This window comes from Cannabis sativa, chromosome 4 (genome assembly GCF_029168945.1).
Source record: "Cannabis sativa cultivar Pink pepper isolate KNU-18-1 chromosome 4, ASM2916894v1, whole genome shotgun sequence".
NCBI lineage: Eukaryota > Viridiplantae > Streptophyta > Magnoliopsida > Rosales > Cannabaceae > Cannabis > Cannabis sativa.
The window spans coordinates 66,459,210-66,531,298 of record NC_083604.1 but is presented as its reverse complement, the minus strand read 5'-3'; the positions used below and the strand labels follow the sequence as shown (position 1 = coordinate 66,531,298).

Below are 72,089 nucleotides of genomic sequence, written 5' to 3'. Positions count from 1 at the left end.
TAATATATATATTAATATATATATTCATAATTTTTTATTATTTTTTATAAGACATTTGACCATATATAATATATTATTAAAAACTAAATGATATATATTTTCTTAAAAAAATCAAGTTTTGTTATAAAAAAATGTTTGGTAGTAGATTTTTTTTTAAAATTAATTAAAACTGAAAAAGAAATTTGAATGGAATATTTGGAAGAATAATTATATGTGTATAAAAAAATTAGTATATTGTTACGTACGATACACGTATGCTATGTTTTATATTAAGTATTATATTAAAAGTTCGGAAGGAAATAAATGAATCAAAAATAAATAATATTTAATTTAGAGAGATTTGAATAATAAATTTAAATTTAACTTTTATGTCCAGTATAATGGAGTTTAAATTAAACTACAAATGTTAGTAAAAACATATTGGAAACAATAATAATAAGGTTATAATATATGCTGCATTTGTTCCCGTTCAAATATTACAAAATTAAGAATAACTAACACTTGAAGGAACATTCTCACTACCAAGAAGAAATCTTAGATATGGAGTCAAAAACAGAGCAAAATCAAAATTAATGTGTACAAGTATTCCTAAGAAGCTACCACTGTCAGCCTACCAGAAGTCATGAATTTTAACAATGCTAACTGAAATCTCATCTGCTCATTATAAAGCCACCGTCACTCAAAATAGCACAACAAAAGTAACAAAGAAGTATTAAAGGTGTAATTTTTACCAAAAGCAATGAGAATTAACAACTGATGATTGCATTCTGACCTTTAGCTTGGACACTCTTGTAAAATAACAGAACTGCAATCGATGAGAAAGAAATATGAAATCTGAGAGAGACAGGCTTTTGTTGTGTTTGCCTGTATGGGTGATGAATGGGTTAATCGTAAAGATTGTTTAATTTTTTTTTTTATTTAATTATTGAGTTTATTTTTTGAAATTTGAATGAATAAAAAAATTTCAAAAATTGTAGTTTGTTAGAGAGATATGTAAGTTAATCGTAAATATTATTTAATTTTATGGGTTTAATTATTGGGTTTATTTTTTGAAATTGGAATGAAGCCGTGAGATGTGTGGGTAAGATATTTTTTTTTAATTTTGAAAAAGATTGTTTAATTTTTTGGGGTGATGAATCGGTTAATCGTAAAGATTGTTTAATTTTTTTTTGAGTTTAATTATTGGGTTTATTTTTTGAAATTTGAATGAATAAAAAAATTTCAAAAATTGTAGTTTGTTAGAGAGATATATATAAGTTAATCGTAAATATTATTTAATTTTATGGGTTTAATTATTGGGTTTATTTTTTGAAATTGGAATGAAGCCGTGTAATTTGTTAGAGAGATATGTGGCTAAGATATTTTTTTTAATTTTGAAAAAGATTGTTTAATTTTTTGGGTTTAATTATTGGGTTTATTTATTTGTTAACGTTTAAGGTTAACAGTCTGTTAAGTTAATCGTGTTAACCGTGTAAGGCTAAATAAAAAAAAGAATCGTTAAACCAAGAATTGCCGTTAGATAAACACTTTTAATATATAAAGATAATATAATCAACAAAATGTTAAGAAAAAACAGATAGATTTAAAAATAATAATTTAATAAATTATAGATTGTGATTTTTTTTCTAAAAAATATATTATTTAAAAATAAATAAATAAATAGTGTAGATAAATAGATATAAGTAAAGTTATATATAGATGTATATTACGATATTAATTGACCTAAAATTTATAATCACACATTAGAGTTTGTTTGGAAATCCCTATATAATTAGAATGCAGTAAAATTATTAGGATAATAATTGCCCAATATAATAATTACATATACATTCTAGAGGATTTTTCATTTTTACATTTTAAAATAGTTTTTTTTTTTTTTTGTATTTTTACAGAATTAGGCACAAAACCCCCTATTGTAACTAGCGCTGCAACCTAAATTGCAACAAAAAATCATACAGAAACTCCTACTGCAACTAGCGCTGCAACCATTTTAGAAACTCAAACCGTAAATTTGAAAAAAAAAAAGTTAAAACAATAGTATATGAGATAATTCCCCTACATTTTATTTCTGTTTAAAATAAAATAATAACATATACTTAACATTATATTAATTAATAATTATAGATTTAAAAATAGTAATATTTTATATTTGCTATGTTCATGGTTATAAGAATTAAAAAAATGAAATTAACACATCTCAATTATCTCTAATTACATAATTACTATATAACTACATAATTAAATAATATTTTAAGCCTTTTTACAAAAACAAAAAAATAAAATAAATAAATACTTTGAGCTTTATAATTACTATGAATTACACTTAGAGATGAAAATTGGGTGAGTAATAAGCGAATAAGGCACCTCCTAATCCTGTCCCAATTTTCTATTTATGCCCATCATTCTCGCCCTCACCCCGCTCAATTCCCAATGAATATAGGGTGGATAAATCTCCATTAGGTATGAGAATTCATTGGATACCCATTAAAATTAAAATTAAAACAATAATAATAAGAAGAAAATAATGTAATAAAATTCAAAATGAAAACAAAAAACAAGGTATTAACTATAAACTAAACAAATATTCTATCCATTAAAAAGCTTTTATTACACAGTGAATTAAGAAAGAATAATAATCAACTTTGTAAGTATAACTAATAAATTTAATACATAATAATTAGAAAATTGTATGAAAACTTTAAAAACTATATATTTTGGTCGAATATAGGATGAGTAGTATCACCCCTCCCTGACCTGCCCCAAATCCGTTTCAGGTATATAAACACCCCACACCCGTTCTATTATTCATTAAGGCAAGTAAGCTCTGCTCCATTCGACATGAGTACCCGTTCCCACGAGTCAAATTTCCATCACTAATTACACTCAATTTCAATTACATACTAATTTTTCAAACACACTCAATGTAATAGTTTGATTTGTGAGGAAAAATAAAGGGAAAGAACTAAATAAAAATACCAATTATGTTTAATAATTAAATATTTTAATAATTTGACTAAATAATATTATTTTATTTTACATAGAGGATAAAGATTCTAACTTGGACCTCTCCGACCAATAAATAGCTAAAATAGGTAAAAAAAAAAATTGAAAAACTATACATTAAAAATCCTAATATTTTATACCTAAACCAATACATTTCAAAATAAAAAATATATGACACTTTTATGAAAAACCCAAGAATAACCCTCACATAACTAACACCCCAACTCTCTCTCTTCCTCTATCTCTCTAGCTTTTCTCTCAACCTAACCGAACCCTCACCATTCAAACCCTAACACACCACCGCACCGTCACCCCCTCACCACCGCCTACGACCCGACGATCTCCACCGCGTACGACAGAATAAAAAAAAACCCCTCGGGTCCGATGGGTTCGATTGGCCCAATATGGTAGCCATCGGGCCCTATCGGTCCAATCGGACCTCCATGAATCGAACTATCGCACCCAACCCATCGGACCCAACCCGTCGGATCCATCGAACCCAACCCGTCGGACCCCCTTCTTCCCCAATGGTTTCTCAGATCCGAATCCACCAAAAATTCCACAAAAATTTTCTTAAATCTAATAGTAGGTTTCACAAACAATCCCAAACAAAATCACAAACATAATAAATCTTTAACACTATCTAAAAAAAAATACAAAAAAAATTTAAACATACCTTCGACATCTCGGTTAGGCGTCGGCGTGGATCCACTGTGGGTCGAAAAAATCTGCGTCGTCGACTGGGTCGGTCATCGTGCGTCCACTGCGTCCGTCACCGTGGGTCGATTGAGCCGCCGTCAACGTCACCGTGGGTCGACTGGGGTTGGGGTTGGGATCGGGTGGGTTGAGCCGAGAGTGTGTTGAGAGAGAGGAAGATGAGATTAGGGATTTCAAATGTCAGTGGTATTTTTAAGAAATTAGGAATGTGGTCATATATGACCAATTTTAATAACTATGCATTTAGGGATAAAATTTTAAGGTATTGTAAGTATAGAATTTCAAATTTCCCAAAAAAAATTGCAATGTGTGAAATGGATTTTATTGTTGTTACGAGTAATGTCAATTTTTTCTTTTTTCTGAAATGGAGTCATTTCAATTACTTACTCATTAAGTTAATCCGTTCTGGTGTATACTTTTGATAATCCTAACCATAATAGAATAATAAACAGAAAGGAAGCTAAGCAGATTCTCATACAGTCGAAATGGTCTAAATATACTTGGTAATTATCTGGATGAAGCTATTATACACCTTGTAACTTCACACAATCATGCACAACGGTTACATACATAATAAATAATAATAATAATAATAATAAACATTGAGGAAATTTCGAGTATTTTGTGATTTAATTACAACAATAAAATCATCAAGACTTTAAAGTAAAATAACCAATTTACATTATTGTTGTTAGGATAAAAGCTCATGGGCGAGGTTGTTGTGAAGAAAATGAAGTCTCCCGAGTCTTTCTTATCTTAGGTATGCACAAATGTCTTCTTTCTTGGGCAAAAGTCTATCGTCCTATCAAAATTGAGTCCCCCTTCCACTAATTATGTATTCAGCAGAGTATCAAAGGGCATAAGGAGCTTAAGAAATTGGTCAGCTCCGCTCTATTTTGGCTCCACCTTAGCGACACTAGCCTTTCGTAAGGCTCTCCTTTTGGATTGGATTTGAGATACGAATTCAGCGACTACGACATGGAGTTTCGGGGCAAGGTTATTTAATGAAGAGATATTTAGACCAGCCTTTCTTAGGTCCCGTATGAGACACTTTTCACCCTTCTGAAAATGAGTTGGACACAGAGAAGGTACTGTGGATCTCAGTATTGGTTTACAACACAGCAGAGGGCCTGACTGCATACTGGACAATACAAAATTTTTATTTACTAAATAATCAGCAAACCTTACCCAAAAGGTTAATGATCATGTTATTATTCCTATTCCTTCTCCTGCTCTCTCCAAATCTAATAATGATCGTGAATCTGACAGTATCCATTTCCAAAAACTCTCTTCTCTTTTAAGAGGAGGGCAAATGATCATGATCAGGATGATGATGATGTTGAGGCTGCGACGTCAGATGCTGCCATTAACAGTATTACTAATAATGCTGCTGCTGCTGCTGATGAGGAGGCTGCTGTTAATAATAATAATAAGAAGAAGAAGATACCTTTTGAAAGGATTTGGAGTAAGGATGACGAGGTTGAAGTTGAGATTTTGAAACGTCTTAAAAGGTATTGTGTAAAGAAGAATTTCCATGCCACTAAAGTAGACATGACAAAATTTTACGCATATGCTAGAAGAAAGATAGCAATCATGAGTTCAATAAGACCCAACTGGCAGATAAGGTGCGCAGGTTGAAAAATTCTTACACAACTGGCAGATAAAAAGTACTTGGTCAATAAGTTATTTTCAACCTGCATCTGCCAGTTGGGTCTAGTTGAACTCAAGATAACTCATCTTTCTTCTAGCACATGCGTAAAACTTTGTCATGTCCACTTTAGTGGCATGACAAATGTTCTTTGCACAAAACTTTTTAGGACGTTTTAAAACCTCGACCTCATCACTTTTCAAAAGGTTTCTTCTTCTTCTTCTTCTTCTTCTTCTTCTTCTTCTTATTATTGACAGCAACCTCCTCCTCCTCATCATCAGCATTATTAGTAATATTAGTAGGCAGCATCTGACAACTAAGCCTCAACATCATCATCATCCTAATGATAATCATTCGTCCTCTACTTAAGAGAACAATAGTTTTTGGAAATGGGATTACTGCCAGATTCATGATGATCATGATCATCACTATTAGATTTGGAGAGAACGTGAGAAGGAATAATAATGTGATTGAACTAGTAGAACTTGAGAGATAATCATTCAAACAAAGTAAACTATTAAATGCAGGGTAAATTCAGTCTAGTATCTCTAGATAGATAAAAAGTCAACACCTGAGTTTCATAACATACAAACTAACCGTAACTTAGTGCAACAAATAACACCATTTATCTCTCATGAAGTCCCCAAACATACTCCATTGGAATTTAAGTAACACTAACTGATATGATTTATTCAAAAAAGATCCCCTCTCACATTACATAAATATTCTGCTACCTCGCGAGGTGTTTGTACTTTTATATTCAACTTACTACTCTCCATCAGTGTGCTTTTCATGTATGATGTGACTCAAACCAAACATTTCCTTCATATAAAAGAATACCAACAAACACACCTATCCATCTCAATTCATTAATTCTAAGTCATAGCATACAGAACATCACTCCGAAAACTTCCTAACTCATAACAAAGCATTATCTCAACTAAGTTCTTGACATTTTGAATAGATTAAAGCTTCATTACTAGTCTCTAAGAAATTCATTTCAGTGGTAAAATCCTTTCATTTTTACCCCTCACATGGCAACGACGAAAGATAGTGAATCAAATCATAATATCAACTAAGTTCTTGACATCTTGAAAAAGGATTAAATCTTCATTGCTAATCTCTAACAAGAAATCTATTTCAGCTGTAAAATCCCTTAGAAGATTTCAAACTCTTACCAACAACCAAAACCAATAAATTTCATGGAAAGAAAACTAGTCTTTTTCTCCCTCCCCACACGGCAACTACCAAAAAATACTGTATCAATAAAAAATAAATCAAAAAACAAAAAACAATAGAAATTAGAAATACCTCTTGATGACATATGTGCAACCCTTGTATAGCTTCTGTTGGGGATCGGAGAGTATATGGGCATGGCAGAACTTTGTCAAGGCCATAGGCCTGTTTTTACAGCCAGCCACTTGGCACCTTTTAATGTCATCCCCAACTCCGGTGGCAGAAGCCAACCCTAGCTTCCCGTTCTCTCCGATTCCATCCGTACCATTAGGAGGGAGGGGCTCGTCTTCCTTGAAGGGACTCTTACCGTAGGTCCAATAGTATTCTCTGTGCTTGGACTTGAGATCCTCCATCAAAGCCCAGTAATGGTGCCTGTAAAGACGAGCAAGTTGCTTGACTCGTCGAGCACGACGTTCGATTACCTCTCGCTGAGTGAGCCATTCAGAGTTAGAGAGGGCGGAGTCACGGTCGGAGCCATCGATATTCATGGGAGAAGTGGGTGAAGGAGAAGGAGGAGAGTCAAAGCAATCCGCCATGGGTGATTGAGTGAGTGAGTGAGTAGAATACTGAGTTGAAAAGAACTACTTAATAAGCGCTAAACGAGTTGTTGTTTGTGTCTTCTAGTACAGTGTTACCGACATTTGCCTTTCTTTCTATATAAGAAAAAAGAACAAATAAAATAAATAAATATACCTTCTTGTTTCTTCTTCTATTATTGATGATGAATATGTAACATACTAATATTCGTGTTCAAAACAAACTCAAATCTAATTTGAACAAAGAAATCATAAAGACACAATTACAAAAACTACAATAATTACCTTATATTTTCAGTAGAACATTTTTACACACAGAGGCACAAACCAAAACTCTCATAGGATAAAACAACAAATATGCTAATATCACCATCAAAATCACTATGCATAAAATTAAAATCTGTTTGGCGTCAAGTTTCAAAATCAAGTTTTTTATTCAATGCTTTTGAGCGCATTGTTTGTTGTATAACCCCAAATCTTATCATCTGCAAAAATATTATTCATACATACGTATATACATAGCTGATAATACATTATACAACAATATCAAAACAAATAACCTGATATCATTGTACAACAAACAATGCTCAAAAAGCAAAGTACAAAAAATTTGATTTTGAGAGTTGACGCCAAACAGAGCCCTAATTTTACCAATAAATGGATCAATAAATCTTTTCATTCTGAAATGAGAACAAAAAAATAACGAAACATGACGAACAGCGGTCCAAGCGAGACAAGTTAACCCTAATTTACAATGTGAATACAAGAGAAACGGAAGAAGAAATTAAAAATAATAATGACCACAATCAATTCGTTTTTCCCAAACCACAGCACAATAGAACATATCTATTAATAAGAAACAAAAAAAGGCGACTAAAGAGGAAATCAAATCTTTAAATTACCTTCACCCGGCAGAACTCGGCGTCGGCGGCGACTTTTTGGCTGAGAGAAGAGAGAAGATAGAGAGAGAGAGATCATGAGAGAGTTGAAAGAAGGGGAAAGTAAAATGATAGGTTTAGGAATAGAATTGGGCTTGGTTGGGCCCAAAACAGATAGATGGTAAATAATTGAGGAAATTAGATGGTATACCCTTTTTAAGGGAGTCCATCTCATTTTTATCTCTTTCTTAAAACTCATTAATTTATGCCCTCTTTTCTAACTATTATTCCAATTATGCCCCTCTTATTTCATACAATTAAGGCCTCCCCAATCATATGAATACCCACCAGCTATTAATTAAGGTAACATGTATAAGGGTAAATTAGATAGTAACCTTATAAAAGTAGGTAAATTTGAATAGATTTTAATATGCAGGCATTTTTAGTTAACTGACAAAAAAAAGAGGCATTTCTCGTTTTATCCCCAAATTAATAGGATTTTTCATAAATATGGAATTTTTTTTTGTTGTCATTTACCTTTTCATGGCAGAAAAAAATAAATGAAAAATATATGAAAAAAAAAATAATTAACTGGAAAAATATAGGAATGCACAAAACATATAAATATGCTTAAAATGGAAAAACCCATACTTACCAAACTGAAAATATAACAGAATCCATTCACTTCGATTTCTCTCTCCCTAATCTCTGCGGTTTTCTCTCCGATCATCACGTTCGGAATCGCACAATCACCAGCTGCGATTGATCACTGCAATTCGATCTGCAAACCGAACTCAAACGCGAAGATCAGTCGACTTCGATCGTCTTCTCCAAAACCAGTAACGATTGCCGCCTCCGATCGTCTTTTCCAGCTCCGGAAAGTTCTTCAGGTTATACTAATCATCTCAAACGCAAGAAACATGCGCAGAAAGTCGATCTCAAAACCAAAAATTTTCATCGACTGAAGAGAGAGCTTCAGCAACGATCATCGACCTCCGATCGTCTTCTACAGCTCTGATCGTCTTCAGGTAAGCTCTTCAATTGCTTCTGATCCTCTTCCTTATCTTTATAACTTGAAAAATCAATGCTAATTAAAATTGAAAACAAAAAACTAAAATAACAAACCAAATTATACACAGAATCAAAATTGGAATAACAATTGTCAATAATACACATTACAGGTATATAAGCATTAATGGTATATAAACATTACGCGACATTTTAATGAACACATATATAAAAAAAAAAATAACCGGTTAAAACAATATACAAAATCAAAAACACACATGCAAAACAAATATATACCGGAACCAAAATAACCAGTTAAAAACAGAGAAAAAAATAATGAGAGTCACATATAACAAAACATAACAGGAAAAAAAACCGGTTAAAAAAACAATCAAAAACGTGAAAAATAGTTAAAAACATATAACAAAACATACAATCAAAAAATAAAAACCAATTAAAAAAAATAATTTTAAAAATAATTTTTACCAAAACAAACAAAACAATAACACTTAAAACTAGAAAATAAACAAAAAAAAAACAGTTAAAAACTTAAAACACCTATAATTTTTTAAAAAATAACCAGTTAAAAAACTAACTTACACAATAAAACATAAAAATTAAATGAAACCAGTTCCAAATACAAAAATAAAATTAGATTCCAACAAAACATTACATTTAACAAGGCTACAAGAAAACAAAATTAAAACAAATACAACAATATATATAACATAAAACAAATCAGTTAAAACTTAAAAACTAGTTAAAAAACTCACTTATAATATTGATTCTCTAAATACAATTTAAAAATAACCGGTTCTAAATACAAAAATATAATAATATAATATTACTTTTGCATAAAATAGTTAAAAAATAAAGAAAGTCACAAATAATAAAACATAACAGAAAAAAAAAAAACCGGTTAAAAAACTTGAAAAATATTAAAAAATATAGCAAAACATACAATTAAAAAATTAAAAGAAAAAAAAAACCAGTTAAAAAAAATTACACTTAAATTTTAAAAAGAATTTTTCTTTGAAAATGCAAAATAATTATCAAAAACATAAATGACAAATAAAAAACAAAAAACAAAAAAACCTAAAACCAAAACAATAACACCTATAATTTTTTAAAAATAACTGGTTCCAAACAAAACATTTCAATAATATTCTGATATTACTTTTTTCCTAAAATTGCAGGTATGGAATAAATCATGTGTGTCATCAAATATGGGGGTCAGTGGAGGGAAAATACAAATTATGATGACTACACAATGACATGAATTCTAATTCCAACCAATTCATCACTAGCAAACTTGATGGAGCTGATAAAAACAGAGATCAACTGCAACAGAAGCAACATAGACATATCCTACCAGATATCACCGGGGACAACATCGATGAAGCTACTGAGTGACAATTCTCTCAAGTTCTACATTGAGCTGAGAAAATCACAAGCTGGAGTAACTGATTCTCCACTATGCATCACAACTACAGAAGAAAGGGCTATACAAATAGTGGAAAATCAGTCTTCAGACCAACCAATACAAGAGCAAACCAAGACAGTGGAGGAACTGGTTCTACAAATACACGACGAACCATTCAACCAACAATCTGATATTGAAGGACAAGATTCAAATCATGATTATTGTCAGTATACAATTGCCCCCAACATGTTTGCCATGGTTGAACAAGTTGCAGACTTTATAATAGAGCAATCCAATGAAGCAACAAAAAAGAGAAGGGATGAGGAAATAGAGATAATCACAGATTACATGGTGCTTGAGATCGAAGAAGGACCAGTGACAAGAACATACTGAAAACGGCAATCGGATTCTATGCAATGATAAAGAACTTTCAAATCAGAACGAAGAGGTCCGAGCCGAGGGAATACATGGTTACATGTGTTGACGAAAATTGTAAATGATTTATGCGCACTTCAAAGTTGAAACAAACACAAACATTCAAGATTAGAAAATATGTCAACAACCACACCTTCTCATTGGATGTCATAGTGGAAGATCACAGGCAAGCAACATATAATACTATTGCTCAAATAGTAAAGAAGAAGTACGACTCAATAAACAGGAAGCATGCATCGAATGACATCATGAAGGACTTGCTACACGAGTTTGGGGTCTCGATGGGATATCAAAAGGCTTGGAGAACAAGAGAGAAGGCTCTAGAATTGTCAAGAGGAAAGCCAGAAGACTCATACCAATAACTCCCAATGTACCTTCATATGCTAAAAAAAGCAAATCCAGGCACCGTAACCGAATTGATAACAGACAATAAGAACCGGTTCAAGTACATGTTCCTAGCACTGTCAAACTCAATTAGAGGATGGATTCATTGCAGACCGGTGATTGTGGTAGATGGCACATTCTTGAAAACAACATACGGAGGGACGTTGTTTACAACATCAACAATGGATGCTAATAACCACATATTCATATTGGCATTCGGAATAAGAGACTCGGAGAATGATTCATCATGGGAGTGGTTCTTCCACAAGCTAAGAGAAACATTCGGAGAAAGAGAAGGTAAGAAACTGGTTCAAGCATAAATATAAAGAAAATACATCATTTTTATTGTAATAGTTTTCCTATTGTTTGTTAGACTTATTTAACATAAATAACCGGTTTCAAAAAAAAAAAGTAACAAAAAAATCGGTTAAAACAGACATACACTCGCAGGCATGACAATCATCTCAGACCAGCACAAAAGCATAGAGAAAGCAGTAACAATTGTCTACCCAAACATATTCCGTGGAGCATGCATATTCCACTTGCTAAACAATATTAAGGTCAATTTTAGAATACACGGGGAAGATCTTACATTAAACTTTGTCAAAGCCGCCAAGACATACAACACGAAATCATTTGAAGGATACATGTCAGAACTCGACAAAATAGACAGCAGAATCAGACCTTATCTTCAGAGAATAGGATACAAATATTGGAGTAGATGCCACTGCCCGACCAGAAGGTACACAATGATGACATCCAACATAGCTGAGTCGATAAATTTAGCAATACTTGCTACAAGAACACTGCCTATCACTACAATGATGGAGAGTCTTCGAAGTTTGGTACAAAAATGGGTTTGGACAAACGGCAACGAAGCACATGGAACATTCACCAAAGTTTCAACAGTGAAAGAAAAAATACTCAGAGACAACTTTATTCAAGCAAGAAAATATGAGGTAAACAACTAAACTTATAGATATATACAGACAGTACACATTAAAAAAATTGAATAGCTGTATAAAATAACCGGTTATAAAATAATTTTTTCTGTTTAAAATAACAGGTTACACCAGTCACAACTATACTCCACCAAGTGAATGTGCTAGAGAAAGGGAAATTCCTAGTCAATTTACTAGACAAAACATGTGAATGTAACCGGTTCCAGCAAGATGAAATCCCATGTGCTCATGCAATAGCTGTATTCTCGAAACGAGGATTGCGAGTTTACGACTATGTTGCGGACTACTACAAAACTGACGAAATGAAAGCAACATATGACACAACAGTGAACCCATTACCAAATGAAAGTGAGTGGACACTGCCTGAGAGCTTGGAAATGATAGTCCTACCCCCAAACACAAAAAAGAGAGCAGGGAGACCTAGGAGGAGAAGAATAAGTTCAAAAGGAGAGCCAAAGGTACAACTAAAGTGTGGACGTTGCAAGAAGACAGGGCACAACAGAAAAACATGCACTAATCCAGCTCTACCACCAAAGCAACAAGAACCAAAACAACCAAGGCGCAAGAAAGCAAAGACACAACAAGAATAACCAGTTTTATTGAATACAAAGAGACATTTACAATAAAAAAAATATATATTTGATTTTGTATGTTCCAATAATCGTTTCAATATTTGTTGATCATGAACTATATCTTCAAACATAATTGGTTTTGAATGAAAATGAAAATTTTCATAATATAGAATTGCCTTGTAAAAAAAAACAACAAAAAAACCGGGTATATTCAAAATGCACCAAAACAAAAGAAAACAACGAAAATGAAACTGATTATATTTAAACATGAACCAAAAATACATGTTCTATAAAAAAAAGGTTCTATATAATATATACAATACAAACAACTTAATAACAAAAAAAAATATATAAGATAACTAAACAAATAACCGGTTAAAAAAAATCAACATTAAACAACGACCTTTCAAACTGGAAAATAAACCGATAAAATATACAAATAACATTGGGCAATCTAAGTAAACATGAAAAAACCGGTTAAAATTAAACAAAAAACTATACAAACAAAACACAATGTAACAACAACACTTCACAAGGAAAATGTAAAAACCATTAAAATATGTATTACAAAAAGAAAAATCAGAAAAAACTAAAAGTATACATATGCTGGAAATTATTTTACCAAGATCTATTTACTATCATGTATGTTGGATTAACAACCTAATATGAATTCTAAAACAATGAAAATAAACACATATAAAGTTAGAAAACCTTAAAGTGGGTGCAGCGGAATATTATGACTCCTTCCGTTCAGATTAGCAATTACATGGCAATTAAAATTGAAAATAATAAATGGGAAAATCAAAGAGGTGGCCGGCCATGGAGTTTCATGGGCCTCACTTGGATTTTGCAGTTTCCTCAATTTTATTTCTATTTCTCCAAAAATGCCACTTTTCCAATTCTAATCATTTAAATGCCAAAACTAATTATTTAATAACTAAAATAGATTATTAAATAATATTGTCATTTAAAATAATTATTAATTAGACATGCAAAGTCTCTCAATTAATAATTAAACCTAGAAACCCTTTTATTTACGATTTCATCCTTACTTAGTGAGAATTCATAAAGTAGACATAGTCTAACTTTTAGAATTATAATTGATTGATTAAAATCAATTAACTGAGTCTTACAAGCAGTATGGTCTCAACTAGTATGGGGACCATGGGTCTATATAACCGAGCTTCCAATAAGTTGAACCGAATTTACCAAGTAAATTCCCTAACTTATTTATTCCTCATTGAATCCACACTTAGAACTTGGAATTGCACTCTCAGTCATATAGAACGCTCTATATGTTCCACGATATAGACACGTCATTAGTTATCCATTGTTATAACCCTAATGTGATCAATGATCCTCTATATAGATGATTTACACTGTAAAGGGATTAAATTACCGTAACACCCTACAATGTATTTTATCCTTAAAACACTTAACCCTGTATAAATGATATTTCAGCTAAGTGAAATGAGATCTCCACCATTTATCTTCGTTTGGTTAAGCTCGAAGGAAATCATCCTTTACTTTCTATTTGCCAAATAGAAGCTATAGATTCCATATTTATGTTAGCGCTCCCACTCAATTGCATTACCGTGTTCCCAAAATGTACGTATCACCCTGACCCAAAAGTAGGCTTAACTAACAAATCAAAGAACACGAGTAACACTCTTGAGATTGAACCTAACCATATTAGGATTAAGATCATTTGATCTAGGATCAACAGGTGATATTGAATTGAATAGATATTACGGTACGTTTTAATATATCTAATCAAAGTTCAATATCGGTCCCTTCCGATGTATACTCCATACATCCGATACTGGTAAACTTTGCCAATGTCCTGGAAAGGACATAACACTTTTCCAAGGTGTAAGAATACCTATCGCTGATTATACCATGTCAGTCTAAATCAAGTGTTCTGACAAATCAGGGAATAAACTTTTGAACATATAATTAAGATTATATTCCACTGTGTTGACAACACTATAATCTTAACAAATTCATATGTTCTGGACTTAAAAAGAATCCATACATTATATACATATAATCATGAAATAAATCATGTGAACCATGCAACATAAAATGTTATTTCTGATCTTTATTAATAAGTAAATCTGATTATATGAAATGAGTTTTATTTAGGGCATAAAACCCAACAACATAAACATATAAAAATTGATTCCATATATTGTCAACCTAACATAGAAAATATTAACATAACATAATGTATTGTTCCAAATTTTTTTTTTTTTAAAAAAACACTAAACAAAACTACAAACATTGTATCTGTCCAGAAAACAATACAAATATTTAACAAGAATCAAACTTCTTCTTCTTGGACTTCTTTCCCTTCGGCCTATCTTCAGTCGAATATCCTTCGTTAATCTTTTTCTGGGCACAGATATACACAGTCACAGCGAGGTCATCCCGATAGTGCGTAATCATCTCATCCATATTAGGAGGAATCTCATTAATCTTGCCCCGGATGAATAGATCAGCATACTTAATCACAAATACACCACAATCACTGAAAAACAAAACAAAAATAAATAACAATACATAACCAATTATTTAAGCAGAAAAAATAAACAAATAAAGAATCACAGAAGTCATAGGACTAAAAATAACCAGTTATTTACCTGTTGCTTTGTGTGGGGAGCTTGTCCACAAACTCATATGCAATAGGAGTATCCTTCGGCACAGCATAAGGGCCTGACTCCAAACTAATGTCGTTCCTACCATCATAAAAATTTAAGAAATTAAGGAAGTATGGTAGTAACTCACAGTACGCAAGGAGATCAGGCAAGATCTTCTTTTGATTCGTCTTTGTATTCTTCATGGAATTGAATACGAAGATCTTCCTCTTTAAAATGCTGAAGTGAAGAAATATCCAATGTCGTTGAACACCGACATGACACGGACCGACAACATCGTCAACACCGATCCAAGGCTGGAAGCAAAAGTTATATTGCCCCAGAATGTAATCGGTGACCATGTTGTCATACCTGATGACACTCGGATCACGTTTTGCCTTTATAAATTCAGCATACACTCCCTTAATAGTTGCATCAAAATACGAGCATGTCGTCACCACTCTCTTATTAACACTAGCATCGTATAAGATGCTCTTAAGATAATAGAGTACCACATTCAGATGCTGCACACAATAAATAAAAAATAATAACCAGTTAAAAATTGAAAAAAAGCAAAGAAATTAAGAAAAATAAAACAGACTGAAGAAAAAATAACCAGTTAAATACTAGATCAGTCAATTCTTCACCACGAGTCTGTAAAATCACAAACCAAGACTTGTCATCAATCTGAGCTATGCTAAAATCGAAGGGAGGATCAATGTCGCCAGCTATTTTTTCATTGTTCCTGAAATCACAAAGAAAAAAATCCAAAATGAAAAAATAAAACCAGTTAAAAAATAAAACTCAGCAACTATTAAAAACAAAAATAACAACATAACAATAAAAAACATACTTCTTCTTCAATAGCCTAGCACCTTTGATCCACTTAACGTATCCCTCGCAATCTTCGGTGCCAGTGTTCATCCCAATCTCTTTAACAAAAGGAAACAACACCTTAGGGTCAAAAGCTAATTCACTAGATGACTCCTTATCCTTCTTATTCTGAATTTTTGGTTCGGAAGAACCAAACTCATTGACAAAAGGAGATCTACAATGCAATCTAGGTTTTGCTTGTCTCTTGACAGCAACACTAGATTGCAAAGGCATTACATATAGAACCTCAACCTCATCTTCCACAGTAGGGGATGCAGACTCAGGAATTGACACCAAATCCCATTGCTCATTCTTTGCACTAAGTGGGGAAGAATATGCCCGAGTGAGTCTATCAACCAAATCCAAAATGGATTGGTCGACTGTAATCGTTTCATACGAAAACACACCGCCGTCATCCCTCCCCTCACCTAATCCAGAGTGAACTTGGAATAAAAACACGAATCAATTAAACTTACAATCTAAAAAAAACCAGTTGGTAATCAACACATCCATTATAACAAAGAAACAAACATACAACCTTATCTTCCCGAACGAGTGACAATTGCAGCTCACCTATATCATCATCATATTCAGAAAGATTGGATTTTGAAACAACCTACAAAGATAGATCAAAAAACATAGTCATAACCGGTTTCTAAACAGGAAAAGAATAAAATAAACAGAAATTGCAAAAAAAATAACCAGTTATAAAACACAAAAAAACAGGAAACATAAAAGACCATAGAAAATAAAAAATAATTGGTTATAAAAACAGAAAAACTACAAACTAAAAGAAAAAATACCTCGGGTGACGGCGGATCGGAAAACTCATTATCATTCCCACCAACATCAAGATTCCTAGAGCAAGAATCTTCAACCTTCTCCTCACAATCTTTGGGCACAGATGACCATTTCTTGCTCTTCAATAATTCAATGACTTCATCAAATTTAATATTAAACTCATCCTTTAAATTTTTAATACTCAATAAAATTTTCTTTTGGTCATCTTGAATACAGACCAAAGCCTTCTCCAAATTTGAAAACTGAAAACAAACAATAATACATAACAAACATCAAAAAAACATATAAGAAAAAAAATAAGAAACTAAATAAAAAAACAAACTGTAAAAACACAACCAAAAAGTAAAAGAATGCATAAAAAAGGCATACCTTCCCATCGAAACCTCGAGGTTTCTTTAGAAGATAAACCAGTTCAAATTTGAGGTTTTGCAAGGCAGCTTAGCTCACGGCCAACAGGATAAAAATTCTTCACAGTGGCCTAAAAAATTGGAAAGAAATCAAACATATTAAAAACTAGTTATGAATACACTATTTTTTTTTTTTTAAAAAAAAAAACCAGTTATAATAATTGAAAGGTACCTCAGAATTATTAAAAACCTCATAAACAAGTTTTGAATATCCACCGATTTTTTTCTTATATGAACTCTCCCAATTCAACATTCGAGGATACGTATTGGCAATCCTCTTGCAGTAATTAGGAGACAGGCTTGGTAGTATCTCGACCAACCAAATTAGGAAAGTAAATGGAAACCCTTGGAATTTAAAAGAATAAAACTTATCCTTTTCTTCCTTGGCCTTCTCAATCTTGTAATATATATTATCACCGTCCTTGAAGGCAAAATTCATGTAGTGGAAAGTCCTATCCCACAGCAGTTTACCAAATGCGATATTCCTTAGCTCAGACAAATCGCCATCCACAAAACCAAATAACTCATTGTCGACTCTCTTACTGTTCTCATACCCATATAAATAGTGACTCAACAAATAAACAATCGCCATCTTCACAGCGTCAACATCATCATCATCAAATTCTCCCGCCAAAAACCTTGCTCTAACTTGTTCTTAAATGACTTTAATAGTCAAATCAGGAAACATCTTCTTCTTGAACGACATCTTCTGTTTAAAATCGTTCAAGTCAAATGACCCTTCCGGACTTAACCCCGCTATCAAGACAAACTCCTCCAAACCGAAACGGACAACTCTGTCCCGGATTAAGAACCACTTTTCTACATCCTCCCTCTCTTGATGAACCTCCCTCACTAAAGCAAGGTGAGGCAGGGCAATGTGCCACTTAACAATGCCCATCTTCAAAAATTGCTAAAAAGGCGTCGTAAAAAATAACGCCTTTTGAGAAGGAGTAAGATTTGCATTGATCTCCTCAATAACCCACGGGTTATTCCAAATCTAGAGCTTACTTGTGAACCGGTGCTCCGTTTTCATCTTCAAGTAAACATCCTGTTAAAAAACCAGTTATAAAATAAGATTTAGCCAGTGACAACAACAACAAGCACATGATAAATAAAATAACTGGTTCCATAAATAAAAATTACATTAAAAATAAAAACAAAACATATATGTAAAATGAAAAACTTAAAGCACTTACCACATTCGAAAAACTAGTGGATTTTTTAACGGACTCTTCAGCTATCGAAGGACTAGGGCCCTTCGACGCAACAGATTTAACGCCAGAACGTGTTGTACGACGTACCGACGGATTGGGAAGATCACAACCAGCCACTGTGGCCTGAAAAAAACAGAAAACAAAAAAGATAAATATACATCAGAAAAACAACATTCACAAACAGTAACAAAGAACAAAATTATAAACATATGAACACATTTTTTTTCCGGCCACGAGTTTCCCTGACAGAGGGCTGAATCTCTTTTTCAACTGGAACTTTAGAACTAGTTCCAGATTGAACATGTTGAACAAAATCGCCATCAGAAGGATCAACATTAACCTTGAAAAACAAAAAAGAAACCGGTTAAAAAAACATACAAAAACAACACTTTTAAAAAGCTCAAAAAGAAATTTAGAAACCGGTTATAATAATAAAACAACAAATGAAACACAAAATATGTTAAAAAAACTAACAAAAGAAACCGGTTAAAAGAGACTATAAAAACTCAATTACATAATATAAACATTTGAAAACCCAATTCTTAAAGAAAAAACCAGTTATAAATAATATAATAACTAAATTACATTAATTAAACATTTATAAACACATTTTTAAAAGAAAAAAACCAGTTATAAAAAGTATATAAACTAAAGGGAAATTTGATCTTTTATGCTTCAAAATAACACATGGTGTTATTTTGACCCAAAAAATTACACATTGTGTAAATATGCCTATTTTGTCATGGGAACCCCAAAATGCCCTCCCCATCTAACAGCCTCCCCTTCTCTCTCTTTCCCTCTCGTTTGATCTCTCTCTCTACTCGCACTCTCTCTCTTTCACTTTCTCTCTCTTTCTCATTTGCTCTCTCTCTCTCTCTCTCTCTCTATCACTGCCTACTGTCGCCGGCTGCCACCACCACCACCACCAACTGAACGTCTCGGCCAGCCTACACCTTCACCATTTTCAACCTCAAGGTCAACCACACTCAACAAAGGAATGGGTAAGTGTTTTTCTTAGTAAATAGTGTTGTTTTTTGTTATATTGTATAGATCTGAACGTTGTTAGTTGTAATTTGTGTCATTTGTGTCCTTAAAATAGAGGTAGAGTGTGGTCCGAACAGTCTGTGGTTTTCTGGGTTTTTTCATTTTTGTGCGATTTTATGCGACTTTATACGATTCTTTGTGCGATTTCATGAGAAATCTGAGGTTAGGGATGACATGATTAATTTTGGCGACCTTGTACGATGGTTATGCGATTATGTGCGATTTCTGATGTTAGGCGATTTGTGTGCGACTTGTTGTGCAGCATTATGCGATTTTGTCATGTATGTGTGCTTGTGCGACTTTATGCGATATTGTCCCTTGTCTGTGCGATTATTGTGCGACGACATACTTCAACATATTGTTGTTGTATTAGGCGACGTTGTGCGACCTCTGTAGTACCTTGTGCGATGTATGTGCGATATTGTATGCTGATTTTTTCTGTGTTTTTCTTTGTATTTTTCTGTGGGACAGATTCATCTGTATTTGTGCCTGTGCTGTATGATGGCGTTTGGACTGTGGAGGGTTTCAACTGGGTATTTGATTCCTCAAAAAGTAAGACATTGATATTGGACGTTGAGTGTACACTGAAAAAGTTGCGTGAAGTTTTGCATGAAGAGTTGGAGGTGGACCCCTTGGTGTATGAATTGAAGTTAGAAGTTCTTTACATGTACATGAAAGGCACTAAGTTTCCACCTGAGGTTTTAGTGAAAGATAGTCAACTACGAGTGTTCTTGAGCATGAAGGCAAAAATGAGTGTGGACAACTTGTTGCCACTATTTGTGACAAAGGTGAAGAAGAATGTGAATTTGGAGCAGACTCCCCGAAATGTAACCCCTAGAAGTGTTGTTGGGACCTTTGTCCCAGAAACTGATCTGGGGGTTGGTTTGGACGAGCAAGTTGGCACTAATGTAGATGATGAGAGAGTGGGTATCGAATTTCATCATTCAGATGAGTTCGATGCTCCCTTTTACAACAATGATCCTGTGGTTGATTTGGGTGTGGATGATGATGTGGCTACAGATGTACCTCCCCTGAGGATGGAACTAACTCCAAGCAACCAAGTAGAGCGACAAAGAAGACCCCCCCGTAGTGAGAATCGCCAAACACCAGGAACTAGTAGCAGTCGGCCAGGTCCTTCTGATAGTGCTCCTGTATCTGAATTTGAAGTTTCTACTAAATTCAAACCTCTTGTGTGGACAAGGGAAGACATAGAGGAAAATAATGTGTATACAACATCTCTTAGTGGTACGCCTTCAGGGGAGATATATCTTGGCAAGTTGTACAAAAACAAGGAAGAATTGAAGAATGTAGTTGGTAGGTATGCACTGAAAAATAATTTTGAGTGGATGGTAAGTAAGTCTGGCACTGATGTGTTTTACGTTACTTGTAAGGATGAAAATTGTAAATGGAGATTAAGGGGGAAGAAGAAGGCACTTTGTGACATGTTTGAGGTTACTGTGTTTCACAACGAACACACATGTAACTTGGATTCTAGACATTCTGATCACCGGCAAGCAGCACCGTGGGTCATTGGTCACATTATTAAGAACAAGTACACATCTGATGGATCTAACTACAAAGCAAAAGACATACAGAGGGATATGTTTGATGAATATGGCATCAAGATGAGTTATGAGAAAGCTTGGAGATGTAGAGAGAAGGCAGTTATGTACAAGAGGGGTACTCCAGCAGAATCTTATACGAAATTATATGGTTACTTCTACATGCTGGAACAGAAGAATCCAGGCACTATTACTGACATTGTCAGCGAGGATAACCGGTTCAAGTACTGTTTTCTGGTCACTCGATGCTTGTAGGAAGGGATTTAAGTATTGTCGTCATGTGCCGCAGCAGTTAGTCAGAATGTGAGCGTGTACACACTTTGCTCTCCATATTACACTAAAGAAACGTGGAAGAAAACCTACGATGCCACAATTAATATTGTTGGCGAGGAGGATGAGTGGGTACTACCGGAACATATCAAGAACATAAGAATCGGGGTACCAGTGGAGAAAAAACCAGTAGGTCGGCCTAGGAAGAGCAATGCAGGTAGAAGACCGACGAAGCGTCGACCGTCTAGTGGTCAGGTGGTAGTGGAACCTCGTCATTGTTCGCTATGTCACGGTTCAGGGCACAACAGAGCTACATGCAAAGCTCGAGTTTGAACCATTTCTCCAATATTTAAATGAATATGTGTTGTATTGCTGGTTGTTGGATATTGTGCTTTTTTCTCCTAGATTAATAATTTTTTGGTTTGTTTACCGATTTTTAGGCGACATTATGCGATTACTGTGCGATTTGTAACTGACAGGAGCTAGTTTTTAGTTTGTTTTGTATTTTTTGGCGATATCCTGCGATTATTGTGCGATTTTTATGCGATGTTAACTGACAGGAACCTGTTTTTCAGTTTGCTTTGGTTCTGTATTTTTGGCGACATTGTGCGATTATGGTGCGATGTTTATGCGATGTTAACTAATCTAGATTTGTTAGTTTGTGTATTTTGGCGATATTATGGGCGATGTATGTGCGATTTTAATGCGATTCCTAGCGAAATAATTTATCAAGAAGTCATCTTTTCACAGTATTTATCAAAAATTTAAAAAAGAAATAAATTGATACAAGCAACAATTTAAATAGCTTTAAATTTACTTGTTATATATAAATTTGGTGAGATTATAATACAATTACAAAAGGGGAGTTTATGTGTACAAGATTAACATTGCAAAAACCTACAAAAAACTACCACGTTAAGTTCTGGTAAAATAGGTCCACACACCACCTATGTCTAAAGGTGAGCATGTTATCATCATGCACATGCTCCAACGACCGATCCAACATCAAGTGCTCAATGTGCTCCATGGCATACATTCCACAATTGCCACTAAAAAAAAACTAAATATTAGCAACAATTAAGTTAAGTAATTCATAATGGAGTGCAAAATTAAATAAATTACTCAAAATATACAAAAGAAAAAGAGATTCACCTGCTCTTCGTTTGTGGTACAACCTCCGAGGTAGCTCGTCTATAATGGAGGGGTAGGAGCTGACTGAGATCGCCCAACTCCACCGGATGTACATAATTGTTGTATTGGAAATAACCGCTATCTCGAATTAGATTTGCAAAGAGCTCGCTCTAAGGCTTCAAATATGACTCCATGGCTGCCTCAACGGTGGCACCGATATCAGAATCATATACAATGATCTCCCAGTTCTCGATATCCACCTCAACTGCCACCCAGTGGCGCTCTTTGGGAAGGTGCAATACAAAGTATATGTACTCCTGCTTCTCCCAACATGGCAAGTATCTGTGCGATATCCCCTGCACGTAACTCATGACGCCCTCATCCCATTTCATCTTGCTCCTGTCACCCTCACACATATTCCAAAACATGGAAAAGAACTGTGGAGCAGATGTGTCCAAAACTACACCTTTTCGGGTGTAGACTTCTGGGTACAGGGTCCGTCTTCTTCTCAACAAGTGCGCCATGGCATCAATTTGCTGTGTTCCAAATGAAAACAGTTAGAAAGAAGTCGCATAAAAGTCGCACAACAAATCGCAGGAAATCGCACAGCAAATTACCAAAATTGTTTCAAAAAATCGCACAACAATCGCACAATAATCGCACAGTAATCGCGAACCATCATAAATCAGTTTATAATCGCAAGCACATCGCACATAAATCGCATAAAAGTCGCATAAACCAGATTTTACATAGAGTGAGTATAAATCGCATATAAATCGCATGTAAGTCGCATATAAGTCGCACAAACAATAAAAAACACAATAAATTAATTCTGTTACGAAATAACTTACATCATCTTCGAGCCATTCGTTCAGCACCATCAACTTCACGAACCACGATCTAGTGGCTTCGCCAGTGTGAACATCCCTAGGACGGCCATTGTCCCTAGCATAAGTGATCCACTTCTGGAAAAATTTTAACAGCCGGGCGTCCGCCGGTTTCAGGGTGTCTACTACCACGGGCCCATGTCGTTGTTTCTTCTTCCCAGCAGTGTAGTCATTCAAGAAAACCGGCTTGCGCTTTCGCCTAAGCCTACAGAACTCCACTCCATCTGGTGGCCCCTGCAACTCTTCCACATCCTGAGATTCAGTATCACCCAGCGAAATGACAATGGCGTTTGCAGGAGTAGAAGGAACGTCACATGCGTCAGGTTGCCAATCTTCTGGGTAGACATCATCATCATCATCATATGTCGGCGGTGATGGATGTACCGTCTGTAATGGCTCTGCCGTGTCTGATGGATATGTGGGGTCTGATTGCTGTGCCGGCCCTGATGGTTGTGTCGGCTCCGAAGGCTGCTTCTGTAACAAACTTATCACGGTCGCAATTTGATCCATGATAAGATTCTTCATCTCTTTCTGACTTCTCTTGAAGTCAGCCTTCATCTCAGTCTGCGCAGTCAGAATCGCAACTTGTTGCGCTTCTACCTTCTCCAACCTCTTAGCCAACAAGAGGTAGTTGGAGTCGTTGGCTGGAGCAGAGCTTGGGGGCACAGTGGCAGGCGTTGGGGGCACGGTGGCAGATGTGGAGGCGTCTGGTGCTTCTTTGGGTGGGGATGGTGAAATAATTTTGGACTTTTTCACATAATCCGCCACCCGTTCGGCTTGGGTCTGGAATGCGGTCGAATCTTGCGCCCCGACTTGCGTTTCTTCGACCTCATCCAACCCCATTTCCACCGTGGGGACCTCACCCTCACAATTGCTCTTCCAATAGTCCACCTCCCAATTCCTAGGATACAGAATTTGAAGAACAACCATCTGGAAAAAATTATATATTAATTATCGCACAAATATCGCACACACGTCGCATAAAATCGCAGAAAAGATCAGGTTTGTTTAAAACACAAAAAGCATATTAAAGTCGCACAAATATCGCAAAAATGTCGCATAACATCGCAGAAAATAGCAGAGTCATATTCAGCATAGTCAAATCGCACAATAATCGCACGAAAATCACATAAACTCGCAAAAATAAAACAGTTGCAAATGAAAAAGGTCTAACTCGCACAAAAATCGCATTGACATCGCATAAACTCGCAAAATGAAACAGAGGCAAATGAAAAACATGTTTAAATCGCACAAAAATCGCATTAAAATCGCATAAAATCGTTGTAAAGCACAGTTTAGCAAAAGAAATACCAAAACAACAAAGAAAGTCAGATTGACATACCCTTTTCTCGAATAGGGTAGCGACATCAGGTTGCTTGACATCATGTTTCGTAACTGTGTTGGGGGTGCTCCAATTCAACATTCGAGGGAATCTAGTCCCTCTGCACTGCCCGTGCTTCTTCCCCAAATCTTGCATCACCTCAAAGGCCCAGTATTGTAGCGCCGGTGCATATCCGTAGACATTGTACTTCGCCTCTGGTTGAGTAATTTTTTTCTCCTTCTTCCCTTTCTTCTTATCCTTAGTAGATTTATCAAGGTAGTTCTTCCTCAGGTCAGTCATACTTTTGGCTGTGGATGACAACAACTTCTGATATGAAAGAAGGCCCCACGGATATTCGAAGAACTTCTCCTCGTTTTCTACTAACTTCAGCATATCCGACCATATATAAACACCCTCAGCCCTTGATAGTAGCACTCCTTCAACAAATGCACACAGCCCCAGCTTGTACACGTCGTCGGCCACATCGCACGCCTCAAAAGCTAGCCAAAGGGTTTTGAAAGTGACCCGTTTGGCATTATTAAGGTAGTCCCGCAATATCCGATCAGACTCACATAGTGTAGTCAATTCTTCAGTCGAGGGGCCACCGCTCATCTTCAGTCCCGTGATCAATCCAAACTCAGACCTTCCAAATCTGGCCTCGGTTTTACCCACGTAAAACCACACTTCATCATTCTTCACCTCAGTCACTTTCATTTTCCTCAACAGTAGTTGATGCACAATCACCCCGGAGAATTTCAGTTCATTCGCATTCCAAAAAACTCCAAAAGGAGTTTCCTTCACCCTCTCGGTCAGGTTAAAGGCTTCAAACTTTGCTTTAATAGAAGCAAAGTACCCATTTCCGCGGTAAGTGATACGCCCAGGAAAATGCTCAGCCAAGGGGAGAATGAGTTCTGGAGCCATCTGCAAATACAAACAGGAAGATTATAAATCGCACGTACGTCGCATAGAAATTGCATAGAAATCGATAACAGCCAATGAATAACATACAACATCGCACAAACTCGCACATTAATCGCACATTAATCGCACACCAGAAATAATCCTGGTTGGCAACATATTTGAATATAAATCGCACACAATCGCACAAGGCATCGCCAAAACTCGCACAAATATAATAATTGCAAACACAATAGCTATAAAATCGCACAAAGTCGCACAAGAAATCGACAAAAGTCGCACAAATTCAACAATGTAGATGCAGCAGTCAATTATCGCACATAATCGCACAGAAATCGCACAGACACCCCACAACGAAAAAGTTCTTATTTTGTATCCTTAATCGCACAAATATCGCTTACACGTCGCACAATATCGCACAAAATCAAAAAAAACCCCAAAATCTATCTCCCTAAACTCAGTTTCTTCCCCAAACTCTAAAATTGATAAATTCAAACAAATACATTTCAGTTATATCACAGATGCACAATGTATATGATAAATTGCAAAAAAAAAAAGTTAAGTTTAGCCCATACCTGGTTCGTGGATTGTGCTTGGGACGATTTCTCCTCGGAGTGGGTCTCGTGTGGGTCGTGTGGGTCGACTGCAATGAGGTGGGTCGACTGCGTGCGTTGGGTTCGCCGTTCGTGTGGGTCGTGTGGGTGGACGGCGTGCGTTGGGTTCGACTGTTCGTGAGTCGACTGGGTTCGTGGGTGGTGTGGGTCGACTGGGTTCGTGGGTCGTGTGGGTCGGCTAGGTTCGTCTGTCGTCTGGGTCGAGCGGTGGTGATAATGGTGCGGTGGTGAGGAGAGAGAGGGAGACAATGGTGCGGTGGTTGGGTTGGCTGAGTTTGAACCGAGAAAGGAAGAGAGACAGGAGAGAGAAGGAAGTTAGAGAGATTGGGGGGAATTGAAATGATGGGGGTATTTTTGGAAGACAATTGAAACATAGGTATATTTTTTTTATGTGTTATAATTTGGGATAATTAAACACCATGTTTAATTTTTTAGCATAGATTATCAAATTTCCCAAACTAAATTACATACAATAAACAATTAAAAACACATTTCTATAATAAAAAAAAACCAGTTAAAATACAACAACAATAACATAACCAGTTAAGAAACTCACCTTCTTCTTCTTAGCACGGGATTTCTTAACCTCTGGTTTGTTAGGTGCATCAACTGGAACTTCGGAACCAGTTCCAAATTTAGCACCCACAAACGCAACATTACCAGGCTCAACCTGTTAACAAAATAAAAAATACAATATTAAAATTAGTTATAAACCAGGTATAAAAACAACAAGAATAAAACAAAAGAATCAAAAATGGAATAAATGAACATGAATTAACACCAATAAACAAGAGAAATGAGTTTTAAACCTGGTCCTTTAAATTTTTGTAAACATAATCAGATTGTTGAGAATCCTTCTGTTGAACTTTAGGATCAACATAATGAATAATGTCCTGAAAACATTGAGTAGCAGATAATAAACAAAAAAAAAAAAAAACAGTAAAATACAAAAAGCAAAATGAAACATGAAAATTTAATAACATACCTTACTTACTTCACCCCTTTTCTTTTTCTTAATATAGACTATTGTATGAGGGGACTTATCCATTGTATATAACCTAAAACTAAATAAAGAATACAGAGAAAACAAAACAAGTTAATAAGTGCACATTAAAAACCAACACCAAATACATATAACTAAGAAATTGTACCTGCCAACCCACATAAAACAAAAAATAAAATAAAATAAAATAAAACTGCCACATCGTGGCAAAAACAGGGGTAAAACAGTTACCACCCCCACTAAATACTCTAACCAATGAAAAAAAAAATATTAAGAAAAGCAATTTAAAAAAAAAAACAGAACAACAAATAAAAAATCAAAATACAAAAAAAAAAACATAAAAATTTAAATACAAATAATAATATTAACCTAAAAGGTCAAATCTATTGCACAAAAATAACCGGTTACATTTTATAAGCATCCTCAAAAACTGTATTGCATGCAAATGTATAAACCCAAAATAAACACTAAAAATAACAAAAAATCCTCTAATCTGGAAAACAGATTCAACACAAAGAAAACAGAAAAAAAAAACCTACCAAATTCATGAAGATTAAACAAAAATTAACAGAGAAAACAACAAAATCAACACAAACTCAAACTTAAAACAAAAATAAACTAAATAGAACAATGATTAACAACGAAAATAAGAACACATTTTGAAAAAATTAGAAAGAACAAACACCAAAACACCAAACACAACCTAAAAACCCAACCGATCATCCCAAAAACAACAATAAACCCAAAAAACCCAGCCGATCATGGAAAATCATCAAGAAAAACAAATAAAAAAAACCAACAAACATTACAATACCGAACTATAATCACTAAAACTAAACACATTACAACAAACATTATGAACAACTGAAAACTTACCTCACTTAAACAAGCAACTGAGCTTCAAAATGACCACAACCGAATAACCCACCCACGGCAGCACCGGTTGAAGCTTGAAAAACAACAACAATGGCAGCACCGTCGAAGCTTGAAGACGAAGAACAAGAAAAATATGAAGGAAAAGAATAAACCCTAAGCTAAAAAAAAGGGGAAACGAAGAGAGACTAGGAGAGAGTAACAGTGAGAGAAAACCTCTTGCTCAGAATATGAAATGACAATGGGATTGATTGAACTGTATGAAACAATGAGTACAAAGTTAAGCTATTCCATGCAAATGCTACACTAGCTGTAGCTTAATTTTATTTATTTTTTTTTTAAAAAAAGAATAAAATATGGGAATTGGGCCAAATATAACAAATATATGGCTTTCATAAAACCCATAAAAAGGAACACAAAACAAAAATCCCATATGACAAAGGCTTTATTTAAAAATGCCATAAAAAAGTAAATGGTAAAAAAAATCCCATAATTTGGGTAATTTTTACTAATTTGTAAGGGAAACTTACAAAAATACTGAAATTTGGGTTAATTTTTATAAAAATACTGTTACACGGAAATTTTTTCAAAAATACTATATTTTTTTTAAAAAAAACAGAACATAAAATAGAATAACTAAAAACAACAGTGGAACAACTAAAAAACAACAGTGGAACAACTAAAAAACAACAGTAGAATAACAGTGACAATTTAACACATTACACAGTATAAAACTTACATTATATTTTTTTTTAAAAGAAACACAGTATTTGGTGTTGAGGATGTGCAAAAGATGGTTAGTTGTTTTTAATCATTTTTTTTTTATTTGTTTTAGTATTGTTTTACTGTTGTTTTGCCATGATTTATTTATTTAACGTCAATTTCACTGTTCTTGCTCCATCTCGCCAAAATTAATAGTTGTTTTCTAGGGGCTGATTGGTTTAAGATTTAAATCCTATTTTATCATTTTGAAAACTTAAAAGTTGTGGGCCCCTCAAGAAAACATGATTGGTTACTCTATTTTTAAAAACTGTTTTTGAATCAGAATTGAAAACTTAACCTTAAAATTGAAAACAAGGAATTCACGTTTTTAGTGAATTTGAATACAACTTTTTTTTTTTTTTTCTCTAAAATAAGTTTTTTTGATTTTGTTTTTCTTTTTTTTCCTCTTGTACTTTTTTTTAAATATATTCTATTACTGTGCATTTCTTTCTTTGTTTTCTTTTTTTCCTGACTATTATTTTTTTCCTTTTCTCTTTGTTTTCTTATTTTCCTAACTTATTTTTTCTTTCATTCTCATCTTTACATTTTTCTCCATTCTACAATTATATGACTAAATTATTTTAATAAAAAATGATACAATTTAATTGTAATTTATAATAAGAGAATTTTATTTGCATATATAATATATATAATTAATATTTACTTTTTGATATTGTCTCTTCATTCTCTCATTTTCCAGATTATACATATATAAATAAAATATAATTTTTTTTTAAAAGAAAATAAAATGTTGTTTAATTTAGTGTATATCAAATACATATAAATATATATTATAAGAAATTTTTATGAAATTTACAAATGATCTTAAATAATTATGATATACATGATTATAAAAGATAAAAAATTAGACTGAAAAATTATATTGGATGCCAAAATTGATAGGTTCTACCAAAATACTCATTTAGGAGGTGTACTATAGACTTATCTCATATTATATACTATCATTGGTTTAAAATTAAAATATTTTTCTAATTCAGTTAAACCAATCACATATTCTGATATTGTTATATTTTTTAATTCTGTGCCAATCATAAATTCAATATTTAAAATTTAAAAACAGTTTACAGATATTGAACCAATCACATTTTCAGAAACTTATTTTCAATCACAAAATTCAGATTTTCATTTTAAAATTACAGTATTTGAAAACACAATTTTCAAATCACAAACCAATCTGGCCCCTAAGTATTCTCGTATTGTTATGGTAGGTTGGTCCGTGGATGTGGAAGATGGAGGCTATAAATATATTTCTTTTTTTTTTTTATGGTTGTTTTTGTAATTTTTTACTTTGATTCTCTTATAAATACATTTGATGAGCTCATTGGCAAAATGATTTTTAGGTGTGTAGTTCTTTTAAGGTTTTCTAAGTGGTTATTTCCGCTTCATTGTTTTACATTTGTTTTTATGCTGATTTAGATTGATTTTAGTAGTTTTTCTATTCTCATTTTCAAGACTGAGCTTGTAAATATAGCCGTTATTGCATATGGTGTCGAGGCTTTGCAAAAGATGGTTAGTTTTCTTTAATCTTTTTTTTCTTTTGTTTTTTTTATTTATTTAAGTGTTATTTTGCCATGATTATTTATTTGACGTTGATTTTACTGTTTTTGTTCAATCTCACCAGAATTAATAATTATTTTTTCAAGTGTGTTCGTGTTGCTGTGGTGGTTTTGTACGTAGGTATAAAAAATGGAAGCATTGTTCTTAATATTCAGCGTTCAATATAAAAAGAAAAAAAAACCCAAGACAATATATAAGTAATTTTTACCTTGTGGCAATAAAATTGTAAATATTTGTACAAAACTCAATATTTTTGTAAGATTCCCCAAAAAAATATGAAACTTCATAGGCCCATCTAATTGAATTGGGTTGTTAAAAGAGGAAATTACACTCTATACCCTTCTTATATTGTCCTCTTTTATTTTTACCCTCTTTTTTAAAGTCTATCATTTTTACCTTTTTTTTAAATATTGTACCAATTTTTTCCCTGTCACTTAAAGATACTCTTTATGTAATTCTTTTATGTCAGGGTATTTTGGTACAATACATATAAAAAGAGGTATGTTTCAAATAAATATAAAATTAAAGGTAAATTTAATTAATTGATTAATAAAATGAGTATTTTTCAACTTACTCCTCGTTAAAATAGCTTGAAGCTGCCCAACCTAACTCATAAGCAGTCCTTTTTCTATGAACAGTTGGACAAAATTATGATCTGGACAAAGTATCCTTTTAATAATCATGTTGAATTGGTCGGAGTAGTTGGTTGAGGCGTTGTTGGGGGTTGAGCTACACAAACTAATTACATATTAATACTCACTACTACAAAATGCCTTACCTTCTTCTTCTTTTCCATTTCAAAAGACCCTCTCCACCATTAGCAGCAAGCTAGCGACGCACCAAACAACCACCAGCAGCAGCCCAACGACCCTCTCAACTCCCCTTCGCCCAAACCACCACCACCAGCCCGACGAGTCGGCGATCCAACCACGATAGTGCCTCCTCGACTTCATTGGTGCTGTTGTTGATGTTAGATTTGGTGAAGGATTGCCTCCGATCTTGACTGCTCTTGACGTTCAGGGCTTCTCGATCCGTTTGGTGCTTGAGTTGCTCAACACTTGGGTGAGAATATGGTTCGAACTGATTGAATTTTAAACTCTCTTTTTTTTATTCGTTTTTGAACTGATTGAATTTTATTAGGTTTTTATTGGGTTGACATTTCTAAAAAGAAAATTTAGGTTTTTGTTTTGTGAAATTTGAGATTGAAATTGTGTATACATTTTTTTTTATTGGAAATGTTGTATTTTACCGATCACTATTTTCCCATTCATAGAGAAGCCACAGCTTTTGTTGAGCAAGTTGGTTAGATGATTGGCAGAAGCTTTGATAAAAGAGTGGCATGAGTTGTTTAGTCATTTTATTGCCAACAAATTTGAATTGAAATTAGTATTTAGGGTTCCAAATTTCTTTCTTTAAATATTGGGATTTCATACTCTGCTTCCAGTTACACTTCCAAAACTTAGTGCAGATCATAATCTAAAGATTTCTGGGACAGCAAAATTGCAACCCCCAATCAATTAACCTAGAAATCCTTAGTCTCTACTTTGTTGCCTGTACCGTATCTTTCATATCAGGTAAGTTCTTTCTCTCTCTCTCTACTGCATTCAATTATCGAAGAATGGAGGAAATGCGAGATGCATTGGATTTTAGTAGCTCAAAAAATTAGTTCCAATATTTCAGCTTTAACGTTTCATGTTATGATATAAACTGCGAAATCTAGATTCTTGCTTGACAGGTTGTTTAGCTCGGACTACCTATTTGTGATTTATTATTGTTCTATTGAATTTCCTTATATTTTTCATATCAATTTTTCTGTGCAGTAAGTTGTTAGTGTTTGAAACTTCCTTTGGCTGGAGGTGGATTCGTTTTCTTTTTTGAAATTAAGCATATAGGCTTGCTGGGTTTTGGTTTTAGCTTAGATAATACAGCTATTAATTTATTTGTATTGGCCGAAATTTGTTCATTTTTGGGGATGCTGTCAGGATTTCTTTCTTAAGCTTTCTGTTTTTGAATTGTTTAATCACTTGTCTATATATTCTCGCTGGGTTTGAATTGTTTAATCACTTGTCTATATTGTTTAGGGAGCACTCAATTTTAGTATTTAGATATACTTGTCTATATATTCTTTCTTGTTTAGGTAATCTTGTACTTGTAATACAGGTATTGAGATGCATGTCATAAAATGGTTTTATCCCTTTAACAGTAGGAGGAGGAATTAGCAGTAAATTGGATTTTTTTTTTTGTTTATTACTAGTACTACTACTTGTCTCTCTTCTAATTTTTAAGGTATTACTCAAAAATGTAATTTTTTTAGAAAGACTTACTGCATAAATTAAGGATAACTATACTAAAAATAAAATTATATTTAATCTGTCTTAATCTCTTCCTTATTTCAGGTGATAGATAATAAGAATCGGCTGCATACACTTAGTAACACTGAGTTGAGCAACTTGGGAATTATGATGAATAAAATTTAGGTTTGCTTCAACAGGTAAATAATAATGTGTTCATCAATACGAAGTTACTAGTAAATCATTGTCTTCATTACTTTTACACTAAAATTTTCTTAAATACATACTTGTCAACTGTAGAGATTCACATGAATATAGGCAAAGAGCTAAAATTTTTGTAGATATGATAGAAAAGGAAGCTCGTAATCTCCAGAAAAACTATATTTGTTATTTTCTGTTTCCTATAGGTGATCAGGAATAAACAACTAGGTAACAATTAGGCGAGAGGAACTCTTAACATTTGAGTTGGAATGAATAATTTTTCATTCATTAATCTTTAAAATTTGTACTTATTCATTTCTTTCACAATATAATGAATTTGTATGTGACTTTTTCTTGTTACAATACTATGCAATCATATAAGTACTTTTATAGTTTATTTATTTATTAATTTGAGATTTCATTAGTTCTTGCATGTTGTGATATATTTTCTATGTTATTCAATTTTAGCTTGAAAATCAACTCATTGGGTATCTCGTAGTTTTTTCCCTTTGCTTCATGTTTTCCAGAGTCTCTTCTCTTTACTTCATATTTAGCCTCATTGGCTATAAATGGTTCAGTTGTCCTTTTCAAAAATTTAGTTCATGGCTAGCATTATTGGGAGAGGGTCCCTTGATGTGTATGCTATGAGTAATCTCATGCTTTAAAGTGATTGATTATTTTGTTGTTTTGCTTTCTTTCTCGAAAGTGTCCAATATTTTCAATTCTATCTTCTTCTTACTATTATTATTATAACAGTTATATTTATATATATGTGTTACTTGTCAATGTATATAATAGTCCCTAACTAATAACAGAGTAGGCTAAGTCATCTTTTACCTAAATATTTTTGTAATTGGCTTAATTTCAAGTAGTCAAAGTGATTCAGGAACTAATTCCAGCCCCAAAACCAAGCTCCAACGACCCAAGAAGAAAAGAGCTTGAAGAGTTGGAGAATCAAAAAAGCGAGATTGACGACGAGAGGGCCGAGTCCCTAGTTCGAAAGGAGTTGTGGTGCGGTCTGTCTTACCTAATGTTGCCTCTTCCTTGCTTTGTTTTCTCTCAATTTATTTTCTTCCTATGCATATATAATTATACATTCAGTCATATTTATTTTTATTTTCATTGTTTTCTAGTTTTATAAGTACTTCCCCATCCTAATCCTCCAACATTGCATCTGCCTGCGAATCATCTCAACATCCATGGCGGGGTTTCCCTCTCTCCTCAGGCGCGTGTATCTCACTCTCTACAACTGGACTGTCTTCGCAGGATGGTACTACATTTCTTCTCAGATTCATAATTACAGTCCTTTTGGTTTTTGTTTAATGGCGGTGGTTTCAGGTTACAAGTACTCTATTTTGCTGTAATAACGCTCAAAGATTCCGGCCACCAAAATGTCTACAATGCCGTACAACGCCCTCTTCAGCTCGCTCAATCTGCCGCTGTTTTGGAGGTTTCTTTCTTCTCCCTTATTGTAATTAGTATTTTTTATGTATTTGTTGATTCGTTTTGACAATTTCTCATTCTTCTTGAACAGATTCTTCATGGACTAGTAGGTCAGTTTTTTTTTTTTTTGTGTTAAATTACAGATCGTTATCTTGATATTTTTTGGATTTAGTAAAGGGATCATGGTAGCATGTTTTTATAAAATATAGTTTTGATAATTTGTGTTCTCTATAATGATCGCCTGTATGGTATCTGTAGTTTGGATTTGTATAAAATACTAACTTGTTATTTCATGAACAAGTATTAATGATTATTATGGAGAATATAGGTTATCAAAAACATATTTTGTTAAACACAGTATTCCTTATTAAAAAAAGTTATATTTTGTAAATCTTGTTTTTGAATGAAAAAGGCCTTGTGAGATCTCCAATTACGGCAACCCTGCCCCAGATAAGTTCAAGATTGTTTCTAACTTGGGGAATCTTATGGAGTTTTCCTGAGGTTAGATTTGTTTGATTTTTTTTTTTCCCTTTTAACAATTTCAACTTGCATATACCTTGTGCTAATTCAATATCTGAGCATATATATGATAAGATTATTCATAACAGATTCAAAGTCATGTACTTGTGAGCTCTTTGGTCATCAGCTGGTCTATTACAGAGGCAAGTATTACACGACTGTCATAATTTCTTACTTATCAGAATCTTGTGGTTTTCTTATATTGGCTGTCTCAATGCTTGTTAATTATTTTTTCTTGAACACTGTCCATGAACTGCTGTATAGCAACTTATTTAATTTGTCAGGTAGGAGGAATGATATCATGTTTGTCTTTTTGTATTTGGTAATAAAGGAACTGGAGAGAACATCACTTTCTTGTTTGGTTAAAAATCATATATGCAGGAGGGAAACAAATCTTAATCCCTTTTTTTACCCTTCATTTTTATAATTGTATTGATGTTAAGTGTATTATAACTTTATTTTGGATAATTAAATTCATTATGATCTATAGGAAGTATTATCATGCTATATGTTGCTTAATTGATAATTTTCATATCTCACTCACATCAGTTACCCCCCCCCCCTCTCTCTCTTCCTCTCTCTTCCTAGGCTGTATTTAAAACTAAAGTGAGCTTCATGCATATATTCTTCACACCAACTTTTAGATCTCGCCAAGTTGATTCCTGAATAATAAAGTTTTAGATTATGTATCCATTAATTGCAGATTATACGATATTCTTTCTTTGGCATGAAGGAGGCACTTGGTTTCGCACCTTCATGGCTCTTGTGGCTCAGGTACTAATTGTGTTTTAGGTTCATCCCATTGTGTATAGAAAGGTGAAATTGTTGGCAACTATACTTAATTTAGAAATAATAATAATATTAATTCATGCGATGCAGGTATAGCACCTTCACAGTGTTGTATCCATGTGGTATCACAAGTGAAGTTGGTCTAGTTTATGCTGCCCTGCCATACATTAAGGTAGGAAATTCTATGCTAACTGAGCTATGCGTTTTGAAATTATGCTGGAAATATGTTCACTAAATGAGAGGATTTTTGTGCAGAAATCCGAGTTGTACTGTTTAAGGATGCCAAACAAGTGGAACTTCTCCTTTGATTATTTCTATGCCTCCATTCTTGTCTTAGCTATCTATGTCCCAGGTATGAGTTCATCCTCTTCCTTACAATAGTAGAGAGTTTGTCTAGCTAAGTTATTTTATTCACTAGCCATGGCTACACCTATTATTGCAGGTAGTCCCCACCTGTATGGTTATATGCTTGGGCAGAGGAAGAAAGCACTGTCAAAGTCCAAGAGGGAGTAGCATATTTATAATGTTTTTCATATTTGATTAGGACAATTAGAACACTCTTAGCCTTTTATCTTCTATTAGCCTAGCGGATGTTTTTTCAGAATACATCATATCCAATATCTCTGTCTTTCGGATTTGATAGAATGTTGTTTTAATAGAATAAAAAAATATTATCATTTCAGATGCTTTTGCTTTTACCATGAAACTCAAAAGGTTATTAAAGATATTGCTGTCAACAAAATGAAATACACTAATTTCTATGAATAGGCAAGTTTGCAGAGCACTTAAAATTTGTAGTCAAGTCTCAATGTTCCTGAGGTTGTTTATCTACTACGAACAGTTTTACTTTGAAGAGAAATTTTTTTCTTGCTAATTCAGAATCCAGAACAGTTGGAGTTACTACTAGTCTATTCAAGCAGTGCATTCCGACTTTTGATAAGTACCAAATTCAAGTAACAATAGATAATGCGACATCTTTTAATTTTGGGGGTATGGTGTATGATAAATTGATATTGTTCATTTCCCACAAAAAAATGCCATATATATTGATTGGTAAACAGATTGCGATGCTTAAGAATGAAAGAGAGTAGTCTTGGAGCTCCAGTCCCTCACCTCCCTTGTCTGAAAATCTCACTCTTCTGAATCAGTCAGATCCACAAACAAGTCCAGATCCAATAGTCATGATTGCAATCATTAATACATATGTTTTTAAAACTAATTATTTCTTCAAGTTTATTATAACTCATAACTTTTGAACTACGGAGGAAAGAAAACTCATTAGGGTTTTCTCTTCACTACACTGCAGCTTGTAAAATGCATATATTATACAGACATACATATAAAAAGTGGAGTACAAGGCAATAACATCTTCTACAGTTGTCTCAAAGTGGGTAGTTGCATTGTAACTCTGCAAAAGCATTCAGTTAACACAAGATTCTTTGAATGATAATGTGTCAAGAAATAAATAAATAACAAACAAAAATGAGTTTCAATGTAATGAGATCAATGGTGACAACATGTAGATCAATTTCATTCCTTAAACATTTAAAAATGTTATGTTTACCAAAAAGTCTTGTCTATTGACATGTTGGTAAAGTTCTCTAAAGTTTTTTAAGGTTGTCTTCAAGATCTTGTCTTTTGGTCATCATGGCATCGAGCAGTCACGTGGATTTCGATTTGAATGAGCAGTACACTCAGATTAGTTTGGAGGATGAGGAAGCGGGTGTTCTGATTGGGGGAGATGATGAGGGTGATGAGACGACTTTTGACGATCGGTGGTGTTTGGTGGGGAAGTTTCTGACGGGTCGACCGGTGGACTTTGATGCAATGCGCCACTTAATGGCTTCACTTTGGCAGCCGGGTAAGGGTGTTTTTATCAAGGAGTTGGGTACGAATCGTTATCTTTTTCAGTTTTTCCATGAGTTGGATGTCCAAACCGTTATAGATGGTAGCCCTTGGATGTTCAATCGAAGCCCTCTTGTTTTTCATCGTCTGAATAAGGGAGAAGACCCTAAGGAAGTGGCGCTTCACAAGCTTGATTTCTGGGTTCAGATTCATGACTTGAAATCTGGATACATGTTGGAAAAGGTGGTTCGGAGTGCGGGTGCTTACATAGGTACGTATGTTAAATCGGATCCTAAGAATTTTAATGGTATTTGGAGAGAGTACTTGCGTGTTCGTACTACGGTGGATATCGAAAAACCATTAAAGAGGAGGATGAAACTTTGCAAGGAGAATGGGGATTGGATTTGGGCGAATTTTAAATATGAACATCTTCCTACCTTTTGCTTTGTTTGTGGAATCATTGGGCATGCGGATAGATTTTGTCCTAAACGTTTTGATCAACCTATTGATCAATTGGTCAAACCGTATGGTGCGGCGCTACGGGCGGATCTGAAGAAGAAAAACTACTTAGTTGGTGCTAAGTGGCTTCGGAGTGGGGCCGAGGAGGGTGGAACGGCGGCTGGCCGTGGTGGTGGGGGGCGTGTGACTGAAGATCTTCATGGAGTTAAGGCTATCCCAAAGATCATGGATGTTGACCATGTTGGTGATCATGATCCCATGACTTTAGGGAAGAGTAAAAAGAAAGAAATAATTAAGGAAAGTGGGAGGGAGATTATGCAATCGGCTATAGATGGGAATTCTGAATTTATGGAAAGTGATGATGATGCAAATATTGAGGAAGATTTGGTTGTGTTAATGGAAAGTAAGAGAAGGCGTACTGGGCGTGTGGGCCTTGAAGCTCACGTGGAGGGGGGGTCGACTACAGCTGTTAGTGGGGATGTTGGTGTTAATGGGTCAAAAAACGATTCACAGGTGGGCCATGGTGTACAGGCCCACCCATCATCATGAGTATTATTTCCTGGAATTGCCATGGGCTTGGGAACCCGTGGGCTCAACAATTCTTGAAGGATCTTGTGGTCCAAAAGAAGCCCAGTTACTTGTTTTTGTGTGAAACTCTTGCTAAAAAAGATATTGTTGAAAGAATTCGTGTGGCGATTGGTTTTGAAGGAGCTTTGGCGGTGGACTGTCAAGGGAAGAGTGGGGGTGTTGCGTTGTTGTGGAGAGAAGAGGAGGATGTTCAGGTGTTAGAGTATGGGTTGTCTTACATTGATGTAGTTGTTTGTGGTAGTGACCAAGGGCATTGGCGGTTGACGGGAATATATGGTGAGCCGAATAGATCATTACGAAAAAGAACATGGGACCTTATAAGGGAGCTAAAAAACAAGTCAAGTTTGCCTTGGTGTATCATAGGCGACCTTAATAATGTTACTTCTCAAGAGGACAAAAAAGGTGGTCATCCTTATCCATGGTGGTTAGTTGACGGGTTCAATGATACTTTGATGGATTGTGGCTTACATGATCTCGAGCTTTATGGTTATCCGTACACTTGGGAGCGAAGTAGAGGTACTCCGGATTGGGTGGAGGTGCGTATTGATCGGGCGATGGTGACTCAATCATGGTTAGATTTTTTCCCTTTGGCTAAGCTTTTTAATTTAGAGGTGTCTACTTCGGATCACACTCCTTTACACTTAGTTTTGATTAACGAAGTGGTGGTTGCTAAGAGACATGTTTTTCGATTTGAAAATTCATGGTTGAAAGAGCCTTTGTTTTATGAGATTGTTAAAAGTTGTTGGGATAATGGTGAGCCGAGGGGTGTTATGGAGAAGATTAAGTGTTGTGGTGATGTTTTATGGCATTGGGAAAAAGATTATTCGGGGAATTTTCCTAAGAGAATAAAAGAGTGTAAGCTTGAGGTTCAAAAGTGGAAGTGGGGCCGTGATGGGGTGTCGGTTGAGAACTACAAGAATGTTTCAGCCAACTTGAATAGTGTGTTGTTGCAACGTGAGATTTTTTGGAAGCAGCGAAGCAAGCAACTTTGGTTGCGTGAAGGGGATAGCAACTCTAAGTATTTCCATGCCTCAGCTACTTCTAGAAGACGTCGCAATTCCATTCAAAAGCTTAAAGACTCCGATGGTGTTTGGGTGGATTGGAAAGGGCGTCTCCCTTCGGTCATGGTGGACTACTTCTCCACGTTGTTTACTGCCTCAGCTGTCTCGGGTCACGAGGTGCTTCAGTGTGTACCTTCGGCGGTTACTAATGACCACAACAACCGGTTGTTAGAACCGGTTTCTGATGAGGAGATTCGTCGAGCTCTCTTTCAAATGCATCCAGATAAATCTCCGGGTCCTGATGGCATGACGCCGGGTTTTTACCAAAAATGTTAGAGCACTGTAAGTAATGATATTGTCACTCTTGTTAAGAATTTCTTTGTTGTTGGTTCTTTTCCAAGAGAGTTAAATCATACTAATATTGTGCTTATTCCTAAGAAAAAACATCCGGAGTCTATGACTGATTTGCGCCCTATATCTCTTTGTAATGTGCTTTATAAAATTATTTCGAAAGTGTTAGCCAACCGATTTAAAGAAGTTTTGCCTGTGGTGATCTCAAGTCATCAAAGTGCTTTTCTTCCGGGTCGCTTGATTTCTGATAATATTATGGTTGCTTTTGAGATTATGCACTATTTGAAGAGGAAGAGAGTAGGGAAGGAGGGATTCATGGCTATTAAACTTGATATGAGTAAGGCTTACGATCGAGTTGAGTGGAGTTTTATTGAGAACATGTTGCTTCGTATGGGTTTTGCTCAACATTGGGTTCAGTTGATCATGTTTGGTGTGACTACGGTTTCGTATGATGTTACTCATGGTGGTCATTCTATGGGGCCGATAACTCCGTCAAGAGGGTTGCGTCAAGGTGATCCATTGTCTCCTTACTTGTTTTTGATCTGTGCTGAGGGTCTTTCTTTGTTGTTGAAGCACTATGAGAGGCATCATTGGTTAACTGGTTGTCGTGTTGCTCGGGGTGCACCTATGGTTTCTCACATGCTTTTTGCAGATGACAGCTATGTTTTTTGCAAGGCCAATGATAATGAAGCTCAAAGTGTGTTGCGGCTATTACACAGCTATGAGCTTGCTTCAGGTCAACAGGTAAATTTTGCTAAATCCTTTGTTTTCTTTAGCAAGAATGTTACCTTGCCAGTGCGTGATCGCTTGTGTGGTTTGATGCGTTTAAATGCCGCCTCTGATGATAACTTCTATTTGGGTCTTCCTTGTATTATGGGTTGAAACAAAAATGCTATTCTTGGCTTCTTGAAGGAAAAAATGAAAAAGAAGATATTTAGTTGGGAGACTAAGTTCTTGTCTAAAGCTGGCAAAGAAGTGTTGATAAAGTCTGTGGCTCAAGCGCTTCCTAATTATGCAATGAGTGTTTTTCTCCTAACTCAAGAAATTTGCACAAGCCTTGAAGGGATGATGGCGAAGTTTTGGTGGAAATCCCAATCTAATTCATCTAGTAGAGGCGTGAGTTGGGCTAGTTGGAAGAAGCTTTCTCAACATAAACACTATGGTGGTCTTGGTTTTCGTGATCTTCGGGACTACAATCTCTCTTTTTTGGGAAAGCAAGGTTGGCGCCTGCTTACTATGGAGGACACTCTCGTGGCGAGAATTTACAAGGCTCAATATTACCCACAAGGTTCGTTTCTTAACGCTGAATTGGGATCTAATCCAAGCTTTATTTGGAGAAGTATTTGGGCCGCTCAAGAGCTTGTAAGGGCCGGTGCAAGAAGGGTATTGCAAGTGGTTCTTCGGTTAGTATCTTACTTGATCCTTGGCTTCCAAATGATTCTAATCCTTATGTCTTGACAAGTAATCCTGGTTTAGTTGATCAAAATGTTTCGAGTTTGATGGTTGTTGGGGAAAGATCTTGGGATTTTGAGCTTCTTAATGATATGTTTGAGGAGAGAGATATTCAGTTGATTCGAAGCATCCAATTATCTACTTCTCGGACTATAGATGGGTGGTTTTGGAGCATGGAGTCCTCGGGCTTCTATTCGGTTAAAAGTGCCTACAAGTTCCTTCAATCTTCAAGTGGGAATTGGTTATTTTTGCAAGATGGGAATTGTTGGAAGCATCTATGGCAGCTGCCCATTCCTCCCAAAGTTCATCATTTTCTTTGGCGTGCTTGCTCTGGTTGCCTCCCAACTAAGGTACAACTTCACTCAAAACATGTAAATGTAGATCTCTTGTGTCCTTTTTGCAATATACATATTTAGACTATTGTACATGTGTTGTTGGATTGCCCATTTTCTCAATCTTGTTGGGCACTTTCGGCGGTGAACCAGTCGGCTCCGGGTTCTAGTGCCGAGTTTAGCAGCTGGTTTTTTGAGCTGCTAGCTGATGGCCGTGAGGAGGTTAGTGTAGAGGCTGCAATGGTGTGTTGGAGTATTTGGCATGCTCGCAACGAAGTGCAATGGAACCATAAGTCTCGGTCTGCTTTGGAGGTAGTGAAGTCGGCAAAACATGTCCTTGGCCAATGGAAAATTACTAAATTTGAATCACCTAATGCTTTATTTGCTATGGGGGATACCTCAAAAAGTAATTGTTGGCGTAAACCTGATGAGTATACGGTCAAGGTGAATGTCGATGGTGCGACTTTTGAAGCTCACCAAAAGTTTGGTTTTGGTTGTGTTGCTCGTGATCACCATGGTAAGCTTATTGAAGCTATTTCTGAGAGTCGTTGGGGTTGTGTTTCTGCAGAAATAGCTGAGGTCATTGGCATCAAGGAGGCGCTTAGTTGGATAAAGCGCAAGGGCTGGGATAGGGTGGTTGTTGAGTCTGACGCTTTAGTTGTTGTTCAAGCAATTAATAGCTCAGTGCATATGCCATCCCAGTTTGGTTTGTTGGTTGAGGACTGTCGTACTATTGTTGCTAGTTTGAATAATGTCCTTATTTCTTATGTTAATCGATCTGCAAATAGGGCAGCCCATTGTGTTGCTAGGGCGTTTTATTTATCGTCAGGTTGTATTTTTAATGAGCTAAATGCTCCGCTTTCTTTGTGTGACATTGTTAAGGCTGATGCCTGTTAATTTTTAATGAAACTCCTTTATTCAAAAAAAAAAAAAAAATGAGTTTCAATGTGCATTTAAATCTTGTGCAAACCCAGCAGTAAATGTCAATTGTTCTCTCTCAAATGATCTTTAATCATTCACTATATTAGAACTGAAGTTCTACTAGGGATGGCTTGGCTGTAGCCCCCATTAATTGTTGATTTGAGCCATAAATTCAAGTTGGGAGAACTCAAAACACCAAAAACTTTCTCATATGCTCAATCAATTCAAGAACTGATTCAAACAACTTATGTGTTGTAAATGTAAAAATGAGAAATTAACATTGTTAACCATAAGAGTCAGTAATTGGATCTATTTATTACTTACTGTAAATATGAAACAGTTGTCATCATCGTTCATACTCATCGTAAGTGTCAAAGAAAATTTCATCTACAGGTCCAAGGAGATCTATCCCAGCCTTCAACTCCACTTGAGGGTCATCAGTCTCTGCCTCTGTCAAAACAAAAGCAATGTATAGGGAGCTATATTGTGTGAATAAGAGCAGCAAAACATGTACCTGAAAGTGTTATATTATTTGTTATAATATAATATAGATTAAAATATTCAAATGTGACATATTATATATTAATATGAAATTAATATATATTATGTGTTAGAAGTTATATTATATCATATATACTATAATAATACACATAAAATTGTAACATATGAGGAGTTACAAATATGAAAATAGATTGTAACCTAAGGATCAAATTTGATAAATATGTAATTATGTGATTTGTTACATATGGGAGTTATGGAATTAATGAGATAAGTTTCTAGCTGTTGGAAACTGTTACAATACTCAATTATATCATTTAAATAGGTATTGGGACGTTGGGAAAAGATTTAACTTGGAGAGGAGTTACATTTTGAGTTCTCTGGAAACAGTTGTTTAATAGTTGTTTTTATATTGTATTATGGTTGTTTTCGAACATCTGAAACCAGATTTTTAAAAAACGTTCATAAACGTATATAAATTAATTGAGCTTGTTTCCAGCTCTATTGTCCAACGTTTTTATTCCATTAAACACAAATTAATGTGTTGGTAACAGCCATGTGATGAAAGAATTTGATTTTCAAATGTGATCCTCAAAATACTATAAATAGAGGTCTTGAGTTTACTTTGGGAGAACAAGTTTCTATCAAGAGAGCACATTGCTAGAACCACTATAGGCTTGATAAATCCAGAAAGCTATTTCCATTCTTTTCTTTTCCCTAAGTGCTTGTGGTAGGGGGAAATAAGCTTTTGGACAAAGGTGTAAGACCTTGTTCAAGTTTTGTGATTTCTCTATTATACACTTGTAGTGTATGTGGTGTTGAGATTGCTCTCACATCTCTTTTTATATTTATGCTATTTATATATTGTGTTTATGTGTAGCTTATGGTTTTGAGTTGTAATCCCTCTCTTCATCTCTATTCTCTATTTTATGTGTATATTTTGTTTAGTGTTGTAACATTATTTATACATGTTTTGTCCTTTGTATTATTTGTCATTGTGTTGTAATCTTGTTGGTTTGATATTTTTATTGGAGCACAACAATTTTCCAACAGTCAAAAGCTTATCCTTTCCTACCTTGTTTCAATGGAAGGTAAGAAATCAACATGTGATAATACAAGGGTAAGAATTGTGATATTTTGTTATTTACTATTTTTTATATAGTATAATATATATTCACATATTTTTCTATATTGAGATATATGTATATAAATGAGTTATATATATATATGTGGATGTATATGTCATATTAATATAGTGATATATAATATGATATTTGAATATGTTATATGTTGATATGTATATGTGAGATACATAATATATAACATGTATATGAGTTATATATATTATGTGGAGATAATATATATTATAATGAGTATATGTTATATGAGATGATAGTAACATACATAATATATTAATTAGCATAAAATTTGAGAGATAATTTTATGCACGAGAGTTATATATATTATTACTATATAATAATATATTATTACTATATGGTTACAACCTCTCCAAATTTTAATAATATTTTAATACTGATTCTTTTCTTTAATTTTTTTTTTTCACTTTAGTTAATTTTTTTTCCTAAATTTTTTTCTTTTTCCTTTTTAATTAAAAAATAATTAGTAAATTTATTTTTATTTTAAATAGTTAGTTGATTTTTTTTTCTTTTAAAATAAAAATATTTTCATGATAGTTTAAAAAAAGATAAGTTGATCTAATAAAAACTAGTGTACTCCTCTCAGTAGAACCTTTATTTCGGCATCCAAAAATATTTTTGATTTTTCAATAGACCACTTGTAAATTTTCAAAAAATTATAAATAATTTACAATGTTAACAATAAAGTTCAAATATTTTATTGCATGAGCAACTGTTTTTTCTTATAGATGTAGCAATCAACTGTTTGAATTTTATTTACGGCACTGTAAACTATTCAAAATTTCATGAAAATTTACAAGTAGTTCTAAGTAACTACATTGTACATGATTAAGAAAAATAATAATTTAAAAACTCTCATAGATGACAAAACAGAGAAGGGGGTCTATCAAAATAATATTTTAAGGGGGTACAATTATTTTCAAAATATTTTTCTTTTTCTACATTAATTTTGTATGATGAATTCTACTAAAATCTACTGTACACCCCTAAAAGGGTGTTCTAGTAGACTCTATATCTGTTTTGGCATCCAGAAAAGATTTTTAGTTCATTTTTTTTTCATGATCGTGTATGTTATAGCTATATAGGATTACCTGTGAATTTCAAAATTTTTTGAATATTTTACAATGCGGAAAATAAGGTTCAAAAAGTTATTTAATATGTGTGTAAGAACGAACAGTCGTGCGTGCAATAAAATATTTAGATCTTATTTTTGACATTATAAACTACTCGAAATTTTCTAAAAATTTACAGGTGCTCTTAAAATATACAACGTACACGATCATGAAAAACAAATAGATTGAAAAACTCTCTTTGATACCGAAACAAATTGTGAGTCTAACAAAGTAACCATTTCAAATGAGTATGAAATATCTCTAAATATTTGTAAGACACCTCATAAAAATAGATTTTATTTATTTATTTATTTAATTTATCTGTTATATTTGACATAAAATTTAATGATACTTATATACTTATTTTGAGTTATAAAAAAGTAAAAAAAAAACAAAATAAAAATTTGTAGATACTACATTTTTTTTCAAATAATTATCTTTTACTATAATATTTATGTTTAATTAGAAAAAATTATGAATATCACCATATTTTTGCTTTTTATTTTTTCTGTTTTTTTTTATGTAAAAAAAAAAGACACATTTAGAAAAAATAATTAATAGTATGATTCTTTTCGATTTTTTATTAAGTAAAAAACTTACATTTTAGTTGCAATAAATTAATTATAAAAAGAAAAACTGGAGAAAAAAAAAATCATGTTCCATTGAAAGAACATTGTTTATGTAAAAAAAAATATTTCTTATGTAATAATAAATAAATAAATTAATTAAATTCTTTCAAAATAATAATAAAAATATAAGTAAAATATGTAAGTAATGATTTTTTAGTGAAATTTCTATATATAAAATCTTTCAATAAAATTAAATAAAATAAGAACAAAAAAAAAAATACAAGAACATCTAATTTTATATTTCTTAACTTGTTATCAATAATTAAAATTTTAGAGACATAAATTATTGTGATTTTATTAGGTTCCGTGATTTTTTTATATTTGTAAAGTTTTTTTTTTGACATCAAGATATTTGATTCAATGCATTGAGTTATACAATAATTATCTTGTACTTTCAAAAGTCATCTTTATCAATGGTCAAAAAATGTCACTATACTATATAGACAAAACAAGGGTACCTACCATAGAATTTTTCTATAATAATATGTGTGTAACTAATCATATTTAGTGTATATGATAATAATAATGATGATGATGATAAAAAGATGTGTTCGTCATTTTTGAGAATAAAGAGTTTTGGAATTAATTTTCCATTAGTGGTTTTCTCTCATTTTTTGATATGAGAAAATGAACTATGAGAGTTACTCTTTTTTGGGTTTATCTTGCCAAAGATAGATCAAAGTGGATCTAAACTTGTAAAATGAGTCATAATTGGAAGAGCAATTTTAGACTCATATCAAAGTGAATCATGGTGGATTCAAAAATTGTGAAAAGATAACAAAATTGGAGAATCAATTTTGAATCTTAAATAATCAAAGTAGTGAACAAAATTGATGAGAATTTTGTCAACTTTGGTATAATTTTAGGCTAATCTCAATGAGGAGATAACCTTAAAATTATGGGTAAAATAATCACATTATTTTTTAAATGGTGATGTGAGTTTGATATTTTAGTTTTGTTGAGAAAACTAAAAATATCAAATGGTATTTTCAAAGTGACTTTAAAGAGTCATTTCAAGAGAAAAACACACAAAAGTGACATTTTATATACACTTTATGGTAGAAATGTGGGGGTGAGCCACAAACTTAATCAAAATGTGATGAGACATTGTTGATTAGTTATTAATTTGATTTTGAACTCAAATTCTAAATCAATTTTGGCTATGTGCATATGAGAAATTTTGACATATTTTGGTGTCAAATTTTAGTGAAAATAATTTCAAGAAGGAAATTGAAGAGAAATTATAGAGACAAAGAGGTCTTCTATATTTTAAAATCAAGATAGTATCTTGATAGTGAAATGTGAAAAGTGTGGAGGTGATACTCCAACGCGAGAAATTTAGGCATGCTTGGTGCCTAAGACTTGAGTATAACTTAAACATGTTTGGTGTCTAAAGTGAGTATATATATTTTGATATGCTTGGTATCAAAATTTGTGAGAAATTGAGTAAGTGTGAAAATTAATCTTATGTGATTTAATTTTCAAAGCTTAAATATATTTAAGGAGAAAAGTGACCATGTAACAATGGACACTAATTTTGGCTAGCAAGATTTGCTTGGAATCGAAAAGTGTGTGGTTATAACAAATCGCTTGATCTCCATACAAGATTAAAGCATGAAATTTTTGAGGGATGGGACCTAAACTCCCTTAGAGTTTTACTCATTGATGGTAACCTATCTTAACACTAGTAAAAATCTAGTCTTAAGTTCAATAGGTAATAACAAGTCAATAGAGTGAAAAAGTAGTACTCAACTTGTCTCATCTATCAAAGAGTACTAATGGTAATATTTAGAGAGTTAAAACTGAAAGGTTTTTTAATGGAATGATATGTCTAAAGAGAAGTTGTGAGACACTAATTTCCACCTATATGGACTAGAGGTGGTGCCGCCTCTTATGAGAATTGGGAGTTATTCTCTAGAGAGTCCATGAAATAGATGTTGCAGATGGCCATTAACGGTGCACAAGCGAGATATAATGAGGTCTCAAGTGAACTCTAGCAAAGATGTGCGTGTTATCACCGGTTTGTATTAAAGAAATAGTGGTTCAATGCTTCGGCAACCAAAATTTCAACAAACTTTGTGGTAACTACACTAAAATTCAAGTCGAAAGATATTTTACTTTATGCATCTAAGCAAGATCTTTATAAAAGTGTTTGATTTATTCAATCAAAGTGGGGGATATATGAGATATTGATTGATTAAATAATGTTACAATGGTGTGTCACAAATTTTAATCTAGTGGGGGAATGTTATATTATTTGTTATAATATAATATAGATGAAAATATTCAAATGTGACATATTATATATTAATATGAGACTAATATATATTATGTGTTGGAGGTTATATTATATCATATATAATATAATAATACACATAAAATTGTAACATATGAGGAGTTACAAATCTGAAAATAGATTGTAACCTAAGGATCAAAATTGATAAATATGTAATTTATGTGAGTTGTTACATATGGGAGTTATGGAATTAATGGGATAAGTTTCTAGCTGTTAGAAACTGTTACAATACTTAATTATATCATTTAAATGGGTATTGGGACGTTGGGAAAAGATTTAACTCGAAGAGGAGTTACATTTTGAGTTCTCTAAAATATTTGTTTAATAGTTGTTTTTATATTGTTCTATAGTTGTTTTCGAACATCTGAAACCAGATTTTTGAAAAACGTTCATAAACGTATATAAATTAATTGAGCTTTTTTCCAGCTCTCTTGTCCAACGTTTTTATTCCATTAAACACAAATTAATGTGTTGGTAACAACCATGTGATGAAAGAATTTGATTTTCAAATGTGATCCTCAAAACACTATAAATAGAGGTCTTCAATTTACTTTGGGAGAACAAGTTTCTATCAAGAGAGCACATTGCTAGAAACACTATAGGCTTGATAAATCCAGAAAGCTATTTCCATTCTTTTCTTTTCCCTAAGTGCTTGTGGTAGGGGGAAATAAGCTTTTGGATAAAGGTGTAAGACCTTGTTCAAGTTTTGTGATTCTCCTATTATACACTTGTCGTGTATATGGTGTTGAGATTGCTCTCACATCTCTTTTATATTTATGCTATTTATATGTTGTGTTTATGTGTAGCTTATGGCTTTGAGTTGTAATCCCTCTCTTCATCTCTATTCTCTATTTTATGTGTATATTTTGTTTAGTGTTGTAATATTATTTATACATGTTTTGTCCTTTGTATTATTTGTCGTTGAGTTGTAATCTTGTTGGTTTGATATTTCTATTGGAGCACAACAATTTTCCAACAGAAATAAACAACAAAGTACTCGAACTAATAACTTACATATCAGATTTACGTCCAAGTTGCTTGTGGGGTAGGATGACCTAAGCTGAATGTGAATCATTGGAGTGTGGAATAGGATGACTTATTGCGGAAGAAAGGGAAGAACAATAAAGTGTCTTTATTGAATGAATTGAATGGAAAATACAAAAGGAATCAAGCCTTTATATAGGCAAGCAGAGAGTATGAAAACAGAATTCCTCAAATCAAGGAACACCATAAAAACAGGAACAATATAAACGGAAATAACAGATAATAGACAACAACATAACAACCATAGCAGCATACTAACAGAACACACTACCACTAACTGGTATATATACTAACTGATACATAATCTTGTTACCCCCCCCCCCCCCTCAAGATGGACTATAGATATCATGAATGGCCATCTTGGACAAGTGTGAAGTGAGGATAGTGGAGGGAAGAGGCTTGGTAAATGCATCTGCGAGTTGAAGGTTACTGCTAATAGGAATGAGGCTTATGGCTGATTTGGCAATTTTTTCACGAATGAAGTGGCAGTCTAATTCGATATGTTTTGTGCGTTCGTGAAATGTTGGATTATTTGCGATGTGTATTACCGATTGGTTGTCGCAGTAGATGAATGCTGGTGTAGGTTGATCAATGTGAAGATCTTGGAGTAAATACTGTATCCAAGTGATTTCACTTGTGGTGGAAGCCAAAGCACGATACTCTGCTTCAGCAGAGCTTTTAGAAACAGTGGGCTGTTTCTTTATCTTTTAGGATATGAGGCAATCACCAAGAAAGATGTAATAGCCGGTAGTTGATCGACGAGTGAATGGACAAGTCGCACAATCCGAATTAGAGAACCCACGCAGATGAAGAGAGGATGTTGGAGAGTACAAAATTCCTTGTCCTGGTGATCCTTTTAAGTAGCGGAGGAGATGATGTAGAGTTGTCAAGTGTGTTGTTCGAGGACAAGACATAAACTGGCTAAGAGTATTGACAGCAAACGTGATGTTAAGTCGTGAGAGTGTCAAGTATAGGAGGCATCTAATGAGTTGTCTATAGTGAGACGGATTGTCGAGGGTGTCCCCGTCTTGATCATTGAGTCTTAGTCTTGGATCCATGGGGGCTTTGGCAGGTTTGCTATCAGTATTCCCCGTATCAGCAAGTAGTTGGAGAGTATACTTGCGTTGTGAAAGAAAGAGACCGGAATTGGCTCTTGCAATCTCGAAACCAAGAAAATACTTGAGAGGGCCGAGGGTCTTGAGCTTGAATTTGGCCTGAAGGGCGTCTTGTAATTGGTACAGAATGTTTAAGTTGGGTCCAACAAGTATAATATGTAAAGTCCTTTTTTGGCAAGTTAGGTGACAAAATAATTTTTCCTTTTTATGGTAAGATTGCCTTGCATTCATTTTCGAAATCTTACCTCTTTTATTCGGTTTTAGTTGCCATTTTCCTTGTTTGGAAAGTTGCACTTTCAGCTGAACTTTCCTTTGTTGAAAACTTCTCAAAAGAGAAGGAATTCTCTTTTGGAAAGTTGTCCTTTTAAGGGAAACTTTGATTATTGCCTTTTCCTTATTAATTTCGATTGTATCTTGATACAATCAGAATATCTAATCTGTTTTTGGCAGGAATCAAGCTTTGAAAGAAGATCGGACCCGATTTTAGTAAGTTTCCCGTTTCTGGGCAGATCTGCTTCGTCAGCAACCGAATCTGATGTAGCAGATCGTGTTTGTTTTTGGAAAGTTTTTGTACAGCTGCTAATTCGAACTTGTGGTTGCCTCTTTGGTTTCTATGATCTATAAATAGAGCCTAGAGAGCAACCATTCGATTTACCTCTTCCATTATTCATTTTTTGCATTTATCTTTTGTGAGAAGAGAGTGTTTCTTTGTTTTGTGAGAGCCTAGTTGTTCACCTAGGTTCTAGTTGTTCTATTTCTGTTCTTACTCTATCCTAGAGGTTGTGAAGAACTACTTGACTGAACAAGAGATTGGTCTTCGGGAGAAGACTTGATTAAGCCTTACTTCGGGAGGAAGTAAGCACTTGGTCTTCGGGAGAAGACTTGCTAAAGCCTTACTTCGGGAGGAAGTAAGCACTCACTCTTCAAAGACGAAGGGAGTTCGGGCTTGAAGGTGTTTCAAGAAGTCAGATTCATAAAGTGAATTACAAAGGATTGCGGCAATACTTTAGAGGGAGTCTAAACTTGTTTAAGTCAATTGTCTTTGTAATTTTGATACTTTATTAATTGATTTCATTCTCTGGGCGTGGCCCCGTGGACTAGGAGTGTTCGTGAGAACACTGATACCACGTATAAATCTCTTGTGTCAAGTTATTTATTTTTCTGCAAAATATTTTATATTCGCCCGTTCGGTTTGTAGAAAGGTAATTACTCTCTGCTGCTGCAAACGTTTACAGTTTTTATATTTTCACATATACAACTGACATTTGCAAAAACACGGTTTTTCATAATATCATCTACGTAAACAAGAAGCACCACAAATGTGTTGTGTGTTCCGCGAGTGAAGAGAGTGTAATCAGCTTGCGATTGAGTGAATCCCTCTTCAAGAAGAGCATCGGTGAGTTTCTTATACCATTGTCTTGAGGATTGGCATAGACCATAGATAGATTTATGGAGTTTACATACAAGGTTGTGACCCGTGATTGAGGAAGGGAGTTGGAGACCTTGTGGGATTTGCATGTAAACTTCTTTGTCTAAGTCACCATTTAGGAAAGCATTATTGATGTCGAGTTGCAAAGTGTACCATTGCTTGATAGTGACGATGGCGAGTAAGATTTTGAAAGTGACCATCTTTGCTACAGGTGAGAAAGTGTCAAAAAAATCCAAGCCTTCTTGTTGAGTGTATCCCTGTGCTACAAGGCATGCTTTGAGCCATTCTACACTTCCATCGCTGTTGTACTTAATTGTGTACACCCAACGACATCCTAAGCTCGCTTGTTAGGTGGGAGAGGCACCACAGTCTAAGTTTTGTTGGTGATGAGTGCTAAAAGCTCATTGTCCATGGCTTGAAGCCATTTCTTGAATTGAATGGCCTGCTTGTAGCTTTGAGGCTCGAATTCAGCTGTTACTGCAAGAACAAACATTTTATAAGCTTTTGAAAGTTTGGAATAAGAGATATATTTTGAGATGGGATAAGAGGTGGAAGTTTTATCTTCCAGTAGGTTTTTACACTCAAAATCTTGTAGATAACTAGGTGGCCGTGACACTCTAGTAGTTCTTCTAGGCATGATGTTTGGTGTAGGTGAAGGATCGCGCTGAGTTGAGCTTTCTTCATGCTCCTCAGCGTCATTTTCTGGTGTTTCTGCTGCAATATCTTGCAGAATAGGATCAGGGGAAACATAACTGGGATGTTGCAAAGGGTAATTTTCAACATGTGTGTTAGTTATATGCTCATTTGGGAGAATGAGAGGTAAAAAAGGATTAATATTATGACTAGTTGTGTTAAGTTTGTGAAAAGGAAATACATGTTCATGAAAAATAACATTTCTAGAGATAAAAATCTGTTTTGTGTTTAGATCATATAATCGACACCCTTTAACTCCCCTTGGATATCCCAAAAACACGCATGTCCTTGCCTAAGGCTCGAACTTAGTTCTATGAAAAGTAATGGTAAAGGCAAGGCATCCAAAACATCTTAATCCATCATAATCAGGTTGTTTACCAAATGAAATCTCATAAGGCATTTTGTTCTTTAGATTCGGTGTAGGCGTGCGTTGATTTAAAAATCAGCAGTGAGTAGACATTCTGTCCAATATTGTATGGGAACTTTAGACTGAAAAAGCAAGGCTCTAGCAACATTTAGAAGGTGTTTATGTTTTCTTTCAGCAACGACATTTTGCTTAGGAGTTTTAATGCAAGAAAAGTCATGTAAAATACCATGTTTAGAGAACAAATCTTTGAAAGTGAGTTCAGGTGCATTGTCGGATCTGAAATGTTTGAAAACACAATTGTATTGAGTTTGCACATAAGAAATAAACTCAGGTATAATAAAAAGAACATCCGATTTTTGTTTAAGAAGATAAATCCAAGTAAATCTTGACTGATCATCAATTAAGGTAAGAAAATATTTGTGATTAGAGTGGGAAGTAACATGATAAGGCCCCCATATATCACAATGTATAAGATCAAAGCAATGAGTAGTAAAGCTTTTATTATTAAGAAAAGGAAGCTTTCTTTGCTTTTCTAGAGGACAGATATAGCAAGGTTCAACATTGTGCAAATCTTTTGTTTTACAATGTAAACAATCACTAAGCAAATCAAGACATTTATTTGACAAATGGCCTAATCTTCCATGCCAAATTTCAGCAGATGCGAAGGCATTGATAGAAACAGTTGTGGTGTCCAGAAGATAGAGACCATTAGCCGATTCACCTTTGCCAATCGTCTTCTTGGTGTGTGTTTCCTGTATGTGAAACTTATTAGCAAAGAATTTGAGAACATAGTTATTGTCTTTTGTCAAACAACTAACAGAAATAATGTTATATTGGAAAGTAGGGACATAAAGAACTTCCTTTAAAACCAGATTGTTGTTGATGCGTATATTACCACATTTGTGAACCATGACATGATTATTGTTAGGTAGAATTAATTTAGTTGAATTGATAGAATGAACACTTTGAAAAAAACTCAAATCAGAACAAATGTGTCTAGTGGCACCTGAATCCACTATCCAAGATTTGTTTTTAGGCAAGAAAGCACAATTGGTTAACACGATACCTGAACTACCTGTCGAGGGACCGTGATCGGTGGCAGGCAGACTTGTAGTTTGAGATGCAAGGAGATTGAGAAGTTGCTGGTATTGGTTTGGTGGCAATTGAGGCAGCAGTGTATTGTTGTCATTAGTATTTGAACCAGCTTCATTTGAGGTCTGAAATTGATTAGCAGCTGCCTCTTTGATTTTCTTGCTTTGTTGTATCCAGGCGAATACCCGTGTATCTTATAGCACTTCTCAATGGTGTGTCTGTGCATATTGCAGTGTGTGCAAAAGGGCCTGCCACGTTTTTGTGCTTGATTCTTGGGAGGTTCTGGTGTCCCTAAGTTTCTTTCTCCTTGAAAGGCAAAAGCCATGTTGGAGTTGGGATCGGCAGAAACATTTTGCCCCCCTCTTTGATTCTCTTCCTGTGTGACTAAATGAAAAACTTTATTAATCTCAGGTAAAGGATCCATAACAAGAATATTACCTCTCACTTATGAATAGAGATCGGATAATCCCATGAGAAAAGACATGATGTATTCCATGATGTGGTGTTCTTGCAACTTCTTAACTCCCCCACATGTACAACCATTACATGTGCAACTAGGTCTGAAGTTAGACAATTGTTCCCACACTGTTTTGAGCTTGGTGAAATACATACTAACGGACTTAGTTTCTTGTTTCATCAAAATTTTCTTGACATTGTAGATATGTGCACCATTCCTCTGCTGAAATCTGACCCTCAGATCATTCCATATTGCAGCAGCTGACTCGTCGTAGAGAATGCTGGAAGAAATCTCCTTAGAAACCGAGTTGATTATCCAAGAAATCACTATATTGTTGTTGCGAATCCAAGCATGATAGAGTGTTTGATCAGACATAGGAGGTTTAGGTATGGAACCGTTCAAGAACCCCAATTTGTTCTTGACTGAAATGGCCAACTCCATTGCTCGACACCAAGCAATGTAATTGTCCTATCCAGTGAGCAATTGAGATACTAGGACGTTTCCAGGATTATCTCTATGGTGTAGATAATAAGGATCAGAGGGATCTTCAATAGGATTTCTTGATCTTGCTATTTGAGTATTCGTTCTAATACCAGTGCTTGAACTTGATTATCGCCATTGTTGATCTGGGCAGGAGCTTCATTGTCATGCTCTGTTTCTTGGTTATTTGACATGGTGGGATCAGAAGGATGCGATTTGTGCGTCTAATAGAACTTAGAGAGAACAGTGTAAAAGAAGAAGAATGTAGGGGTGTTCGCGGTGTGGGTGGTGCGGTTTTTGACTATTTTTTCAAACCAACCCGCACATGCAATTTTTTCAATTTTCCAAACCGCACCCGCACCGTGAAACTAAAAAACCGCACCGCAAAAAATGGTGCGGTGCGGTGCGGTTTATGCGGTTTTTACAGTTTGGACTATCACTAAATAATTAAACTATCACAAATACAATAAAGTTTGAGCAACACTCGTCAAAAATATCCTAAGGCTTGAGAGTAAATATGAAAAAAAAAAGTTTCAACTTTCAACAATACAATAATTAGTGGGCTTAGGTTGGGGCTTCACATATTGGACTTAAATAAATATAAAAATTGGTATTTTTATAATATGCGGTGCGGTGCGGTTTGAATCGCATATTAACAATTCAAAACCGCAAACCGCACCTGTTGGAAATATTTTACCAGGATCTAGATTTACTACCAAGTATGTTTCATTAACATCCTAATATGAATTCTAAAACAATAAAATAAACACATATAAAGTTTAGGAAACCTTACATTGGGTGCAGCGGAATATAATGACTCCTTCCGTTCAGATCTCTAGCCCTTGATTCCTTTCTGTAGCAGAACATAATCAAGATCTGAACCTGGATCTCTTTCTCTCCTTCCTTTGATGATGATTCTCCTTCTTGTTGATTGGATTCTACACAATCTTCCACACTATGATTGAGAAACCACTTGATGTGTGTGGGCACTACTCTATCACTAGGGTATTTCGAAATTGAGGAGAAGAAAAGAGTAGAAGAGTGGCGGCTTGGAGGCTCAGGTTTTTCTCTGAAAGAAATAAGATGCATTTTTCATAGTTTCCTGAAGCCATCACTTTCTATTTATAGAAAGCCATCTAGGTTTAGGTTAGAATTGTATGACATTAAAATAATGAAAATATAAATGGTAAAATGCTTGCATAGTGGGCGGCCATGATATGGATAATGGGCCTCACTTTGCAATTTTGCCATTTTGTCATTTTTCAATCCCATTTTCTCAAAAATGCCAATTTTCCAATTTAACCATTTAAATGCCAATTCTAATTATTTAATAACTTAAAAAATAATTATTAAATAATATTGTCATTTAATATATTTATTAATTTAGACATATAAAGTCTCTTAATTAATAAATAAACCTAGAATCTCTTTTCTTTACAATTTCGCCCTTGCTTAGTGAAAATTCATAAAGTAAACATAGTCTAACTTTAGAATTATAATTGATTAATTAAAATCAATTAACTGAGTCTTACAAGCAGTATGGTCTCAACTAGTATGTGGACCATGGGCCTATATAACCGAGCTTCCAATAAGTCGAACCGAATTTACCAAGTAAATTCCCTAACTTATTAATTCCTTATTGAATCCACACTTAGAACTTGGAATTGCACTCTCAGTCATATAGAACGCTCTATATGTTCCACGACATAGATACGCTATTAGTTATCCATTGTTATAATCCTAATTTGATCAATGACCCTCTAATAGATGATCTACATTGAATAGGAACTAAATTACCGTTACACCTTCAATGTATTTTATCCTTAAAACACTTAGCTCCGTATAAATAATATTTCAGCGAAGTGAAATGAGATCTCCACCATTATCTCTGTTTAGCCAAGCTCGAATGATATCATCGTTTCACTTCTAATTCCTATAGAAGTTATAGACTCCATATTTATGTTAGCGCTCCCACTCAATTATACTATCATGTTCCCAAAATATACGTATCACCCTGACCCAAAAGTAGGCTTAACTAACAAATCAAAGAACATGTATAATACTCTTGAGATCGAACCTAACCATATCAGGATTAAGATCATTTGATCTAGGATCAACATGTGATATTGATTTGAATAGATATTACGGTTAATTTTAATATATCTAATCAAAGTTCAATATCGGTCCCTTCCGATGTATAATCCATACATCCGATACTGGTAAACTTTGTCAATGCCCTGGAAAGGACATAACACTTATCCAAGGTGTAAGAATACATATCGCTGATTATATCATGCCAGTCTAAATCCGGTACAAATCAGGGAATAAACTTTCGAACATATAATTAAGATTATATTCCACTGTGCTGACAACACTATAATTATTAACAAATTCATATGTTCTGGACTTAAATAGAATTCATACATTATATATATAATCATGAAATAAATCATGTGAACCATGCAACATAAAATGTTATTTTTAATATTTATTAATAAGTAAATCTGATTATATTGAAATGGGTTTTATTTACGGCACAAAACCCAACAGCACCGCACCGCGCGGTTTAGGAAAAATTCAAATTGCAACCGCACCGCAAAGAATTTCAAACCGCATTTTTTTTGCGGTGTGGTGCGGTGCGGGCGGTTTGAGCGGTTTGATGAACACCCCTAGAAGAATGTCGATTGAAGAAATGAATTCTTCAACTGCAGACATCGAACGTCGCCGGGGAAGTTGAACAAAGAACACGGTGAGGAAGAACAATGGAAATCAGGATCAAAAGGAAGTATATCTTCCTTGTTCTGATACCATATTGCGGAAGAAAGGGAAGAACAATAATGTGTCTTTATTGAATGAATTGAATGAAAAATACAAAAGGAATCAAGCCTTTATATAGGCAAGCAGAGAGTATGAAAACAAAATTCCACAAATCAAGGAACACCATAAAAATAGGAACAATATAAATGGAAATAACAAATAACAGACAACAACCTAACAACCATAGCAGCATACTAACAGAACACACTAACACTAACTGGTATATATACTAATTGATACATAATCTTATTATGACTCATAATACATATATTGCACGAGCAACTTTTCCAACCTTCTTCACCTGTTGAGCCACAGAACACAAACTTGCATTTTCAATAAGCCAGAAGTCACAACACAATATGATAAACTATGAATAACTTCTATAGATGTTTCATTTTGGCCAAAAAAGGCTTACCTTGTCAGGGAGATATGAAGGATCACAAACAACTTTTTTACATTTTGCAGTTTCTCCTTCTGAGGTCACTCCATAAGCTTTGCCATTCTTGTCAAACTCCACCTGAAAATTATTGATAAAATAAAAAGGTATAAAAGGAAGGGTTATTACCTTTAATAAAAACTCTTGGGTGAAGTATTTAATTACGAATGAGATACTACTTTGTCGATCAACAAGTTGATTAAGAGATAAGGTTAGTGCTAGGAGATTATATGTAGGGGTAGGTTGTATGCAGGATAGGATAGGTTATATGCTCAGCTCCTATATAAGGAAGTTTGAGTTGACATATAATGTAACGCCCTAAGTAATTAGGCACACTACCGAAAATACTTATAAAACCCTAATCCCCTAGCTTAGGATTACTAATAAAATTAGCGCAGAATTTAAACTTTAATAACACTAGGAATGGAAATATTGTAATATTTTTTTAAAACTTTATAAACTAAAAGTTACAGAATTGGGGATCCAAAAAAATATTTACAAAATATTATTACAAGTCCTTTTCTTTCAGTCGGCCTAAGCAGCAAAACAGAGTCTTAAAAACACAACACTGGTAGACCCCAACCCGCTTGGTCTGATATGGGCTAGACATGTACTTTCTTCATCCAGCTCCTGCACTCATGGCTGATCAACAACAGTCTTACCTTTTCCTGCACAGTAGAGCACCCGTGAGCCAAGCCCAGCAAGACAGTATAAAATATATCAAAAATATGCTCATCATATAATATAAACAGTAATGCCATTCAAATATGTCTGTGTGACACAGACCTGCATGTTGGGCTCACATGCCTGTTTATGTTTACGTGACGTAAACCTACATGTTACTCTCACACGTCTATTTATGTCTACGTGGCGTAGACCTACGTGTTGCTCTCACACGTCTAAATACAATAAGGCCTTAGAATGGTTCATCTCGGTTATGGTTACCGAGTCCAACCCGATTATGCCTTGAACCCATAACCCTTAAATCTCAATATAATCATATACTTAGCATGGCATAATATTTACTCAACTTATATCACTAGGGTAATAACCCTAGGCTATTAACCGCTCATATTAAGGTAATAACCCTAATCCCGGTTACTATTACTCACATATATCATATTCAACATAAGCGCCATCACGCATACTCTACGTGCAAACTACTGTCTTACCTGTTGTCCCGTAATAACAGAGATTCCAAACCCCTGGGTGCTCCTGATCAGGTGCCGGTAATCCTAGTCACACAATCTGAGATTTCACAAATAGGATTAATCCCTAATTCCACTTTCACATAATATAAGGTTGGCATTCAAAATATAAATAATCATATAGAGCTCGGAACGATCTTTCCAATGATATAAAGAACGTCCAAAACGGAGTCCCGAGTCAAAAGTAATGGCCAAAACAAAATCGGGAAAAGGGATGGCTCTCTGCTAGGTTTTTGGCCGCAGCCACTGGGTTCGAAAAACCCTGAAAACCAGATTTTAAGGTCTAAAAATGCTCACTTTTCCATATATTTGAACCTTAATCAAATCATATCCAACATTAACTTCTTACAGATAAAAATCATCACAATAGAGAGCTAACAACATCAACTACAACTCTAAAAATTAAGATTGCACAAATAACCCAAAATCATGCTTTAACTTAGCAAAGTTCAAGCTCTTGAACTAGAGCTTCAAAACCATGCATCCCAATAAATTCCCATCAGCAACGTACCATTAACAAATAACTTGAATTCAAGGCAAGATAAAAACCCTAGAATTTGCTCTAGAGATCAAACAACCAATACACCAAAAATCCAAGCAACACTCACTCAAATTAACAAAAGAACATCACTACCATGCAACCTATCATCATCTTCAACAAACTCATGCTTTTCAACAATAAATCCAGTAGTTAAAACTAAGATTAAAATCATAGAAAGCTACCTCAACTTCATTCCAAAGGTAAGCTCAAAGATCCACCAAGATTATGCTTCAAATCCAACTAATTTCTTCAAATTTAACTTGAAAAACTCAAGAGGGTTAGAGAGAGAGAGAGAGAGAGAGAGAGAGAGAGAGAGAGAGAGAGAGAGAGAGAGAGAGAGGGAGAGAGGGTTGGGTTAGAGGGAAAGAGAACCAGAATTTTCTAATTCATTTCCTCAAAATTTAGCTTTTACCAAAATAAATCAAATAAGGTCAAAAGACCAAAATGCCCCAAGGGCCAAATAACAAGTATATTCACTCACAAGGCATAATTGTCAATTCACTCTCATTTATTTCCAAATAAAATTTAGATTTCTTATTATCAAATAAAATGCCAATTAATTCAATTCAAATTGCATTTCGGGCCTGAACCCGATTCGGCCCAAAATACCCAGTTGTGACTATACCGCGCCAACCTGTCAGAACACATCTGAAAAGACAACACAGGCATACTATATAATAATATAGTTCCATTAAGCACGTAACTAAATTAATTTTGTCATTTTACCCTTCTCGAGTCAAAATTACTAAAATGCCCTGGCTCACCAACGGGGTCTTTACATAGCATAAATCATATAAATTTTCATATATTACATTATATAATAATATAATTTCTTAATTATTCATAATTATCTAATTAGGATTTTGCTAATCCATTTCTTAAATCTAGGGTATTACATATAACGTACATCAGAAGCGGAGAAGAGTCTCTCTCTAAAAATCTCATTTTTTATCACTGCTCCCTATTCTCCTCCCTTACACACAATTATCCCATCTCATCAATTCTCTTTCATACACATCCATCTCGTTCTTAATAACTCTCTTTAATTAATCACACCATTACCATTCACCAGGTTGCCTATTTAACAAGCTTCCATAGAAACCAGACTACTCATTTAATGAGCTTCTATAAAAACCCGGCTGCTTATTTCATAACCTTCTATAAAAACTAAGCTACCTATTTCATAACCTTTTATGAAAACCAAACTGTTCACACCACCTTTCAACACGTCAACTCACTAAGGTTGTTCATGAATTATAAATTCCTCTATTCACAATCATTTCTCTCTTCTTACAAACACAATTATATTGTCTAATACACCCCATTTATCCACCAAATATACACAAAAAACCAACCTAATCCAAGTTATCACATGTGCCCAAAATTAATCTTTTTGCAAGAAGATAGACACCATTTGCTCTTGATCTTTGTAATCTTTCATATTAATAAAGATGCACAATAGACTGCCTGCTACTGTAAACACAGGCAAATACAATTTGTTGTACTACATAAATTTTTTTTTATTTAAAGCAATATATAAAAGATATGTGTCTATATTTGAATTCATACATATGCTATATGTGTATATTTAAAGCAATATTTATATCCATATTATTAAAAATTTAGGTAACTTCTGAATATTTTGGCAATTCAACTAGGGAGTATTTTTCTTAAAATATATATATATATATAAATTCCTGTAAATACAAAAAGGAAAACGCTCAAGTTTGTTCTCTTATTTGAATCGAAATTCCTATCTTCGATACCCGAGAGCAAGACAATTGGATCAGATCAGAAAGCTTGCGAAATGACAACAACAAAAATAATAGTACTAATCTGACAAACACAGATGATGTTGTGTTAGCTAGCTTGGAAAAGCTTCAAAAATCCCAAGACGGCATGATGCAACTGTTGAGTTCACTTCAGCCACAAACACACTAAGAAGCATCTGTTGACAGAAGCGGCTTACCTGAAGAGCGTGTGATGAATGAATATCCAATAAGGCAAGTACATACTATTGAACAAAGAACTTAAGCAACACCTGATAATGTTCGAGGAATCGAAACTTCTGAGATTGCTGAAAGGGTTTGTGAAGAAGCCCAATCTTCTTTCGATTTTGTCACAAAAGTCGAGTTTATCGGTCTTCTTAAAGCTGAAAGAGGAAAGTCATCATAATTGGTAACTTCTATCGATTTTCACCCACCTTACCCCTTGGAAGTTACATTGAAACCTTACCCACAAGGTTATATGAATCCCGTATTCTGAAAGTACAATGAGAAATTTGGCAATGCTAAAGAACATATCATCCAATTCATTGATGATTTGGGAGTCTACGCACATGATTTTGAACTAAGGATCTGAGAGTTTTCAAAATCTTTCACTGATTACACTCACTCTTGGTACGCAAGCTTGACTTCAGAAAGTATAAGGAGTTGGGACGATATGGTCTCTCAATTCTGCGCCAAATTCTTCATGATTGAAGACAAATGGAGCATAGTTGACTTGTTAGGAGAAAGACAAAGCTTTGGAGAAAGGCTTGTTAATTATGTTCAAAAGTTTTGAGAAAAAGCTCTCGATTGTGCTGAAACCATGGCTGAAAAAGATCTAGTCAAAACTTGTATCAAAGGTGTGCTTGATGAATATCGCCTACATATCGAAAACCATGCTATATATAATTTTGTAGAGCCTATAGCTAAATCAAGGAATAATGAAGGCATTGTTTGTCAGCTGGCCAAGCCATCCGACCAAAACGATTAAAATTGGCCATGAAAAGGTTCAAAACGTGGTGTTGACATAGCACGGGCACAAGAGAAACGAAACTTTTATGTTCATAAAAAAGGCCAACAAAATGATAAACCGACGGAGTTTCTTTGTAACAAAGAAAGAATCTGTAGTCTACTGGAAGCATGGATCGGGGATGGAGAAGTAGTACTACCATTTGTCACAAAACTACCTACTCTAGAAGAAAAGAAACACAAACTCTACTGTCACTTCTACCAAAAGATTAACCACCTAACCATGGGATGCTACACTCTAAGGAAGATTTTTTATGAGCGATTAGCAAAAGGGGAAATTATCTTGGATCAAAATGAAGTGGAACAAATGTCGTTTCTCCAACATCAAAACGAAGGAGCCACTATGACATCACATAAGAGTTTGTCCTCATTTCAAGAGGGATATCACGAGGCATACATATCAAGGAAATTATAGAAGAACCACCAAAAAACAGACAGCATGCTAGAGCTGTTGTTAAAAACTAAATTATTTTGTAACTTCTTTGATTGCTTAGAATTCAAGCAAGATGCAAGAACTGAGGCTACAGAAGTTTTGCTTAAAATTTCCCAACAACACGACCTTTCTTGTTATATGGTAGAGCGCCCAATGCTTAATATTGCTAAAAAATTTGAAGGAGCGATTGTTTCACCAATGCTGACATACAAACTTCTCTATTCCTTCACAATTGACCGTTATACGTCGAGGCAAAAATCAATGGAAGTGAAACGTGCTTTAGTAGATAATAGAGCTTCAATAAATCTCATGCCAGTTGAAATATATTCTGCTATAAAAGAGGTAAAAGGGGGATTGATCCTACAACCAATCATGCTCACTAGATTTGCTGCCAAGTTTGTACAAACTATGGGGTATGTAATTGTTGAACTAGAGGTTAGACCAATCAGAGGACCCACTCGGTTCCATGTGATATAAGCAGACACTTCATACCATCTCTTGTTGGGATGACAGTGGATTCATATACATCATTACATGCCATCGACAATGCATCAATGTGTCAAGGCACACAATCGGGAAAAAGACGTTCATATCACAGCTACCAAAGCACCTTTTGCTAAAGACGAAGCTCACATGGCTGAGGCAATTTTCTTTCACAAGCTTTCAAAATATAACATGGAAATGGTTACAAGACCACGTGCGCTGCATTTTACCAAAATGGGAGGAATATGAAGCAACAAACAATCCTTCAATTGCCAAGCCCAAAAGAGAAAAGAAGGTTCAAAAAGTTACATTACCTAATGGAAAAAGAGCATATCATTTATGACAGTGTGCGGGGCCAGCTAGCATGTCTGACCCCACCATTGCTATGACATAAGAGGTTGAGAACGAGTTCATTCTATCTCATCTACGGGTGAAAATCGGTCGGTTATGGTCGATTTTTACAATTTTATAACCGACCGTTTAGAAATTATAACCGTATAAAACCGACCGTACGGTTTTTGGCGGTTTTTCGATTTGGCAGTTTTGGACGGTTTTTGACGTTTTTGGCAGTTTTTTGGTTTAACCATTTTTTTATTTCAAAAACTGAAATCGACTGCCATGTAAAAAAAATTGAAACTGAACCCGACCGCCAAATTCAGTGATGATGTAGAACCAAAAATTCGGTTATGGTCTGGTCGGTTTCGGTTTATCGGTTTTTATGAACACCCCTAATCTCATCCATAAGTTGATAGTCCTATAAAGAAGGTGGAAGACAGGTCAATGTCACTTGAGCTACAAGAAGAGCCAAAACCTGAAACTAACAAGTTGGAAGAAATTAATTTGTCCAAAAATCTTGAAGAAAAGAAACTTGTGTTCATTTCTATCGATTTGCTTATAGCCATACGAGCTGAATTGATAGAATTACTGTATAGGTATCGAGATGTGTTTGCATGGACATATGAAGATATCATAAACTTACCGTTATATCTTTCTAAGTCAATATCGATGGTTGATCTTATGTTTATGGATCTTAATCCTAATATGGTTAGGTTCAGCTTAGTTGTATTCTTTATATTCTTCAAGTTGTTCGTGAAAGCTAACCAATGGTTCTGGCGGATACTTACATCTTGGGAACATGGTTGTTCAATTGAGTGGGGGCACTAATCATAGATATGGAATCTATAACTTCTATAAGTATTTAGAAGTGAAACGATGATTTCCTTTGAGCTTGGCTGAATAGAGATAAATGATTAAGATCTCATTTCAGTAATTATATTAGTTTACTAAAATATCATTTATAGGTAGCTAAGTGTCTTAAGGATAAAATACATTGAAGGGTAGAACGATAAATTTATCCCTTTTCGATGTAGATCATCTATAGAGGATCTTTGACTATTAGGTTGTAACAATGGATAATCATAACCTATCTATATCTTGGTACATATAAAACGTTCTATATAATTGAGAGTGCAATTCCAAATCTATAGTGGTGCAAGGCGGAATTAATAAGTTAAGGAATTTACTTTGTGAATTCTAGATCTACTTATTAGAAGTTCGGTTATATAGGCCCATGGTCCCCTCACTAGTTGAGATAATAGTGCTGGCAGTTAATTAATTTTAATTCATTAATTATAATTCTAAAATTAGACTATGTCTTATTTATGAATTTTAACTAAGCAGAGGCTTAATTGTGAAGAAAAGAAGTTTTACAGTTAATTTGTTAATTAAGAGACTTTGCATGGTCTAATTAATAAATAATATAAATGAAAATTTTTATTTGATAATTAATTATAATTATTAGGGACTGATGCGTGCCCAGTGCCGGAAGGTCAAGGAAGTTGGTGACCTAATGACAGGGGAGCCGGCGATCGAAGCCCCGGTGAACGGCGACCGTAACTATAACGGTTCTAAGGTAGCGAAATTCCTTGTTAGGTAAGTTTCGACCCACACGAAAGGCATAATGATCTCGGCACTATCTCGGAGAGAGGCTCGGTGAAATAGACATGTATGTGAAGATGCAGACTACCTGGACCTGGACAGAAAGACCCTATGAAGCTTCACTGTTCCCTGAGATTGGCTTTGGGCTTTTAATGTGCAGCTTAGGTGGAAGGCAAAGAATGCCTTTTATAAATAGTTTTGGCATTTATAGGATTGAAATTGGAAATATGGTATTATTGAAAGAAGAATAATGTTGGGTTTTGTGCCCTAAATAAAACCCATTACAATCTGATTAGTTATCAATTTAGAATTTTGAAGTGATTATGATTACATGTATGTTACATGTTTATGATTTAATATATATACTTGATATATGCACAAAATCAGTTAAATCCAGAACATATAGTTATTCACAATTACAGTATTGTCAATACAGTGGAATGTGATTGTGATTATATGATTCAAAAGATTTGGTCCCTGTTCATCAGTGTTTTGGATTTACACTGATGTGATCATCAGCGATGAAGTATACTTACACTTGGAGTTCTTTCCAGAATATTGGCAAAGTATACTAGTTTCGAATGTATGGAGTATACATTGGACTAGACCGATATTGAACTTGGTCAAAGATATTGTAAACTTACCGTTGTATCTTTCCAAGTCAATGTCAGAAGTTGATCTTAGATTAAGAGAATTTAAATCCTGATATGCTTAGGCTCAATCTCAGGAGTGCCATTCATGTTCTTTGATTTATTAGTTAAGCCTACTTTTGGGTCAGGGTAATACATATATTTTGGGAACATGATAGCATAACTGAGTGGGAGTGCTGAACATAAATATGGAAATCTATAGCTTCTACTGGTGTATAGAAGTAAAGTGATGATTCCTTTTGAGCTTAGTTAAATAGAAGTAAATGGATGAGCTCTTGTTTCAGTGACTATATATTAGATCACTAAAACATCATTTACAGGTAACTAAGTGTTCAAATGGGCAAAATACATTGAGGGGTGTAAACGGTAAATTGGTCCCATCTCGATGTAAATCATCTATATAGAGGATCTCTAAATCACATTAAGATTATAACAATGGTTAAATGAGATAGCATATTGATATCGTGAAACATATGATATGCTCTATATAAGTCTGAGAGTGCAATTCCAAGTTCTAAGAGTGGATTCAACAAGGAATTAATAAGTAGGGATTTACTTGGTAAATCGGTTCAACTTATTGGAAGCTCAACATATAGATCCATGGTCCCCATTCTAGTTGAGACTATACTGTTTGTAAGACTCTATAATTGATTTATGATTAATCAATTATAATTCTAAAAGTTAGACTATGTCTAATTTGTGAATTCTCACAGTTTAAGGATGAAATTGTAAATAAAAGGGTTTCTAGGTTTAATTATTAATTAAGAGACTTTGCATGTCTAATTAATAATTATTTTAAATGGCAATATTATTTAGTAATCTATTTTAGTTATTAAATAATTAGTTTTGGCATTTAAAAGATTGGAATTAGAAAAATGGCATTTTTGGAGAGATAGAAATAAAATTGAGGAAACTGCAAAATTCCAGGGAGGCCCATACACACCATGGCCGGCCACCCTTTGGAAAGTTGTGCTCTTCCCTTTTCCTATATATAGTAGCCCTTTGCTCTCTTCTCTTGCATGCATTGTATCACACGAATTCAAGAGAGAAAACAAGAGAGAATTTCGAAAATCCTAGTGAGAGAGAAGTGCCCACACACATCACTCAGTGCCTCAATCATAGTTTGGAAGACTGTGAAGGATCACATCCAACTGAAGAATTTTCGGGCTCAGATCTTGATTATACTCTGCTACAAATAGGAATCAAGGGTTAGAGATCTGAGTGGAAGGAGACACTTAATTCCGCTGCCACCACTGTAAGTTATTCTTAACTTTTATGTGTTTAATTCATCGTTTTAGAAGTTCAATTTTAGGTTGTTAAATCAACATACTTGTGAGTAGATCTAAGTTCCTGGTAAAATATATTTCCAACAAATAACTGGTTGAAATAAAGTGGCAAAATTGTAATTAGAGATTGGTCCTTAAGTGGTCGGCCACTCTAGTGGTTTTTTGCCCAATGTTTTATATTTTATTGTTTTTTAATCCATATAATTCAAATCTAAGCCCTAGTTAAAACACTATAAAATGAACATGATGCTCTCATCTCATCCAACTAATGACTTCAACCAAACCAAGCCTAGTTTTCATTCTCTGACAACTACTAAATGAGAGACACCTTCTATATTCTGATTTCGAAACCTCCTTAATTGTTCTTCATCCAATTCTCCCTTAGTGGTAGAGCGTCATGCCCACACATAACAAGTTAAGTACTCAATCATAGTGAGGAAGACGGTGGTAACTAACCCAAAAGAGAGAAAAAGATCCAAGCTCAGATCTTGATAATACTCTGCGATAGAAAGGAACAAGGGTTAGAGATCTGAGCGGAAGGAGTCATATTATTCCGCTGCAATCAATGTAAGGTTTTCTAAACTCTTATGTGTTTAATTTCATTGTTTTAGAGATATTCATATTTGGGATGTTAATTCAGCATACTTGTTAGTAAATCTAGATCCTGGTAAAATATTCCCAACAATCCCCTCCTCTTTTGTTTTGGTCTCCATAAGAAAGATACACTTCGGTTTGTATCTCCTTGCCCAAGCATGAATTGCTTTGGACGTCGGGGCTCTCAGCGTGCCCCGACAATTCCAAGATAAGAGCCTCATTGGGGAGGAGGGGGCTTGATAAGGACCGCCTCCTCGCCCACTTGAAAATTTTGAATCTCTTGGACAGCAGCATCAACTAAATTTAGTTCAAAATCCTCTGAACACGAGTCACTAACCTGCTGGCAATCTGTGTCAAATCAGTTTTGAGCCGCACCCGTATTGTTGGCCTTTCTCCGGTTAGTTCCTCTTGTACTCGACGCACCTTTCTGTCTCTTCTCCGGCCATCTTTTGGAGGAAGAATCCCCAATATCGCTGTCGACTTTCACTGCTACAAAAGTATTGACTTCAAGAGTAGGGAGGAAAGACTGTTTTCCTTGAGGCCCCTCCTCCGTGTTCTCTCCTTCTGCCTCAAGATAGACTACAGGAATAATACACATACTTGCCTTTCTCTTCTTGGGGCCCGCCAACTTTTGTCCACTCAGTGAAAGTTTTATTTCATCACTAGAAATACTCACTTGGGCCCCTTGAGCTTCAACTTGGGCTTTGTCCAAAACATTCTCCACCGCCTCCATCAAATTCACTTTATCGGGCCAGTTAACATAATTGGGCTCGGGGTGTTGATGTGGAGTTCGAGACTTGCACACTTCCTCATGAGGAATTTCCACTAATTGGTCTCTGGTAGGCCCAATATCAGCCATACAACTCAAAATAATCCCATCGTCTCTTCTCCTATTATCGATACATGTTATTGAATGGGAATTCTTGTTATTACCCGCTAGTTTCACACACTTTGTACCATGATTTTCCAAAAGGTTGGAACCATAAGGTCTAGGAAAGCGTGGCTTTCCCTAGACAGTATGACCCTTCCCCAATTGTGGGATCCTAGCCGAGCTACTACCTTCAACACCAACGTCTTTCTGAGACTGTATCTTCTTTTTCGACATGTCTCTATCCTCTTCTGTAATTACCTTCTTGCCTCTATTTTCTCCATTGCTCGCCGACACCGCTCCCCAAAATTTTCTAGTCTATTCAAGAATTTTCAGGCGAATAATTACGGATAGGCACACCCACCTTCATCCACGCACCGTAGAGAGGAACAGCACCACAAATCAGAGGATAGGCAAACTATGTTGGTCTATCACAAGACTCATAAGTATGAGCAATATATACCCACAGTTAAAACACAATGCCGAAAGTTTATGATACTTGAATTAGATCCATTCCTTTCTATCTCTAGAAATATTATATATAATTCAGTAATTAAAATCCCCTTATAAAAATAGGTCTACCTGTTGAAGTCCGGCATGGGTCCGATACCAACTAAACAATTTGTTCTTATGATCGTGTGCTTGGTATTGTGACCTCTTAAATATGGGCTTGGTCCAGCATTATTTATAAAAACAGATTAATTTGTAAATACGATCCAGACGGGTGATCAGTTTATCCATCATATATCAAAAGTAGTAAAAAAGACATCATAAATAGAATTACTTCAAGTTTAATTAATTAGTATTGGAGCTGAAAATATGATCATATATTTATATATTCGTGATACATAATTAATTAACAGTCATATTGGTTAATTATTTTGCTTGGTCAAACTTTTCTTTTTTGTAGACACTATTAATCTAACTTTGCATTTAGAGTTAGACACCCACGATCCACAATCACCCAGCGTAGGGTAGCCTGCAAAAATATGAATGTAAACATAATAATAAGGCTCAGTGCATAATTAATAATATATATTATAATTAATTAATTAACAAATTAAATATGAACTCACCCCAACTTGAGAGAGGTATCGGAAGTACTATCGTAATCTTGAGGAGGACCATTGGAGCTACATACATTGGTGACAGACTCCGATGACTGACCCTCCTCAGTAGTGATTACATACTCCGAATCAGTATTAGTAGTGGTTCCACCTTCTCTAGTTCGTCCATTACAAATCTCCACCACCTTAATTAATTAATCAATATATTATATATGTGTCTATAATAAGCAAATCGAGTAAGATCGGCCATATAAATATATATATATATATATACATATACATACTTGCTGTCTTAATCTTTCATTCTCTTCCATCAATTGCTTTCCCTGCGAAAATTAATATTAATGCCATAATGCTAGAAGTATATATATAAGAGTTCATATCACATATACGTACAAGGGCTTGATTAATTGGTAAAATAATGGTGTTATTAATTATGTCCATCATGCACCATATATTGTTTAATATAATATTTTTCCATTTTTTTTAAATTTAAAAATAAGATAGTATGCAAAACTTTGTAACATAGATTAATGTTACATTCAAATACTATCTTTAAGTATACTTTTCTTTCGATTACTTTCGCTACAATTGTAATTTAAATTTCCTAATACTTGTCTCTTTTTTTCCATATGAACAAAAGAACTTTTTAGTTCTTACAAAAAAAAAAAAAAAGATTAACTTGTTAGTTACTATGTATATATATTAATTGAGCCATTATTAATTCTTTAGCGATTCATAATAGTAACTTAATTCACTAACCTTCATTTGAAGCTCATTGATTTCCTTCATAATCTTCTCACCCTGAAGGAGAAAAATTAATAAATACTAATAAGTTGCAACAAACAAAAATTAGCTAAGTTATAAGGTTTTTCTTTTCCAATCAATTATTGAACCTGACTATTTGAGACAGTAGAATTAGAACTTTCAATCATATCTTACATTAAGATGTTGAACAGTTCTCTTTGCTTGCAATTCAGAAGAATTGATGGCTGCTCATTTTTTGAATGGAAAATATAATTCAAATAGTATAAAGAGATTGCCAAAAAATTAGGATGCAATTCAGATGAATCAATAATTCAGGCAACATTTTCTTTCAAAAAAATAAAATAAATAATTTAGATTATATATAATATCCTAATATGTACATATATAGATATTTATTTATTGAATTGGTTGATCATCTTACCTTCTTTTCAATGACTCGACTTAGTCCAACTTCAAGGGACTTCTCTAACCGCTGCAGCTCCTCTATGTTTAATCCATGGAGTTCTTCTCCTCTCAATTGCCTATATAAAATTTGGAGGTGTTTATATGTGTCTGATCAATCAATATATATATATATATACATATATTCCATTTTTTAAAAAAAAAAAATTGAAGGATAAAAAAATAAGAATTTATATCTACATAGGTATGTAAATTATACACATAAACACACCTAAGGTGATGGCTTTTCTCAGATATTTCCTTGCACAATTTAGAGTAGGTGTTGTTCTCCACTAGCTACAATATCAAACATTTAATTCATAATTGTGTGGGGAATAAAAGACATAACAAATTATTACAATATATATTTTTAAAAAGAAATATAAAATCAATGTAAATAATTTCGTATTAATTAAATGCTGAGTTGAGTTATATGCTAATATATATTGCTAATTTGCTATACATCTATCTATTTTATTTTATATTTTAAAAATTATTTTTGTTACA

At 34.3% G+C, this 72,089-nt stretch overlaps 6 protein-coding genes across 20 annotated transcripts in view; 3 read left to right on the top strand and 3 right to left on the bottom strand.

Annotated features, from left to right (window-relative positions):
- Positions 1-4,260: 4,260 nt before the first annotated feature.
- On the bottom strand, positions 4,261-8,208 carry LOC133037315 (uncharacterized). Its single transcript, XM_061114331.1, has 3 exons — positions 8,043-8,208; positions 6,680-7,257; positions 4,261-4,861 (listed from the first exon to the last, which is right to left on the bottom strand). The coding sequence occupies exons 2-3, from the start codon at positions 7,138-7,140 to the stop codon at positions 4,612-4,614; spliced, it is 711 nt and encodes a 236-aa protein (XP_060970314.1). The 5' UTR covers positions 7,141-7,257; positions 8,043-8,208; the 3' UTR covers positions 4,261-4,611.
- Positions 8,209-11,720: 3,512 nt separating this feature from the next.
- Positions 11,721-12,820, top strand: LOC133037083 (uncharacterized). The gene is made up of 2 exons (XM_061113897.1): positions 11,721-12,227; positions 12,335-12,820. Exons 1-2 carry the CDS (start codon positions 11,721-11,723, stop codon positions 12,818-12,820), a joined length of 993 nt encoding a protein of 330 aa, XP_060969880.1.
- A 9,530-nt stretch (positions 12,821-22,350) lies between these two features.
- On the bottom strand, positions 22,351-27,390 carry LOC133037314 (uncharacterized). 3 transcript variants are annotated; one of them, XR_009687429.1, is made up of 5 exons: positions 26,442-27,390; positions 24,970-25,869; positions 23,592-24,557; positions 22,762-23,276; positions 22,351-22,658 (listed from the first exon to the last, which is right to left on the bottom strand). XR_009687429.1 is itself a non-coding variant. In XM_061114330.1 (3 exons), exons 1-3 carry the CDS (start codon positions 25,867-25,869, stop codon positions 22,911-22,913), a joined length of 2,232 nt encoding a protein of 743 aa, XP_060970313.1. In that variant the 5' UTR covers positions 25,870-26,372; the 3' UTR covers positions 22,351-22,910. The 3 variants fall into 3 exon arrangements, 1 of the variants encoding a protein (XP_060970313.1); XR_009687428.1 differs by lacking the exon at positions 26,442-27,390 and having other exon boundaries at positions 24,970-26,371; XM_061114330.1 differs by lacking the exon at positions 26,442-27,390 and having other exon boundaries at positions 22,351-23,276; positions 24,970-26,372.
- Positions 27,391-31,299: 3,909 nt separating this feature from the next.
- On the top strand, positions 31,300-36,621 carry LOC115712929 (very-long-chain (3R)-3-hydroxyacyl-CoA dehydratase PASTICCINO 2). Of its 13 annotated transcripts, none has more exons than XM_030641356.2 (13): positions 31,314-31,758; positions 32,165-32,270; positions 33,093-33,187; positions 34,075-34,199; positions 34,322-34,458; positions 34,527-34,638; positions 34,723-34,741; positions 35,044-35,132; positions 35,240-35,293; positions 35,854-35,924; positions 36,030-36,111; positions 36,195-36,291; positions 36,382-36,621. In XM_030641356.2, exons 5-13 carry the CDS (start codon positions 34,388-34,390, stop codon positions 36,450-36,452), a joined length of 666 nt encoding a protein of 221 aa, XP_030497216.1. In that variant the 5' UTR covers positions 31,314-31,758; positions 32,165-32,270; positions 33,093-33,187; positions 34,075-34,199; positions 34,322-34,387; the 3' UTR covers positions 36,453-36,621. The 13 variants fall into 13 exon arrangements, with proteins under 13 accessions (XP_030497212.1, XP_030497211.1, XP_030497216.1 ...); XM_030641354.2 differs by having other exon boundaries at positions 34,067-34,199; XM_030641349.2 differs by having other exon boundaries at positions 34,061-34,199.
- A 965-nt stretch (positions 36,622-37,586) lies between these two features.
- Positions 37,587-38,792, top strand: LOC133037082 (uncharacterized). The gene has a single exon (XM_061113896.1). It carries the CDS (start codon positions 37,587-37,589, stop codon positions 38,790-38,792), a length of 1,206 nt encoding a protein of 401 aa, XP_060969879.1.
- A 31,301-nt stretch (positions 38,793-70,093) lies between these two features.
- Positions 70,094-72,089, bottom strand: part of LOC115714329 (MADS-box protein JOINTLESS) — a 5,515-nt gene continuing 3,519 nt past the window's right edge. Inside the window, exons 3-8 of the mRNA XM_030642992.2 lie at positions 71,815-71,879; positions 71,563-71,662; positions 71,136-71,177; positions 70,658-70,699; positions 70,383-70,558; positions 70,094-70,285 (exon numbers count right to left, since the gene is read on the bottom strand). Coding sequence (XP_030498852.1) covers positions 70,267-70,285; positions 70,383-70,558; positions 70,658-70,699; positions 71,136-71,177; positions 71,563-71,662; positions 71,815-71,879 — 444 coding nt within the window. The 3' untranslated portion in view covers positions 70,094-70,266. The remainder of the gene's footprint in view (positions 70,286-70,382; positions 70,559-70,657; positions 70,700-71,135; positions 71,178-71,562; positions 71,663-71,814; positions 71,880-72,089) is intronic.

Excerpts from the sequence above, each read along its gene's own strand:
- LOC133037315 (XM_061114331.1), bottom strand. The coding sequence starts at position 7,140 with ATGGCGGATTGCTTTGACTCTCCTCCTTCTCCTTCACCCACTTCTCCC. Across the intron at positions 4,862-6,679 it reads TGCACATATGTCATCAAGAG|TATGCAGTCAGGCCCTCTGC; the intron begins GTATTTCTAATT and ends TGTATTGTCCAG.
- LOC133037083 (XM_061113897.1), top strand. The coding sequence starts at position 11,721 with ATGACAATCATCTCAGACCAGCACAAAAGCATAGAGAAAGCAGTAACA. Across the intron at positions 12,228-12,334 it reads TTCAAGCAAGAAAATATGAG|GTTACACCAGTCACAACTAT; the intron begins GTAAACAACTAA and ends TTAAAATAACAG.
- LOC133037314 (XM_061114330.1), bottom strand. The coding sequence starts at position 25,869 with ATGGCTCCAGAACTCATTCTCCCCTTGGCTGAGCATTTTCCTGGGCGT. Across the intron at positions 24,558-24,969 it reads CTACCCTATTCGAGAAAAGG|ATGGTTGTTCTTCAAATTCT; the intron begins GTATGTCAATCT and ends AATTTTTTCCAG. Across the intron at positions 23,277-23,591 it reads ACGAATGGCTCGAAGATGAT|CAAATTGATGCCATGGCGCA; the intron begins GTAAGTTATTTC and ends TTTGGAACACAG.
- LOC115712929 (XM_030641352.2), top strand. The coding sequence starts at position 34,388 with ATGGCGGGGTTTCCCTCTCTCCTCAGGCGCGTGTATCTCACTCTCTAC. Across the intron at positions 34,459-34,526 it reads TGGACTGTCTTCGCAGGATG|GTTACAAGTACTCTATTTTG; the intron begins GTACTACATTTC and ends CGGTGGTTTCAG. Across the intron at positions 36,112-36,194 it reads CTGCCCTGCCATACATTAAG|AAATCCGAGTTGTACTGTTT; the intron begins GTAGGAAATTCT and ends ATTTTTGTGCAG.
- LOC133037082 (XM_061113896.1), top strand. The coding sequence starts at position 37,587 with ATGGCATCGAGCAGTCACGTGGATTTCGATTTGAATGAGCAGTACACT.